The sequence below is a fragment of the Babylonia areolata genome, chromosome 33, assembly GCF_041734735.1.
Source record: "Babylonia areolata isolate BAREFJ2019XMU chromosome 33, ASM4173473v1, whole genome shotgun sequence".
Classification (NCBI taxonomy): domain Eukaryota; kingdom Metazoa; phylum Mollusca; class Gastropoda; order Neogastropoda; family Buccinidae; genus Babylonia; species Babylonia areolata.
Genome location: NC_134908.1, coordinates 14,650,808 through 14,722,896, shown reverse-complemented (window position 1 = coordinate 14,722,896; position 72,089 = coordinate 14,650,808). Strand labels below are relative to the sequence as shown.

General features: G+C 39.9%; 4 protein-coding genes and 1 non-coding gene across 6 annotated transcripts in view; 2 read left to right on the top strand and 3 right to left on the bottom strand.

Annotated features, from left to right (window-relative positions):
• LOC143276790 (cyclin-dependent kinase 9-like) overlaps positions 1-4,038 on the bottom strand; it is a 25,137-nt gene extending 21,099 nt beyond the window's left edge. The window contains exon 1 of the mRNA XM_076581437.1: positions 3,839-4,038. Within this exon, the coding sequence (XP_076437552.1) occupies positions 3,839-3,972 (134 nt within the window). The 5' untranslated portion in view covers positions 3,973-4,038. The remainder of the gene's footprint in view (positions 1-3,838) is intronic.
• Positions 4,039-24,787: 20,749 nt separating this feature from the next.
• On the top strand, positions 24,788-24,858 carry Trnag-gcc (transfer RNA glycine (anticodon GCC)). Its single transcript has one exon. It is a non-coding gene; the product is annotated as a tRNA-Gly (tRNA).
• A 3,044-nt stretch (positions 24,859-27,902) lies between these two features.
• LOC143276793 (uncharacterized) lies at positions 27,903-32,904 on the bottom strand. The gene is made up of 3 exons (XM_076581441.1): positions 32,631-32,904; positions 31,185-31,337; positions 27,903-29,891 (listed from the first exon to the last, which is right to left on the bottom strand). The coding sequence occupies exons 1-3, from the start codon at positions 32,902-32,904 to the stop codon at positions 29,653-29,655; spliced, it is 666 nt and encodes a 221-aa protein (XP_076437556.1). The 3' UTR covers positions 27,903-29,652.
• A 268-nt stretch (positions 32,905-33,172) lies between these two features.
• LOC143276792 (uncharacterized) lies at positions 33,173-43,279 on the top strand. The gene is made up of 4 exons (XM_076581440.1): positions 33,173-33,429; positions 35,220-35,381; positions 37,251-37,423; positions 39,166-43,279. The coding sequence occupies exons 1-4, from the start codon at positions 33,174-33,176 to the stop codon at positions 39,388-39,390; spliced, it is 816 nt and encodes a 271-aa protein (XP_076437555.1). The 5' UTR covers position 33,173; the 3' UTR covers positions 39,391-43,279.
• Positions 43,280-43,498: 219 nt separating this feature from the next.
• Positions 43,499-60,416, bottom strand: LOC143276794 (uncharacterized). 2 transcript variants are annotated; one of them, XM_076581442.1, is made up of 6 exons: positions 60,205-60,416; positions 57,846-57,918; positions 54,023-54,086; positions 50,374-50,510; positions 49,550-49,571; positions 43,499-44,952 (listed from the first exon to the last, which is right to left on the bottom strand). In XM_076581442.1, exons 1-6 carry the CDS (start codon positions 60,311-60,313, stop codon positions 44,872-44,874), a joined length of 486 nt encoding a protein of 161 aa, XP_076437557.1. In that variant the 5' UTR covers positions 60,314-60,416; the 3' UTR covers positions 43,499-44,871. The 2 variants fall into 2 exon arrangements, with proteins under 2 accessions (XP_076437557.1, XP_076437558.1); XM_076581443.1 differs by having other exon boundaries at positions 57,846-57,986; positions 60,205-60,351.
• Between the last annotated feature and the right edge of the window lie 11,673 nt (positions 60,417-72,089).

The following is a 72,089-nucleotide window of genomic DNA, read 5'->3' as shown; positions in this document are numbered from 1 at the left end:
CTAGGTGTAGCACTTTACATTTTGTTGCATTAAAATATAGATTCCACTTGTTAGACCAGTCATATAGGTTGTCTAAGTCATTTTGCAATTTTAAAGAATTCTTAGCTATATCATAAAGTTTAGTGTCATCAGCAAATATCCTGCAACAACTACTAACACAATCTGGAAGGTCATTTATAAAAATGGTGAATAAAATAGATCCAAGAATGCTACCCTGGGGTATTCCACTCAATACTTGTGCATTTGGTGAAAGACTATTTCCAACTCTTACCCTCTGACTTCTCCCCAACAAGAAACTGCTTATCCATTTCAATACATTCCCATTTATCCCATAATCTTTTAGCTTTTTTATTAACCTATAATGTGGCACAGAGTCAAAAGCTTTTTTAAAATCTAAATATATGATATCTGCAGATTCCTTTTCTTCTACTAACTGGGTTAAATCTTCCATTACCTCTAACAGTTGAGTTATACATGACCTCTGTTTTCTGAATCCATGCTGGCACGGAGAATATAAATTATTTGTAATCATAAAATTAACTAATATATCTCTAACTAGTGATTCTAATACTTTACATGCCACACATGTAAGACTTACTGGTCGGTAATTACTTGGATCAGATCTAGTACCCTTTTTAAATACTGCTGTGACTACTGCAGTCTTCCAGTCATCTGGAACCTCACCTAACTCTAATGATTTATTAAATAATGTACAGAGTGGTACTGACAATTCCTCACTAAGTTCCTTCAGTACATGTGGAGGTAACTGATCTGGGCCCTGAGCTTTACTAGGGTTAAGTGCCTGTAATTTTTCTTTTACTGCTGTAGGAGTTACAATAAGATCACAAAGACTGGAATCACATTTTGGCTCTTTTGACCCAGTAGGAATATTTCTTAAATCTTCTTTGGTAAAAACACTAGCAAAGAAAGTATTTAAAATATTTGCCTTATCCTCATCACTTGCTGCCAATTTTCCATCTTCTGTTTTCAAAGGACTAATACCTGTATTTGATTTTGTTTTAGCTTGTACATATTTCCAGAAATATTTTGGGTTTGTTTTACATTCTCTGGATAGTCTTTTTTCATAGTCTCGTTTGGCATTCTTTATTATATTATTGCATTTATTTCTAGCTGTGATGTACTGTTGGTGATCATATATTTTTCTTGTTTTTAAATACTTCTTATACAAATTATATTTCTTTTTAACACTTTTCTTAACTCTGCCTACCATCCAAGGTGGTTTTAAACTTTTGTTTTGACCTATTGAGATTTTTGGAATGTGTTTCTCCATGCTATCTAGTATTTTTGCTTTTAGATATAACCAGTAGTCATTAACTGATTTTCCTTCTAGGTCACTCCACTGAATTCCCTTTAAATCTTGTCTCATATTTATATAATTACCTTTCCCAAGGTCATATTTATAAATTTCCTCTTCCCTTTGTGCACATTTATCTATATATAAATTAAAAGTAAGTGTATCATGGTCACTTTTTCCGAGTGGGGCTAAATGTGTAATGTCTGATATAAATTTCTCATCATTAACTAAAACTAAGTCAAGGAGATTTGGTTTCTGTTGTCCGCGTCTGCGGGTTGTATTGGTTACCATTTGGCATAAGAATGAGTCTCTTAAGCATTCACAAAAAGTATTATTGTCTTGATTGGTCCATTGTCCATTCCAGTTTATTGTTGGGAAGTTAAAGTCGCCAACAATACACACTTTATCATGCATTTCTATTTCTTTATGCTTCAGTAAATTATATAGTTCCTCTACATTTTCAGTGGTGGAGCTGGGGCTCTTGTAAATACATCCTATAAGCACTTTCTCATTATCATTTGATAAGAATTTACACCAAACACTTTCCTGGAAAGGTTGTTCATTTAGTGTTGCACATTCTACAGCATGAAGAGATACATGTGTATAAATGGCTACTCCCAACTTGGGGTCTCTGTTTTTAAAGAAGTCATAACCTGGTATGTTATATTCAGATTCATTAAAATCCCTTTGATTCTTAGCAATACTTTCAGTCAGAGTTATAATTTTTGGTTTTAAATCTTCAATGATAGTTAAAAATTCACTACGTTTATTTAAAAGGCTATCTACATTGGAATAAAGGAACACACACTCATTTTCATTCACACTTTTTACACTATGTACAACTGTTCTTCCTTGGAGTAAATGTTTGCCCTTTGGCTTGTCCTGTGTATCATCACCAGGACCAAGCTTCTTGGGTCTCTTGACTATGGCACCCCTCTTATGACAAGATCTTCTTCTCCCCTCTCAGATCTCTCCTTTAACTCCTGTGTCAGCTTTTTGAAAGCCTCTCTCTCTTTTGGTGTTGAGTCATGATTGATATACCTTTTTTCCTCCATTTTATTGACTCCAAAGTTCAGTTTGTGTGCATTCTTCATAATCTCTCTCTTCCCCTCTTTGGTCTTCACTGTGACTCTGAGCAGACGGGGTTTCCTATCACTACCTATTGTGAACCTGCCAAGTCTGACTGGATTTTCCAGTTCCTCTGCTACTTTTTCATCTGTGACTTTCGCTACTAGCTTTTTTGCTATCCTGAGGTCTTCAAGTTTTCTTTCTTCAGCAGTATCTGCCTGACTTTCTTCAGCATTCACTATCACTATGTTCTGCTTTCTTTTTTCCCCTCTCTTGTTGTTCCTCTAACACCTCAGTGACTTTCTGATCAACCTTCTCTTCAATCATTCTCTCTATCTCTGAGGCTGAGTGCTTGTCCTCTATTTTTTGCATCCTGGTGTCCATTGTTTGCATCATTTTTAGGATGATGTCAAGCTTTGCCTCTAAGCGGGTTTTGTTTGGGTCAGGGGCCTCGTGCTTGCAGCATTCAGTGCAGAACCACTGAATGTTTGCCTTACTGTTCTCAAGGACTGAGTATTGGGCATCAGTAAGGGCTAAGCATCCCTTGTGGCTCCATTCCTTGCACCCATGGCACTCTATAGCAGGCTCTTTCTCATGAATGGGGTCTTCACACGTGATGCATACAAACAATGTCTTCATGCCTTTTTCCTTTTCTTCTAGCTTGGCACTTGTGGCCATCTTTTTTGAGCCTGATCCTCTACGGTTCGCTCCCGCCATAGCGAGGAGTCTAGTGGTACACACTGAGTCACTGGGCCTGGCTTAGCGTCGACTGCTAGAACTATATGTACACTTTAGCGTTGGCGTCGACTGCTACAGCCGCGTACAGGCGAGCGATAAGCGATAAACTAACACTCACCTTAGCCTTTACTGTCCGTTTATACGATGAATAAAAAGTGCACAAAAAGTAAAATGTTACCTGATTATCCAGTACGCAAAATTACCTCGTTAAGAAAAGAGTATAAAAGTGCAGCAGTGCATTAAAACGTAAACAAGCTTAAAATGAAAGTGAAAAATGAAGGTGCTGCCTCGGTGTGCAAGTGACAGTTCAAAAATCTTAGACCTTGATACAGCGAAATTCACTGGAATAAAAATTCTTTCAATGAAATATAGGCCTAACACAGCCCTTATGATTATATAAAAACTTTACGGTCGTCTGTCACGTTTATAAATTTATAAATTTAACTTATTTAGTGAAACTTTTAGGAGCTCAGTCAAAACACGACCGCCATCCAGCGCATGCGCAATTTCCTTCGTGTGTATGGACCCCCTTCGTGTGTATGCGCACGCAGAAGATCAAATACGCACGCTAAAGATCCTGTAACCTATGTCAGTGTTCGGTGGGTTATGGAGACACGAAAATACCCAGCATGCACGAACCACGACAGTGTCATCGGCAAGTCGATGTTGGTCGTGTAACGGAAAGAAGAAGAGAAGTCAAGCTGTTTTAGTACTTACCCAAAAGTTCCACACCCTATCTTCTTTGTCAGAGCATAGTTTGAAACGGACGGTGTTGTAGGGGCTGGTCCTCGAGGATCATCCCCAAATGGGTCAAAATCCTTTTCGTCCGTGAGAAACTGCCTTGATCCCATTCTTCGCCGCAAGTCGATGTTGGTCGTGTAACGGAAAGAAGAAGAAGAACAATAAGTCTAACAATGTGTTGGACAACGATCTCTTGTGCTGCCCGCGTTTGATCCGGAAGAGATGGAGCGCATGCGCATACCGGAAGTCATTGTTCAAATTGCAAACTGGGAGTCATGTTTTTCAAATTGGTAAACAAAAACGATCATTAATTAGGAAATTAGGAGGAAATTAGCTCTGACTTCCATTCATTTTTGGCGTTGCCCTCATATTTTTAGGCTGGGGTTCCAAAATTTGTGAAAAGGTTAGTGTGTATTTGTCATTTTCCTGAGAGATTAACGAACGATGACGACTCGGAAGCGTTGTCAAGGTCAAGGTCGCGCAGCAAGACAGAAGAACGCAATCTCTGGATCTGTATCTGGTAGTGTACGTCGCAGACGCCACTTCTGGCGATATAGACGCGACGGAACTTCGTGAGCTAAAGAAAATTTCATCGTTTGCATGAAATCGATTTGGTTATTGCAACAAAAAGTGAAAAGGGGTGCACGTTGGCTTGCTAAATAGCCTGATCTAAACGAATTTAGCCTTGGAAGAAAAACAACTTTCAGTTGATTTTTGAATTTTTCTTCTTTTTTTTATATTATTTTATTCCATGTGACACCACCAATCCGTCACTTTCGCGGGAGTTTCGATTTCCGTATTGAACAGCACTCCTGCACTGTAACAACTTATTCTTTTCATTTGTCTTTTCTGTTTTCGACAGCATCATTAACACTTTCAGGGCTCTTTGGTCAGATACAATTTGTTAACTACTTGTAATTTGAACTTAGAAAATATTTTTTCATTGTTCATCTTTGTTGGATTAAGATAACGTTGAATCATTAATCACAGTCATAAAAACTCAGCAAAAAACACAACAGCAAAAGCAGGTGACCAAAATAAGAAAACGGTGGACCAGTGTGCACCGTGGATTTGTCTAGGGTGTGATGATGTCCTGGAAAATGAAGAAACAGAGGCAACTGAGCACCATGGCTGCAACAAATGGTGCCACCGCCTAAGCGAAGGAGGTGATTTCATGGTGTGGCTATGTAAAAAATGTACAGCCGAGCAGACATGAAATTACAAGAATGGAATGCAAACTGGACACTGTCTGGAAAATGCATGATAACCTGACAACTAGAATGGATAACCTTAGGCAAAACATGCCTTCTGCAGCCAAGAGTTCATGGAAAATAAAATTGTGGAGACAGTGGAGCAAACAGTAGAGGAACATGTGATGGAATACAGAGTAAAAGAAAAATGAATATAATTGTGGCGAACTTGCCACTGAGTGATAGTGACTCTGCTGAAGGCAGAAAGCAGGACAGGAACAGGGTCAGAAAACTGATTTTTTAAAAACTGTAGATGATGTGGATGTTGATGAAATAGATAACCCAGTCAGACTTGATCCAACTAAAATTGGAACAAATTCCTGACCACGACTGCTCAGACTGACTGTAAAAACTGAAGAGACAAAAAAGAAAATAATGAAAAATGTCACCAGTCTCAACAAGGACATGCCCTCAAGAGACAGGGTTTACATTAATGATGACAATACACACAAAGAAAGGGAGAAGATAATAAAATTAAAAGAATGGTTAAAAACTAGAAAAGGAAAATGAGAAGAGAACATTATGATTACTTACAATGAGAGGAGGATAGTTACTCAGTCAAGGACAATCAGACACCCAGTCCTGCATCAGTTCAGGCTAAGTGAGGACAGACAGACAGTGACTGAAAAACAAGACTTGTGTAAATAGTTACAAACAGAATAATCCAAAGTATGTTTCTGACATATTCCAGGATTCTTATAAAATTTTATATAGCAATGTTGATAGTTTTTCAAACAAAATGGATGATTTGTTAGTAAGAATTAGAGGAGAAAACCCCCCCAGATATTATTGGATTCACTGAGATGAAAGCAAAACATCAATTTTATACAACTTGTGATACTGAATACGAACTACCAAATTATGACAATTTTCTACTTAAAGACACTAAGAGAGGTGCAGCCCTTTTTTCAACAAAACCCTAAATGCCAGAGCATATGACAGATTAAATACTTTAACATTTGAGGAAAGCCTGTGGTGTACTTTCAAAGGAGCAAATGATGAATCTGTACTTATTGGTTGTGTTTATAGATCAAAATCCTAACACAACAAGAGAAAACACAGGAAAACTCTTGGAACTACTGAGATCAAAAGAATTAAGTAAGTTCAATAAGTCTGTATTTTTGGTGATTTCAATTTTCCTGATGTGCAATGGAATGGTTCATGGAGTGGTGAATTAATTAACAAGTTTCTTGAATCTTTAAGAGATGCTTTTCTCATTCAGAAAGTTACACAGCCAACGACAGGAAACAACAAAGACCTACTTTAGATGACTTAGTTTTAGTTAACGATGATCACTTAATATCAGATATTACACACATATACGCTCTAAGGAAGAGTGACCATGACATACTGACATTTGAATTATATGTGTCAAGAGTAAAGACTTTTCAGAAAAGAAAATATAGATTTGACTTTAGTAAAGGAAATTAAGACTTGATGAGGGAGAAAATTGGTCAGTTTGACTTCTCTGTGCTGGAAAGCAAAGATGTAGAACTAGTTACATGGTCCACAATAAAAAATCTTGTGATGGAAAGCATGGAGACATGCATACCTTCAATCTCAGTTAAAGCAGACAGAAATACAAACCCCTTATGGGTGACAAGAGAAGTGACTAAAAGTGTGAAAAAGAAACAAATTGTACAATAGATTTTTACAAACTGAAAGTCTGAATAGGGCATGACAACAACAAAATGAAAAGAAAAAGAATGGATTATTATATATGAAATACAAGAAAGTGAGAAACAAATGCAATAAAGTTATGAAGAAGGCAAAGAAAGCATATGAGAAATATGTTGCAAGCAACTGTAAGACAAACCCAAGATACCTCTGGAAATATCTACAAGAGAAAACAAAATGTAATACAGGCATTAGTGTATTACAGAAAGATAATGGTGGTTTTGCCACGTCTGAAAAAGAAAAAACTGAGACCTTGAACAAGTTTTTTGCTAGCGTCTTCACTAATGAAGATACTTCCAACCTACCAGTACTGACAGAGTGCTCCATGTCAAATGGTGTGTCAGTATCTGAGATAAGGGTTACTCCACAAGCTGTTGGAAAAAAGTTGAGAGAACTTGATGCCTCTAAGCACAGTGACCAAGACAAAATACCACCAACTGACCAACGGTTTAAAAAGAGCTAGCAAGAGAATTGTCTTACCTACTGACATTACTGTACAATAGGTCATTTGAATCAGGAGTTGTTCCTAAAGATTGGAAAAAACCTGATGTCTCAGCAGTTTTTAAGAAAGGGTCTAGGTCTGAGCCAGGGAACTATCGACCAGTCAACCTGACTTGTATCACATGCAAAATTCTAGAATCCTTTGTAAGGGATGCCATTATTTCACACATGGATACAAATAATCTATGCTAAGTGCCAACATGGCTTTAAACATAAAAGGTCTTGTGTTACACAGCTTTTGGCAGTGATGGAGGAAATTACTACGTTACTTGACAAAGGTGACCCAGTAGACATAATTTACTTAGATTTTCATAAGCAAGCTTTGAAGCTTATATTATAAACAGTCCCTTCTTTGATCTCATGATACATTCTGTTACAGACTTTGGTCAAGGTTCGATGCTTCATTTACATTTTATATATTCATCAAGCTCTCTAAAAATAGTTAAGAATTTTGTAGAATTGTCCAGTTGATTCTTGAATGAGTTAGTCAATGGTGCTTGTTTTAAATGTAGTGGCAGTTGATTCCATGCATTCCTAAGTCGGTTACTGAAGCAAAACTTTCTTGCGTTAGTATTTGAACGTTGTACACTAAATTTTCCATCAGTATTTCTTGTGGAACTGCACTGAGGTGTAGAGAAGAACTGATCCCAAGATTCACCAACATGACCATTGAAAAGCCTACTTGTCTCAATGAGATCATCACATATCCTTCTGCCCTTAAGGGAAAATAATTTTTAATTTATAAGTTAATCGATCATTATAAGACATGAGCCTATATTCATGTACCAGCATTGTGGCTCTTCTCTGTACCCTCTCAATTGCAATGGATTGTCACTTCAGATAAGGACACCATATATTATTCCATACTCCATTTTTCATCCAACAAACCACGGAAATGTAACTAATAATTTAGCAAGCTAAAAAGTAAAATAGGACATTACCGAAGGGTCGATTACACGCTACATGTTATTTCTGACATGCCTCTGTTCTAAAACACACAAAAGTTTTCGGCATACATTTTTTTTTGTCCAACAGAAATGGTACAAGTGTACAGCCAGTGAAGAAACATACCAGCACCATCAACGGGAAACCACCACAGCTCTAATAACAGTGGCAATATAATGAGTACCAGAACAAACAAAATACCATCTGTAAAAGATGAATGTATCCATAAATTGATGAATAGGTGGGAAAGGATAGCTCTTGAAGAAAGGAATAGAGACAGAACAGGGGGCAGTAAAGGACAACAAATAATAATGACAAAAAAAGATAACCAAAAAAAAATAACAAGAAAAGAAATAAGCAGAACGGAAAATGTGCAAAGTCAACAATTAAAAAAAAAAAGAAATATAGAAAAAAAAGTATACCATAGAATATGTCTTTACTATCAAGTGTACAGGGGTCACAAAGAACATTGGGGGGATACAATGCAGTATATAAAAAGGTACAAACATAAACAGAAAGTCATATGCAAACACAGATACAGTAGAATTCTGGACACATACATGTGCGTATCAATATAAGAACTTGCACTCTCTCTCCCTCCCTCTCTCTCTCTCTCTCTCTCTCTCTCTCTCACACACACTCACACACACACACTATAATAATGAAACAAATCAATAACAACAACAACAAGGAGATGAAGAAGAATAACACTATAAATATTATGATTATATCTTTAGAAATGGAAATGGAGAGCTCAGGGAAAGCGTGGAGAGCTCACACTTTCCTGCACACATATATCCCCTTGCTGATAATAAAGGTTCCATGAATTAAAAGTTCTACCAAAAAACAAACAGGAAAAGATACAGTTATAAGAAATAATTTAAAAAGTAATAATGAAAAATCAAACAAACATACAAGGGGCTGTCTCCAGTCTTCTGAAGGGACAGCCCCCTGCTCAAATCATTTGAAAATGACTGCAATAAATGTGCAAACTTTCAAAATAAAAAGCATAGGAGGCAGGGGTCACCCTTTCTTCCCTATTTTTTACACACGTATGCACAAACACACTCTAATGTAATACACATATATATACAAACCCACAAGCAAGCAATACACACTGGCAACTATAGTGGATTTCTCAATAACAAAATATGTGATTTCTTGACATTTTTTTCTTTCTAAATATGCACATTTGGTGGATTATTTGGCAGTGTACACACACACACACACACACACACACACACACACACTCATCCCACCCAGCCCAGACACACACCAAAATGGGTGACATCCTAATGCATACATACGCACTTGCAAACATTAATTCATGGTACTGATACCACAGGCTTTCAAAAGCATGTGCATTGTCAGTCATTAATTATATTTTTTTTCCAAGTGATATACTTTAATTCTTAAGGAGATTAGGAAAACCTGGACCACTGGAATCATATTATTCCACTTGCAAACTGTGTATTATATACATATAATATGATATTTTGCCAGTAATGTCAACTAGACAAATACTCAGTCTGTACATATTTCTTTTCATACACGAAACAATCAAATCCTCTGAAATAGTCAGGTTTGAGATTTGTGTACACTTAACTTACAGCAGTTCTTTCCCATCACTTCTAAAAGGCATTGACATACTTAAACACATGCCCAGATCAAGTAGGTACTGGCAACCTAAAAAATAAAATAAAATAAAAAATTAAAAAAAGTTCTATCAAAACAACATTAACAAGCTTAGATTAAAACTATAAGTCAAAACAAACATCCCACAACAAAAAATATGTTTCTATCTATTTAAGAACCAACATGAACTGGACAAGAAGCTTCTTAACAGATAGAATACAATTAGTTAAAATAGGAGAAAATAAGTCAACTTGTGCAAAGGTAATTAGTGGTATTCCACAAGGCAGTATTCTTGGACCGGTACTTTTCACAATATATATAAACAACCTTCCTGATTGTATACAAAGTATGTGTAAATTTTTTGCAGATGACAATGCAATGTATGGTGATGCATGCAACAATCTCAAATTGCAAACCAATTTATATAAACTACAAGAATGGTCTGACAAATGGAACCTTTATTTTAACATTTCAAAGTGTAAAGTAATGGAAATAGGGGGGGGGGGGACCAAATAACTATTATCATATGAAAATAGAAAACATGACACAGATTATTGAGAAATGCCATAGTGAGAAATATCTGGGAATAGTGTTTGACAATAAACTATTTTTTGATACACATATAGATAATATAAATAAAGCCAATCAAATGATTGGTGTAATCAAGAGGGCCTTCAATTACCTAGATAAAGATATATTTCTCAAACTATATAAAGCATCAGTCAGATCACATGTAGAATATGATAATATTGTGTGGCACCCATACCTTAAGAGACAATCTATAGCAATAGAATGGGTCCAAAGAAGGGCAACTAAATTATCAAAAGAATGCAAGAATATGACTTATCAACAAAGACTTACATACTTAAATCTACACTCACTAAAAGGTAGAAGATTCAGAGGAGATTTGATCGAAACTTATAAGATATTAAAGAACACAAATGATGTAAATGCAAAACATCTTTGGAATGTTGGATTATGATAGTACAAGAAACTGAGTAATGAAAATTTGTTTAGAACACTGCAACAACCTTGGAAAACATTCATAGGCTTACCGAATTGCACAAATATGGAATACACTACCAACAGAAGTTAAACTTGCACAAAATACTAACAGGTTAAAAAATCTCCTTGACAACAATACCATCTTAAAAAAATATTTTTGGTTATGATGAATGAAAGCAAAGTTCTTGCAGAAGGGTACTTGCATATCCCGCCCAACAACAAACAAAAGAAGAAAATAAATAAATAAAAAGAAAGAAGTGAAGACAGAGATTTTGATTTTGATGGGGACATAAAAAAATGCCAAGAGATCTAGGCAGATGACATTCCAGTCCCTACGCTACTACTACTACAACTAAAGTTACAGCCAACTGAAATTCATTGAAACTGAGCCTTTTTGCTAGTCATTTTGAGCTTTTGGACAAACCTCCAAATTTACAGCATCACTGCATGTGTACTAAACGACAGATATGGCTAAAAATTAAGCAAAGTGACATTTTGTATGTAGTAAAGATGTCTTTTTTTCTAGCTATGTAAACTGGTCGTTTTAGTGGTACTGAGCTCTAAAATCTAGGTTTTTTGCAAATTCTCACATGGCAAAATTTGTCAAACAGCAACTGGCATTGTTTCTTCATTTATCCAGCCATTTGATTATATGAAATAAAGTCATTTGTAGTCAGCTGAGCAAGGCTTTTAAAATGGGGTACCGCAATAATGCAATATGCAGGAAAAAAAAAAAAAAGATCTGCTGCATATGATCTGTAAAATTTAACATTAAATTTCTTTTTTTTTCTTTTCTTTTTTATAATTTTTTTACTGGACAGACACACATGCACAAATACACATCATCATAAATCTCTTGCTCTCTGACAGTCAAACACACTACCATGACTTTTAATTAAATTAAAATTCACATTCAGAAAGGTCTCTCTCTCTCTCTCTCTCTCTCTCTCTCTCTCTCTCTTTATAAATTTTTTTTTAAAATCATGTTCTCAAGTTGCAGAAATGATAGATGTTCCGGAGAAATGGAGAAAAAAATGAGTAATAGTTAATGTTTTGTAAATAAAAGTACAACCACTACCATTAATATATCTGGTGATTAATTTCACTTCAACAAACAACAACTAACATACTTATCATCAACTCCATCATGATGAAAATGAGAATGAAGACTACTAAAGAAACTGGAATCTTATAGAATAACAGGAAACATACTTGGGTGGATAAGGGACTTTCTAACAAAAAGAACTCAAAGGGTTAGGATTGGTAGTTCCTTCTTCGGTAAAGCTGATGTTATAAGTGGCATGCCACAAGGTCGTATATTAGGACCTGTACTATTTACTTTATTCATAAATGATCTCCCTTGCAAACTAAAGAGTACATGTAAATTTTTTGCAGATGAAACAAAATTATACAACTCTCCAAAATTCTATCAGGATTTACAAAAAGATATTGAAACATTAGTAAAATGGTCAGACACATGGAATCTATATTTTAATGCTAAAAAATGTAAAGTACATATTGGGAAATCAAACCCAGAGAAAGAATACATAATGAAAATCGGAAACAAAAAAATAAAAGTATCAAAATGTGATGAGGAAAAAGACTTAGGTGTCACATTTGACAAAAATTTATCATTTGACAAACATATAACAAATAGTATAAACAAAGCGAACATAATGATTGGAATAATAAAAAGAGCATTTACATTTATAGATAAGGTTACTTTCTTATGGTTATATAAAACATTATTTAGACCTATCCTAGAATATGGAAACACTGTATGGTACCCAACACAAAGCAGTCACAAGCCATAGAAAGGGCTCAAAGAATAGTAACAAAGCTGGTCTATAGCATAAAAGATTATTCATATAAAGAAAGATTAAAGTACTTACAACTACCATCACTTAAAGCAAGAAGAGTAAGAGGGGACTTGATACAGACGTACAAAATATTAAATGGGTTTGACGATGTAAACAAAGCATGCTTTTTTTGTACTCCAAATGTAGACACTACAAGAAACAGTACAGACAAAATATTTAAACCATATTCCAGAACAAATCTCAGAAAGTTTACATTTTGTAACAGAGTAACAAATTATTGGAACAAATTAACAATAATATCAAACGTGCACCTAGTATAAATACTTTTAAGAACCTCATAGATAAACACGAGTTATTGACAAAAGCGAAATATGACTTTGATGGATAAAATGACTGAGCTAGTCAACGACCTGACCAACAATGTAAAGGAGTAAATTTGAAGGGGCATAAAAAGCCAAAAATGGCTAAGTTGTATAAAACAACGCCCCAAATCCTGATCCTGATCCTGCTCCTGAAAAAAAACGATGGTCGAAATTACGGGGTGCGGCGGTATGGGGTATTCCCAATGATCGAGCACTTTCGACGTTTCGATCACGCATTTATGAAAAATACCTCCCCTCTTAAATGTTTATCGCTGATATAATCAACAGTATGATCCTTTAGTAAACTCAAACGAACTCAAAGGTCTTCCTATATAATTATGGTCCGCAACCGACCAAGATCGTTGTTGAAATTTGGCTCAGCTGCGACTGCCATTTCGATCGGCATTATGCACAGCCTCGATCGATCTCTTTCGTCTAAAAGCTCATCCACTTCATGAACGTCACGCGAAGTTTTGCATATCAATCGAAAGTAAATCAAAGGAGCTTTCATTTAAAGCAGTTACTATTGTATTCTTTACCAATTTTGAGAAAATCACGTTTAAAGTCGAGCGAAAATCGGTTTTTTACGCGTTAGATTCGCAGTATGCCGCTTTTCGAGCCGAACTGAAGAAAAGACCGGGTTCGGGCAAATTCAACTGTATTAAAATATAGCTCTGTAGATCTAAATGAAACAGCTATACATGTTACAAAAGAGAAGAAACAAACATAAGAAAAAGAATCAACCACGAAGAAACAGTCACCATCCTTGCATCATGACAGCACACACACACACACACACACACACACACAGCACCTCCACAACACACACATACATATTCACACAACACCGGAAAAGCAGTACAACCCAAAAATAACAACAAATTATATACAAATTAGACTAAACTGTAACTCAAATGCAAAAAAAGATTAGTTTTCATTTGGGACTTGAAAGAGTCCAGGGATGGGGCCTTTCGCAGGTCAGCAGGCAGTGAGTTCCAGACCACTTTTTTAAAAAATAGGTGGATAGCTCATTGGCCAGGAAAGCTAAAGCCAACAGGATGCCATATTGAGACTCGTCTCCAGCTGTCAGTCCATTGAGAAGTCGTCTGCTAACTGGTGGTAGTTTCTGAACTGTAACCGTGTATCTTCGATGAAATTGTGTTATGCCGCGGTGCCCCCACAATGCCAAATGTTGTGTATAATCACGGTAAAGTCGCACTTTAGCATCCTAAATTCAGCTCAGGAATCCCACTTAAGCACCCTAAAGCAAAGGGCTCAAAGAAGGCATGCGCGATCCACCTATTTTTAGAACAATGGTTCCAGACAATTGGGGCTGAGAAACCAAACGATCGTTGACACAAACATTCACATGTAACCAGTGGCTCACCGCTCACCTGTTTGGATCCGGGAATCTATCCTGGCGGAATCTCAGTCCAAAATCCACAAGCAATAAAGAATGACACATTGAAAAAAGGCGTAAAATCCAAAGAGCACAAAACGCAACTGTCCACGAATTTGTTTGATGAAGCCATTTTGGTTCAGTTAGTCACCTGACTTTTCACTGACGTCACGTTGCTAGTACGGGGTCTGTTTCACAAAGAAAAAAAGGAAGATGGAATGAAAGTGATAGTGTATTTACCACAGCAATTGTAAAAAAACACCTCTGTTTTGGCTGTATCCACATTTCTTCCCCTTCTGACCGGTGGAGAGAACCTACATGCTTTGCTGTGAACTCTACTCGCTACTGCCATTTTTTTTTTTTTTTTTTTTTTTTTTTTTTTACGCTTATAGTTGACTTCATCAAGCTTTTGCGCCATATACATATTATTATTAGTAGTAGTAGTTCTTTTTTTATGTATTTATCTATTATTTATTTACTTTTGTTTTTTTTATTTTTTTCTCAAGGCCTGACTAAGCGCGTTGGGTTACACCGGAGATTAGAAAAGAGAGATAAACCACTCGCGGCAGGCCCCTTCTTACTGTCTATAACAGTGCTGAAGCCGTTTTGGGGCACACACGCAGTGCGGAAGGGTGGGGGTAAATCACCCTCTCCTTCCCCACCTGAAGGAAACTGGTCGGTTCTGACGGTTCAGCTGCAGTCAAGCGAAAGTTAAGTTGTGCCTGGAATTTCCCACGTGTAGTAAGATTCGCTGTATACAATGAAAACCGATTCATTTTTGCTTGGTTTTTAGCACGTTTGCATCTGCTTGAATGTAGATAATATAAAAAGAAAATAAAGCAGCTCCCCCCACCACCAACTCCCCCCCCCTCCCCCCCCGCCCCCCCCCCCCGCCCCCCCTCCCCCCCCGCCCCCCCCCCAGCGCAATGTTGCACATGAGAGAGACAGTCATAAATTATTGAACTGCGTTTTCGTAACGCTACTTTTTCTTCACACTTTCTGGTTTACATCACCATTTCTTCAACAACAACAAAAATATATATATATGTCAAAACATAAAACACATATTCAGCTCTGTCTCTCTTCTAACATCTGTCTATACATACATGAATACATACATACATAATTTCATATAGATCTATCAGTATGTAAATCTAAATCTATCTATATGTACATAATCATATATATAATTCATATATATATGCGAACGCTTCATGTTGCCCGAGCAGACCGTTGTATTGTGCTCTATCTCTCTCTCTAAGTCTCTGTCTCTGTCTCTCTCTCTCTCTCGGGAGTTTTATATGGCTGTTAAAAGCATCTACGATTCTGTACTTGTATGTGTTCGTGACAAAGGTATTTATTCAGACTTTTTTCAGTGTCCAAGAGGGGTTAAACAAGGTTGTATGCTAAGCTCACAGCTGTTTTCCTTTTTCATCGGTGAATTGGCAGTGGAGTTATCAAAGAAGGGGAGACATGGAATACAAATGATACCTGGCGCAACAGATTTGCTCTTAATGCTATTTGATGATGATGTTGTTCTCTTGTCTGACACACCCATAGGGTTACAAAATCAATTAAATGCCCTTAAGCAAGAAACAGACAGACTACAACAAACAGTGAATCTCGATAAGACCAATATTATAGTTTTCCGCAATGGAGGTCATCTTTCGACTCGTGAAAAATGGTGCTGTGGTGATAGGGAAATAAAAGTAACCAATACATATAAATATTTAGGAATGTTATTCACAACAAAATTGAGTTTGACATCTGCGTGGGATGAACAGAAAAGGGAAAAAAGGTGTAATCCAAATTATAAAATCACTCAGGAGACTGCGTTCGACTGACGCTTTCCTTTAGTTTGGGCGGGGCAAAGGCAGCTCATGAATAATGAATGCGTGTCGCGGCGCAGGCTGCCTGGCTTCAGCAATTTCTGCAAGTGGTTTATCTCTCTTTTCTAATCTCCGGTTACACTGCTGGTCAGGCATCTGCTTGGCAGATGTGGTGTAGCGTATATGGATTTGTCCTAACCCAGTGACGCCTCCTTGAGCTACTGAAACTGAATACTGCCATTATTGCTATGCGTATCAGTCTCAATTATGTCGTGCTTCCGTTGTCACTGGCAGAGCAATAGAGTTCTTATAATTATTTTGATGTGTGTGCTTCTTTCTTCTATGTGCGTTATAAACTGGCATCTGACTTATAACTTGTATTATTTAGTGTTGTGTATTGTAGACCATATCAAGGACGAGCCGCTCAGCATAGACTCGATGAAAAAAAGCGCACCAGTGCCTCGGAAAAAAAAATCCGGACTTTTGTCTAGTTCTGTGTGTGTGTGTGTGTGTGTGTGTGTGTGTGTGTGTGTGTGTGTTATAGATATGATGGGTTTTGATGTTACATACGTAAATATTTATTATAAGATTTTATATGTAATTTAGTATGTGTTTGTATTGGAATGGTGTGTATCGATGTTACATGCGTAAATATGTATTATATGATTTATCTGTACCTTGTTTTCTGCGTACTGTCCAAACCTTGGAGACGAACAACTGAACAAAAGGCAAATACCCCCTGCCACATGTACTTTTAAGCTAATGACAAAGTGCCAAAGTGTCGCAAATCTCTTATTAGTTTATGTCGTTTCAATTCTGTTTTGTTTTTGTTTTGTTGTTGTTATTGGTTTTTTGTTTGTTTGTTTTTGTTTTTTGTTGTTGCTTTTCCTTTTCTGTTTCATTTCATCTATTTTGCACCATTTTGTTCTGATTTGTACCAGAGCTTTTCAGCTAATGTCATTAAACATTTCAGTGTTCAGTGCTCAGTGTTCTCTGTGTGTCTAAGTCTACCTGCTGATGTTTGTCAATGTGTAGTGTGTGTGTGCGCGCGCGCGCGCGCGCGCGTGTGTGTGTGTGTGTGTGTGTAACAGTGTGCCGTGTGTGTATGTGTCACAGTGTGTGTGTGTATGTGTTTGCGCGTGTGTGTGTGTGTGCGTGCCAGTGTGTGTATGTGTGTGTGTTATCGATAGTGTGTTACGTGTGTGTGTGTGTGTGCGCGCGCGCGCGCGCGTGTGCGCGCGCGTGTGTGTGTATGATGTCAGCACAGAGTCGTATCAGCATCTCTGCAGTGTCTGACATGCTTTTTCTGGCAGCAAACATCAGTGGTGTGTCACACTCTCCGTCTCTGTGCCGTTCACTTCAGCACTGTTATGTATCAACTGTTCAACTGTGTATGTGTTACACCACCTGACAGCATACACAAGGAGGGGCGGTGGAGGGTCACGGTCTCACCAAGTGGTTTTTTTTTACAGTTCACATCAGTGCCGTGACGTATTAGTTGCTCAGCTGTGTCTGTGTTACAACACCTGACGGCATACACACGGAGATCACACCCTCTTCATTCTTACAGTTCACATCAGCGCTGAGACGTATCAGACAGTCAGCCATGCCTGGGCGTTTCCTTTTGAGAGCACAAAGCAGTTGTGTGTCACCCATCTCCGTCTCTGTATTCACTTCAGCGCCGTGGTGTATCAGCTGTTCAACTGTGTCTGTGATGCTCCACCTGACAGCATGGTGAACCTTGTTTGTTTTTACAGTTCACATCAGCACCGTGACGTATCAGACAGTCAGCCATGTCTGGTTGGTTCTACAGGAGAGCACAGTGCAGTGGTGTGTCACCCCATACGTTTTCAGCTTTGATGTCAGCACCGTGACGTATCAGCACCTCTGCAGTGTTTGACTGGCCGTATCTGGCAGCAAACATCAATGGTGTGTCACCCATCCCTGTCTCTGTGTTCACTTCAGCGCCGTGATGTATCAACTGTTCAACTGTGTCTGTGTTGCTCCACCTGACAGCATGGTGAAGGAGGGTCTCACCTTGTTTGTTCTTACAGTTCACATCAGCACCGTGAGGTATCAGACAGTCAGCCATGTCTGGGAGTTTCCCCTTGAGAGCATAACGCAGTTAGTTTTCTAACTCCTGCAGAAACTCGGGATACTGAAAGGAAGGGTGCTGGGAGACGTGCAGCAGGTTGCCTTCAGTGATTTCTGTGTATATCCTCTCCGCCAGTGACTGGCAGTCATCAAAACAGAATTCTGTGTCCGTGGAGCAGCGTCGGACGGATCCAGCAGTGACATATACTTTTGAAGGCATACCCCCAGGCATGTTCACCACTGTCGTGTGCACGTACTGCACGAGGAATGACAGGTCACAGATCCTCAGCATTGTAGGAAAACGGGAGGAGCAGCCCAGAGCCAGGCATGCAGCTTCATACAGAACACGACTGGAAAATGTTCCTTCTGACAGTACGGACCCAAGCAGGACGTCCTCATATGCTGCCAGTGTGTCATCGTGGATCTTTGGAAATCCTAGCTCTTTCAAATGGGGTGCAGCTTTTAATAAATTGTGCAAGAAGTGAGACACTCCCTTCATTGTCAGTGCTAACACTGCAGCAAAGATGGTTCCATAAGTGATATCCTGGATCATGTATCCAAGTAGTTGTGCATGAGCTTCCGCTGGTGTAAAAAAAAAAAATATGGCAGTGGGATCCTCTGATGAACTCCAGTGCTTCACCATATACCCACAGCACCACAGAAAGACAGGGCCGCTTTCGTTATTCTGTAGAATTTGCTCCACTACTTGATGCTGTCTGTCACTTTCAAGCTGAAGTTTGTTCAGGTGGAAATTCAGCAACTTCTCTCTGGTTTGTTTTGGCAGAATATTGGTCAGTTTCAAAATAACATTGCCATTCTTCAGTGGACTGTCCCATCTTCATTCCAGCTGTTGAAGTTCACGTAGAATGTGTGGGTAAACTGTGATCACCAACCTGCACATTCCCTTTTTTATCTGCTCCAGGACAGTGTCCAGGATCAACTTCCAGGAGCGGTACTGCTGACTGTCAACCCGCACCATTCCCAACGTCCCGTCCAGCACCACAACACTGCGCTTGTGCTGTCCAACACTGGACCTCCACAGTTCTATCCGTTCCAAGACGTAAGGAGAAAACCCTTGTTCTCTGCTGCGTCTTGTCAGAGCATAAGCCAGCGTAGTTTTTCCACTACCTGGAGGTCCACAGAGTATCACCTGTCCAGTATCCTGGAGGATCTCATCTGCCAACTCCAGGTCTGGTGTTGCTACGTACTCTGCAAGCTGTCCACGGTTATGTCACTGTTTCCTGAAAAAAGATCAGTGGTTTGTAAGATGTAGTTGTTTCTTTTTTCATATACACAAAAAATATACATAAAATGAATTCTGGTATTCACTTCGTTTCAAGCCTTTCACAACCCAGTCCATCATAAAGAGTATGATATTACTGAAATAATGTTTTCAAAAAAGGTTTTTTTTAAGTATACATGTATAAAAAAATAAAAATAAAAAACCCAGTTAGTTTAATGCTAATTTTAAAGATTTAAAATAGTAGCATGGGCAGGAAAACAGTTATTTCCTGGTTGAATCTAAAGATTTAGAGCATTAGCATGGGCAGATTCCTCAGACTTAAAAGACCTATCAAAACCATTACAAATGAAATTAATGTTTTGTTTCGTCAAAAACCTGAATATTACTTCAGCTGAGTGCGGAGACTTGACGAAGAGAAAGAAGAAGTTCATTCCAAAATGAACTTTGAAGTTTATTCCAAGGTCCAGAAACAGAGAAAGAACGGTGGCCAACTATGGAGCGTTTGAATCTGCGTATGCGTAAACAGAGTGGATTCGAAGCCGATCGTAGAGAGCGAGATGGGGTGTAGAGGTGAAGGCAGCCACAGAGATAGGAAGGGACAGATTTGAGAATCCATCTATAACATAGAGTGCTGATCTTGTACTGACTTTATTCTGTGTGAGACAGGAAGCCAATGGAGATGTTGCAAAAGAGGAATGATGTGCTCAGATCTTTTCTTTCTGAGGACAAGTCATGCAGCAGAGTTTTGTATGTGCTGAAGGGACTGAATGGATGAACCAGGCAAACCAGACAATAGAGAGTTACAGTGGTCAAAGGCGAGAGAGAATGAGAGAAACGACAAGTCTAGATGTTGCGTTGGTGGACAGATATTTCCGAATGGAACTGATGCGCCGCAATTGACAATAGCAGGATTGACAGGTCTGACTGATAATTTTTTTCATGGACAGTGTGTTTGTCAAGGACAACGCCGAGGTTCCTGACTGAGCGGGAAAGAGGGATGGATGTGCTGCCAAGTTTGATTGTGTCAGTTGTGATAAGTGCTAAATAAAAGTATTTTGCAAACAACGCTACGTCTGAGTTCTTCATGTGTTGAATTATTCATCCAAAATACAGCCAGCTGGTCATTGCCACACCCAATTCAACAAAAACAACAACAAAAATGCACACATAGCCTGTATAACAAATGATGTGCAGGTATTGCAGAGCCACATACCTTGAAGTACTGGCACTGTTGTGCAGGCACCCTCAGAGCCTCACTGAGGGCATCCAGTACACATGCTGGTGACGGGCTGACCTCGTCAGTGTCCGGAGTCTCTGCTCTCAGTTACATCTCTGGAGGTAGCCATGGTTCTGAAATGAAAGGGTTGCCAGTTGTCATCATCATGAAAAAACAAACAAACAAACAAAAAAACAAACATTGCTAACATCTCGCTGTTTTAAACCTCAGCTCCCATCTTAAACCAACACTATAATAAATAAAACATTCATTTACAAGGATTCGGTGTTTGCAAAACATTTTGTTCAAACAAGCCAAACACACAACCAGATATGAAACAACATACCAAAACTATGAATTAGAACAGGTCCATCCATGTGAATCAGCCACGAAGCCCTTAAGGTCACAGCCATAAAGCCATCAAAGCTGTAAGGTCACATCCATAAAGTCCCAAAAGCCTTACGGCCACAGCCATTAAGCCTACAAGGCATTAAGGCCACAGACATGGAGCCTTTAAAACCTTGCAGCATGAAGCATTTAAGGCCATAGTCATGAAACCATAAAGACCTTAAATCCACATTCACGAAGTCATTAAAACCTTACAACCACAGACATGAAGCTCTTAAGGCCACAATCATAAAGCCATTAAAGCTTTAAGGCCACAACAATGAAGCCTTAAAACCTTAAACCCACAGCCATGAAAACCTTAAACCCACAGCCATGAAAACCTTAAACCCTTAAAGCCACAGCCATGAAGCACTCAAAGCCATAAGGCCACAACCATGAAGCCTTAAACCCTTAAACCCACAGCCATGAAAACCTTAAAGCCACAGCCATGAAGCACTCAAAGCCATAAGGCCACAACCATGAAGCCTTAAACCCTTAAACCCACAGCCATGAAAACCTTAAACCCTTAAAGCCACAGCCATGAAGCACTCAAAGCCATAAGGCCACAACCATGAAGCCTTAAACCCTTAAACCCACAGCCATGAAAACCTTAAACCCTTGAAGCCACAGCCATGAAGCACTCAAAGCCATAAGGCCACAACCATGAAGCCTTAAACCCTTAAACCCACAGCCATGAAAACCTTAAAGCCACAGCCATGAAGCACTCAAAGCCATAAGGCCACAACCATGAAGCCTTAAACCCTTAAACCCACAGCCATGAAAACCTTAAACCCTTGAAGCCACAGCCATGAAGCACTCAAAGCCATAAGGCCACAACAATGAAGCCTTGAAACCTTAACCCCACAGCCATGAAAACCTTAAACCCTTGAAGCCACAGCCATGAAGCACTCAAAGCCATAAGGCCACAACCATGAAGCCTTAAACCCACAGCCATGAAAACCTTAAACCCTTAAAGCCACAGCCATGAAGCACTCAAAGCCATAAGGCCACAACCATGAAGCCATAAACCCTTAAACCCACAGCCATGAAAACCTTAAAGCCACAGCCATGAAGTGCTCAAAGCCTTAAGCCACAGCCAAGAAGCCCTTGAAGCCATAAGACCACAGCCATGAAGTCCTTAAGACTTTAAGATCATAGCAATGAAGCCTTAAGGTCACAACCATGAAGCCTGTAAAGCCTTAAGGTCACAGCCATAAAGCCATAAGGTCACAACCATGAAACCCCTAAAGCCATAAGTCCACGGCCATGAAGCCTCAAGGTCACAAGCATGAAGCCCGTAAAGCCTTAAGGTCACAGCCATGAAGCCCTTAAAGTCGTAAGTCCACAGCCATGAAATCCTTAGACTTTCAAGATCATAGCCATGAAGCCCTAAGGTCACAACCATGAAGCCCGTAAAGCCTTAAGGTCACATGGGGGAGCACATCTGCTCTCTTACTGTGTTTATCGCACTGGTTGATTTGTGATTATTGTATGAGACTGGTTAGCATTAACTTTGTATCGATGCATTTTGTGTTCCTTATGTATTCATGATGGAATGACTGTGAAAGTATGTAATCATCACATGTGTATGATTGTGATCATTGTACGAAAGATCCTTATCAACTTAGCATTTTATGTTTTTTATGTGTTTACATTGAGTGACTGTGATTTTCGTGTATTGTTTATGTAAAATACACCACACATGAATTTCTCTTATTGAGATAATAAGGTATTCTGTATCAAGTTATGTGCACCTGATCTACATGTATACCCAAACAACACGCTGGTCAGGCCTTGAGATTCTACGGCCGGCTCAAGTCCAATTTTAGCATCCTAAATTATTGCGCCTGTTTTACCGACAATTTTTGTGCATGTGTGAAACGATATTACCATTCAGAAGATGTTGTAACCCATTTTAGGTAGATTTCGATTTCGATTTTTTTTATTATTTTTTTTATTTATTTTTTTTTTTTACGTTATTTTACTCAGTCAGTTTTGATGCGGATTCAGTCACTTAACTAGTGTGCCACCATCTTGCTTTTTTTCCCCTCCGTTTTTCGTCCCAAAGACCATAGTGGAAATAATAACCCGAATAGGTGCAATAAGTTAGGGAGCTGAAATAGCGGTGGCATGGAATGTACAGACGTGGCGGCTAATCAGTTATCAAAAGTAAAAATGAATGAATAGATAAATAAATAAATAAATAAGTAAATAAATAAATAAAAAGATTTTTTTTTAAAAGCAAGAAACAAACAAACAACAACAAAAAACCCCACACAGCTGCATTTGAAATGTTTTGAATAGCCGACTGGCTAAACCGTTGGATTTCAACTTAATCTGACCGGTCCCGGGTTCAGTTCTAATCTCTTATGTAACGGCACCTGGTGGGTAAGGGTGGAGATTTTTCCGATCTACCAGGTCAACATATGTACATAACTGCTTGTGTCTGAACCCTCTAAGAAGTGAGATCACTGTTCAAAATTAATATGGCGCATCAGTACACGTTATGGAGGCGATACTGAGTTCAGATCAGATCTCATCCACTCTACACTCAGCGACGCCAGATCTATCCACGGAAGATCAGTTTAAAGTAAATCTAGGCTTTCTGCACTCAGTTCAGGCCCCGAGGAAAAATACAATGAGATAAAATCATGTAAAGAGACATAAATAAATAAATAGATAAGTCAGTGATCAAATTAATCAATTTCCCGCCGCGTTCGCAGTGCCAGCTCGGGAGTGTTCATTTTCTTTTAGAAGTCTGACTGAGGTTTTATCTTTTAAATTTATTATCATTTCACTCTGTTTCGTAGCGTTTATATAAACTTTTGATAACGAAAAGGACGTGCCGATCAGTTCTACATTAACTGATTCCTCATTAATTAGACATACGATTTGCACATTTCAACGTTTTTTTCGAGGATAATGCAAATGTTCGAGGTTAACTCGTGTCAGCGTTCCGACGGCAGGTCAACAAAACATCCCGTACAACCCCGAAAGCGGTGTCAGTATGGCGGGTGAAACAAACAAAACGGCCATCGTGTGTGCCAGTAAAATTGATGAAACTATCAGAATTCTGAAAGCATGCACTTTTGAAATCATGGGACATTTACCAACAGATTACGTTTCTGAGCTGGTTGAACAATGTAATTTTGCATTTCTTGATACGCAAAATACACAGCTAGTCCAGTCCAGGTTTAGCATCGTGGGAGCTGCGAATGTACGCGCGCGTGTGTGTGTGTTGTGTTAGGTGGGGATGGGTGGGAATGTTGGAAATGGGAACTGTGTGCGTGTGCGTGCGCGCGCGCGCGCGCGAATTCAGTTTTATGTTGGGACAACGGACATAATAGGTTCGTGGGAAATTATTGGAGCTAAATCAAGGATGCTAATATGCGATTATATCGGTTAGTAGTTGGGACTCGTGTGCTTATCTGTGTGTGTGTGTATTAGGCACATAGAAAACTATGACTCAGACCAACTGTGAGTCTTAATTGCGACGGCTTTATTTCTAATTGTGAGGGTGTGACACAACAAATATTATTTAAATTTTCATTGGTTATCTATAGCAACGGTGGTCTAGTGGTAGAATACTCGCCTGCCACGCGGGTGACCCGGGTTCGATTCCCGGTCGTTGCACATTTTTTTTATGTCACCGGATTTTTTTTTTTAACCTCTGGGTTTATGATTCATAGTGGACTTTCCCCTCAAAACAAGCAGAAAATTCTTTCTTTTTTGAAAATAATTGCAATTCTCATATATATATATATATATATATATATATATATAATGTTCTTAATTGTACATCTCTACACACAGAATAATTTGCTGTATGACTAACCAGGTCTGTTGTAGCATGCACACACCTGACTGCACACTCTGATGCCTGCTTGGAAATGAAACTTGGACTTTTTGGACAGTTGATGTTACTCATAGATCTGTGTGTTTGAGATATTCTCTGCAGTTGACTACCGCCGGTCCATATGATGAGTTTTCCCAGGCAAACATTGTATTGTATTGTATTGTATTGCATTGCACTGTACTACATTGTAATGATTGTATCGTACTGTCATTATTTATTTATTTATTTATGTAAGCTTATCTATTATTTATTCCCCCCCCCCCCCTTTTTTTTTTCTCAAGGCCTGACTAAGCGCGTTAGGTTACACTGCTGGTCAGGCACCTGCTTGGCAGATGTGGTGTAGCGTATATGGTTTTGTCCGAACGCAGTGATGCCTCCTTGAGCTACTGAAACTGAAACTGTATTGTGTTAATTTTTGTCACAACAGATTTCCCTGTGTGAAATTTGGGCTGCTTTCCCATAGAAAAAAAAACACACTAAAAAAACAAATACACTCGTTGGCAGAAAAGTATCAGTATCGGTCAAATCCATATACGCTACACCACATCTGCCAACAGATGCCTGACCAGCAGTGTAACCCAATGTGCTTAGTCAGGCCTTGAGAAAAAATAAAATAAAATAAAATAAAATAAAATAAAACAAGAAAGATTAAAATAATAATAATAATAAAAAAATAAATAAATAAATAAATATATAAAAAATAATAGATAAATACATGAAAATACTACTACTACTAATATTTGCGCGCGCACACACACACACACACGAGAAAAATGGAAGTGAAACAGCAGCATTGCTCAATTTTCTTAACCGGCACGTACTGAAGGTGGCTGCATGTATTCCTCAGCCTGGTTGATACCAAGATATTAATGAGAGCACAGCCTTGTCAAGTTGTTCCAAAACCGTTAAAATGGAGCCCTATAGTGGTATTGTCAGACATATCCACATTTCTTCTGCACTTTTCCAATGATGAGACGAAAAAAAGAAACCTTTAAAATGGACCCCTATAGTGGTATCGTCAGCGGTATCCACATTTCTTCCCTTGTACTTTTTTCCGTTGATAGGATGCAAAAATTGGTCAGTAACATTGTAATATATACTCTACATTTCTTCCCCTCCACCCTTGACTGGCCTCCCCCACGTCAATCAAAAGGGGAAGAAATGCAGAGTATAAATCACAATGTAAATTAATCAAATCAACATTTTTTCCGTCTTTGGAATGAAACTGAATGTAAAGAACACAGGGGAAGAACTGTGGATATTGCCGTATAGTCATCACACATATTGCCGTTCTTCATTATCAAGATATGGAAAAGAAAATGTCTTAAACTATGCGGCGCGCACATGCACACACGCACGCACACACACACACACACACACAGAAAGAGACAAACAAGGCATGAACAGAACAAAACAGACAGACTGAAAAAGACAAGAGATACAGACTGAAAAATGAAGGAGGAAAAAGGAAAAGGAAGACACATTCTAACTACTGCACAAAGTTCAAGAAAAAAAAACCCATCTGATTGTACAAATTTATTGTTTGCAAGAAAAACATCAGTCAACAATTTTTAATCAAAACCATTTTTTTTTCTTGTAAAAAAGGAAAAGAAAAATATGCCTTAAAAAGTGCTTTGCAAAAATACAATTGTAAACAATGTATATAAAAAAGCACATAGAACATTAATAACAAATACACTGGTTTTTTCCATTATTCTCCATTATTTCATATACTGTAAACAAAAGTTTCATATGTATTTATAAAAAATATATCTGCCTCTCATAAGAACACACACACACACACACTCTCTCTCTCTTTCTTTTGTATTAGTGCTTTGCAAAATACTAGGAACAATATATATCTTTTATTCATTAAAAAAAAATAACAACAGATCACACACCTACACCTACACATGTGCGAATATTGGTTTTGGTCACTGATTTTAAAAACATATAATGTATATATATATGAGTAATGATTTATAAAATTTGATGTCTGCCTCTCAGATTCAGTACAACACAGTTTTCCAACACAGTTTTCATTTCGATATTTAGAGTGATGAATTAATACAGCAAGCCACATGGCTTATTTGAAAGTTTATTTTTTTCAATCCTCCACAAACTTGAAAAAGGCAGCTGAGAGAGAAAGAACAAGAGTGAGAGAGAGTAGGAGAGGAAATAGCAGGTTCTGACTGGCAAATGGACTAAAAAGTCTTTTTTGTAAGCATACTGGACACCATAAATCTTACTTTCAAGCTGCTAAAAGATCATCAACAAAGTTTATTGAATGCTTAACCATTTACAAAGTAAAAAATATGTATCAGCAAGACAAATATTCCATTATGCTGCTGTGTGTAAATAACAGTGTGACGAAAATTGCTCTCTTTCTGTGTGTGTGTGTGTGTGTGTGTGTGTGTGTGTGTGTGTGTGTGTGTGTGTGTGTGTGTAAAAGACACAAACTAGCATACAACACACATACAATACACATAAAACACATCTACGTATGCATGTGTGCATACACACAGGAGCAATCCTTCCCACAAACATGCAGACACCTCACAACATAAATCACCTGGATTCCAACATTTTACAGTTCGTAAATATATGGTGTACAAGAAAATATGGAATGTTTTATGATTTTTAATTTCACAATGCATTTACCTAGAAGCTGAAAGACACAGAAAGCTATCTTTTGAAAATGTATTGTCAGTGTCGTTATTCATTCAAAAATATAGGCAATACACAAGATTGATGATTTGTTGACCTTGCATCTCATTACGATCAATCAGTTAAGCATAAAATTCAAATACGCATGTACATATAATCTTTTTTTTTATGAAACATTCAACATGATGCACACTAAAAGAAGAGCTGGCTGTTTCTAAACCATAGGGCATAAAATGTCAAAGTCCACAACAATGGGAACAAATAGGATAAAAGCTTAATGATTTGTACTGATCTATGAGAAGATCATTAACAGACAGACAGACTTGCAGGTATGTTTACAGGCAAACACACAACTGAACTTAGAGCAGAACTGAAAAGTGTCCATGCTTCTAAGTTTTAGCACACACTCACACATCCCCACACGGGCATGTGTTAAATGGTGTATGCAGTGGAGTGAGGTTTGTAGTGTCTGTGTCTGCCTACCTGCATGTATGTGTGTGTTTTATTGTACACAAGTATGCTGCAGAAGAGTTTCAGTCTCAGTTTCTCAATGAGGCGTCACTGCGTTCGGACAAATCCATATAAGCTACACACATGTGGTAGGCAGATGCCTGACCTGCAGCATAACACAACGCGCTTAGTCAGGCCTTGAGTGCATGCTTATATATTTGTGTACCTATTGGAGTGGATTTCTTTTCACATGATTCTGCCAGAGGACAACACTCTCGCAGACCTGTGCACCCCTCAGCTAACCTTTTCAGTACTGTCATAACAGTCTTCAGTATTTTATCACATTTGATCAATATTGACCATTGCTTGCTCTCTCTCTCTCCCCATCCTCCCTCCCACTCTCTTGTCAAAGAAAAACGATTATCTTGCAATATCCAATAACCATTTTCATGTCCAGAACAATAAATATTTTTTGTATTCTATATTGTTGAGAAATTGTGATTTTGGTTTACGAAATCAGATTTTCGTATTTATTTCTTTTTTTTTCCAGGGACAAATGCTGAAAAATATGGGGGGTGCACAGGTCTGCTCTCGTTGCCATGGGTTCTTTTTCAGTGCGCCAAGTGCACGCTGCACGCGGGACCTCAGTTTATCGTCTCATCTGAAAGGTTAGACGCTCAGCTTGATTTTCCAGTCAAACTTGGGAGAAAGGGAAAGAGTGGGATTCAAACCCACACCCTCACGGACTCTCTGTATTGGCAACTGAGCGTCTTAACCATTCTGCCACCTTCCTCCCTGTAGAAGAGACTGAAAGAAAGTAATGGAATACTTACACATAGCTGTGTCAGTCACAGTGTATGTGTAAGACAAAGTAGCACAACAACAACACAACACACACACACACATGTATGTATTTCTCTTAAAAATGTATAACATAAATGAAAATGAATTAAAAAAATACACCCACAACAAAATGTCCACACACACTTGATAATCAATGACACTAAGAACTGATATGTTTTACAAAATATTATATATACACCTTGCACCACTGTTTTCTTCACAACCCATTCATTTGTGTGTGAGCGTTTATGTGTGTGCGTGTGCTGAACTCTTATTCTTATTCAGAATTACTGTCCCTTAGTTATGAGCATAATGTATGTGTGTGTGTGTGTGTGTGTGTGTGTGTGTGTGTGTGTGTGTGTGTGTGTGTGTGTGTGTGTGTGTGTGTGTGTGTGTGTGTGTGTGTGCGTGTGTGTCTGGATATGTGTGTTGAACCCTCACTCTTTTACAAAGTCTCTTAATCATGAAGTGTGTGTGTGTGACTACGTGTGTGTGTGTGTGTGTGTGTGTGTGTGTGTGTGTGTGTTGTGTGTTGTGTGTGTGTGTGTGTGTGAAATCTGTGTGTGTGTGTCACCGTGTAGGTGTAACTGTATACATGTCTTGATTTTTACTCAGTACGTCACTTTGGGCTTAACATAACCAGCCGACGATCTTCGGTCTCGCTGGGAATCAGATCGGAGTCGCAGGGAGTCAGCCAGCAGACACATGCCAGCGAAGATGGAGAAGAACCCTGACAGCACACAGAACCCAAACGACCAGGAGAGGAAGTTCGAATCCGGACTGGGCAACCACTGACGATCAACATCCGCCTTGATGCCAAACATGGTGACGGATATCGTAATGAAGGTCGCTGTGGAATAAAAACAAAGAAAAAAAAACCCTTACAATATCATATAATAATCCCTCACAGGGGACATTTTTGTCTGTCCTCAAATGTGCATAAAGAACAACATAAACACAGTGCATAGAAGTAAACATACAGGCCCCAAAAAACACACTCATTTTAAAGAAAAGTTATATAGGAAGTGATATGAGACTTGTGCTATTAGTTACTGTGTCTGAGGACAATCAATAGTATGATTATGAATGATCTGTCAATTAGTCTGTCATGTTCATGACTATGACTATGAATGGTCTGTCAATTAGTCTGTAGTGTTCATAATGAAAAGACAATATTATATGTACATAAGATGAGTGTTGCCTCTGCATGCATGCACACACATGGCCCTCTGTAGAACGAGGGCTGGATGTCAAGAGAAAAAACAAACAAACGCGTTCATGTCTACAAACTCCTAACCCTGGTCAATAAGCAATTTGTCTTGGTCAAAAACAACCGCCCCAAACATACATCAAAACACAAGCCAACAACCAGCCCCAAACATACATCAAAACACAAGCCAACAACCAGCCCCAAACATACATCAAAACACAAGCCAACAACCCGCCCCAAACATACATCAAAACACAAGCCAACAACCAGCCCCAAACATACATCAAAACACAAGCCAACAACCCGCCCCAAACATACATCAAAACACAAGCCAACAACCCGCCCCAAACATACATCAAAACACAAGCCAACAACCAGCCCCAAACATACATCAAAACACAAGCCAACAACCAGCCCCAAACATACATCAAAACACAAGCCAACAACCAGCCCCAAACATACATCAAAACACAAGCCAACACCCCGCCCCAAACATACATCAAAACACAAGCCAACGAGGTGAAGGGGATAGCATACACATGTCTGGGAGGATGCAGGATCAAGCCTCATCAGAAATGACCAGCTCCTCCTACCCAGATCTGAGTGGGTAAGACTGGACAAGGACAGACTGGGACCGCAGTATAAGGGTCACCCACTTCACAGGTGCGTCTTTGAGTTTGAGGGAGCGTTGCTCAAACCAAACTTCCTGACCAACACTGCAGGTGTTTGCATAGATCTCTAAGCCTGGTTCATGCTGGGATATATCATCATGTGGGTACAACCTTGTCACGTCGTGACAAACATGCATGGATCTCCATAGCAGTATCCCCATCACCATCAAAATGTAGAAGACAAAATGTGCACCAAATTCTGGGACACCAAAAAGATAAAATAAAAGTAATGATAAATGAATTTAAAAACATTTGGTCTCACCGGCAACAAAGTTCATGGCAGATGAAGCTCCGACGTAGTTGCGCTCCTTGTGGGGCGGACAACAGCCAAGGAAGTAGCAGGTGTTGAAGGCGATGGTGACCATGTGAAGCATCAGTGCCAGTGTGATCATGATCTGGATGGCCAGGAACCAGGCTGCAACAATATGGACATAATAATAATAATAATAATTAGTATAATTATATAGCGCTGAATCTTGTGTAGAGACAAATCAAAGCTCTTTCACACCAGTCACTCACAAGCATGCATAACTCTAAACTTGAAAAACTGAAGACAAAGTAGAGGCAGGGGAAGGAGGCTATCATGGAAAGAGGTGGGTTTTAAGGCCAGACCCGAAAGCGCTGAGTGCAGAGACCTGAAAAAGTTCATTCCAAAGCAAGGCCCAGAGATAGAGAAAGAACGGCGGCCGACAGTGGAGTGTCTGAATCTGGGTATGCGTAATGGATACTTATACATATAGCGCCTTGCTTCGGTCAGAGACCAAGCTCTCAGCATTTTACAGACACAGATTCAGAGTCATTCGCACAACAGGCTGCATACCTGGGTATATGGATACAGATACTTATATATAGCACCTATCTTTGGTCAGAGACCAAACGGATATGGATACTTATATATATATATATATATATATATAGTGCCTAACTTCAGTCAGAGACCAAGCTCTCAGCGCTTTACAAACACAGTCATTTGCACAACAGGCTGCCTACCAAGGTATATGGATATATATGGATACTTATAGATACTAAGATAGTGCCAATCTATGGTCATAGATCAAGATCTCAGTCTCTGCGCTTTACAGAGTCATTTGCACAACAGGCTGCCTACCTGGGTAGAGCCAACTGACACTGTCATTGGGTGCTCATCATTCATTTCCTCTGTCATACAATCAGGTTTCAAGTCACACATACTCACACAGACATGTAACATTTTATATATATGACCTTTTTCTTTTACTTTTTCTCCTTTTTAAAAATGTACCTTGCCATGTTGGCAGCCATACTTTGTTTTCAGGGGTGTGCATGCTGGGTATGTTCTTGTTTCCATTATCCTCCGAATGCTGATACATGCATATTTGATCTCCTGCAAGAGTATACACATGAAGGGGGTTCAGGTACTAGCAGGTCTGCACATCTGTTGACCTGGGAGATCAGAAAAATCTTTATCTTTCAAATCTTCACCCTTTATCCACCAGGCACCTTGACCAGGATTCCAACCCAGGCCCCTCAGATTTAATGTACATTCTTTTAACCACTTGGCTGTTGTGCCATAAACACCACTGATACACTCATTCTGCCATATTTCTCTGTGTGTGTGTGTGTGTGTGTGTGTGTGTGTGTGTGTGTGTATCATGTGTGTGTGTGCGTGTGCGTGTGTGTGTGTTTGTGGTGTGCGTGCGTGCGAGCGCTTGTGTATGTGTTCACTCACGTGGGTTAAGCCAGGGCCAAACTGGGCGATACTCAAAGTGGAAAATCCACCAGCATCCATCGTACTTCTTTCCCAGGTAATCTTTGTAGTACGTCCAGTCATTAAAACACGCTTCCCACAGACCCATGCGCACGAAAACGCGCGTGTTTCGCTTGTGTGGAAATCTTTCAAGCCAATGCGGCGTCGAGAACGCAATTACCATGCAGACAAAAGCCAAACAGGTGAAAACAAGGCCACAAATTGTGACCAGCCGTTTGGTTCTTGTCAACCCCATTTTGGATGGAAAGTTGACACGGAAGTGAGTGGTTTCAAATCGAGGCTGTGATGACCTGGGCGCTTAAACATCCATCATTTGATGCAATTATTACGTTGAAAGCGTACATTGAATTATCGTTCAGTTCAAAATGTCTTGAATGTCATTGTTGCTGTAGTCGAAATTCGCTATCCCGACTACAGGAGCGTCACAAGAGGTTTGAGTTTTTCGGCACACCTTTGTTGTCCAAAACACGGAAGTGAACCGGAAGTCTCACCTGCATAACCAAAATGGCGACCCTAGCGTTCTACCGTATGGGCTTGGTATGCTCAATTGTCGCATTTGTGTTGATGTTCGTCGCTTTTGCGTCGCCTTTCTGGTACAAGTCATGGACACGGGTCCATAGTCCTTTCGGCAGCATCGGTTTGTGGCATGTTTGTCTCTCTGGGTTTATCATGCCGCGCGACCCTGTCATGAAATCCTATGTTGGTTGCTGGTGGATTCATTCTACGGAATTTGAGCTTGTATCGGACCAAATCATGCCAGGTGAGTGTTCGGACTTTCGCTTTCATCATAAGAAGTCATTAGGGTTTTATTTCAATCACCTTCATCTCATTTAGTCACACGGAACAGTATTTTAATCCTGTTAAACATGGAATTCGAATTGAGCGCGTGTACGTTGTGTGTGCCTAAGTGTTGAAATTTGAGAGTATACATGCATATAATCTGAGTTTGTTTTCTTTCATGTTATTATATAATTGTATTTGCCCAAAGCTAATTTCCTTCGCCATCAATTTCTCTTGCGAAACATTTTTTAAAGAAAAGAAAAAGATGTATCATGTTAGTCATTCTTATCCGAATAACATTAAGTGATTAATACAAAAACAAACATAAAAAAACAAATGAAAAAATCAACAGCAGATGGAAACCATTTTCAAGACTTATTTTACTCGCTGTTATAAGTTTTCAGTCTCCTCACGAGAATTAGTATCCTCGGACAACAGACTGAAGTTGTTTTTTTTTTTTTACTGCATCCATAGGAACCTTGGATGTGCAGGATTTTACAGTCTGGCAAAATTATTACTATCATCATTATTATTATCATTATTATTATTATCATTATATACATCAGCATCATCAGCATCATTATACTACTACTACTACTACTACTACTACTACTACTACTCGTACTACTATTATTAATATGATGATGATGATGTTTATTTTATTTTTGTTAATGGATAGCAAAACCAGGCAACAGTTTTCTTCAAATTCTTGCTACTGTTAGTTCCATCATCAGAATGTATATATATTCAAGACTGCAGGATAATATGTATGGAACTGTTGATAGTTGTGTCCAACAATGACCACGAGAAGAACAGAGGAGGCACCTGCTGTCCTGACTGTCTGGGTTGGGATTTGATTATAGTGGAGAGTATCTTGCCCAAGTTCCATCCCTACTTTTTTGGCCAAGAGGGTTTCAGGACATGGGATGGTTCCCAAAGGCCAACTAGCTGCCAAGTATGCAGCACTAAGTAAGAGCCAGTGCAGTCTTGCCTCCTAATTTCATAGTCATAGTCCTTCACAAAAGACTTAAGTTGTAAATGACTTCCCACCCCTGCTGGAGTCTGCACTAGTGGGTCATGGTAAGTGTGTTACTTAAACATAATTTTAGGAAGAAATTTTCGATCATGCAGCTCTCACTTTTGCTGTTGGCCCAGCTGTAAGCTTATGTCAGTCTGTGATATAAGCTGAGCGTTGGGCCTAGATATAAGCCAAGCATGAAGCCTGCCCTAACCCTGGATAATACAATAAAGCCTTATTGCTCAGTGTTATCATATCATTGTATAATACTTCTTTTTTTATGATTCATACCATGGATGAAAAGTTAATCTTTTGGAACTGTGGAGGACAAAGATACATCAGTACTGTACTGTTTTATTTCAGTAGAGGAGTGTTCAGAAAAGACCTAAAGTTGATGATATTAGTACATCTATAGCACCTGTCCTTGGTTAAAGACCAAGCACTAAGCGCTTACAATCATGGAGTCATTTGCACAACAGGCTGCCTACCTGGATAGAGCCAACTGATGGCTGCCATTTGGGCGCTCGTCATTCGTTTACTGTGTCATTCAATCAGGTTTCAGTTACACACACATGTGCACCATACAAACCTGTAACAATTTACGTGTATGAATAACTGTTCATTTACCCCTCGCCACATAGGCAGCCATACTCCATTTTCAAAGGGTGCGCATGCTGGGAATGTTCTTGTTTTCATATAACCCACCGAACGCAAAAGTTGATATCATGGAGGTTTTTTTTCCCTTTGTCCAGCATGGTTCCGGATCATCCAGACGCTGTGTGTGGTTACTGTGTTGCTGGACTTGGTGGCGGTGATCCTAATTCTGCTCTACCTGCTGGATGGATTGCGCCAACGTGTCTACAACAGGACGGGCCGCATGTTCATGATTGACGCCATCCTCATGCTGGTTTCAGGTTTGTGTGTGGGTTGTTTATGGAGGAGGATAGGGGTGGGGTGAGTGTGTGTGGGGTTGGATGGTGAGATGGGAGGGAAGTTGTGTGTGTGTGTGTGTGTGTGTGTGTGTGAGTGAGTGTGTCACTGTGTGTGTGTGTGTGTATGTGTGTGTTACTATGTCATTAGTGAGAGGGTGAGTGTGTTTGTGTATTTGATATTCTGTGTGTGTGGGTGGGTGGGTGTGTGTGTGTGTGTGTGTGTGTGTGACTCTGCGTGTGTGTACAAAGTAAAAAAAATACAAAACAATACAAAAATATTTGTTTAGTTTTTATGGGCCATTACACCCATATGAACAGAGGGGTAGACAATAGCAACCATGGGACATTACTTTCTCTGTGTGTGTGTGTGTGTGTGAAAAACGAAATCAGAAAATGTAACACTCAAAGTCAGTTAAGAATACTTCAGTAAGAGTTATGATCTGGTCGATCTATAACAAGCCAGTTACCCCCTCAACCCTGGGAAGATTGTCTCCTTGACGGCTTGAGTCATACTGATCATCTCAAGTGGATATCAGTGTTTAATTTATCCATTTGTAACTATCTCATATAGAATGGGGCTGTTGTAGCTTTCTGATGTATCCTATGATCCATGTCAAATGTGTGAGGCCAGTTGGGAATAAAGGTGTCATATTTTAACTAAGTAATAATCCTTTTTTGTTTTGATGTTTGGTTTCATTCTTCCCTTTTTATTGTTTTTCTTCTAGAGAAGTTCTTCTGTGAAAACACCCTTGCAAACTGTTACCATGGTTGTGTAATAATATGTAATTTGTTACATGAAAATGTTATGGTGATGATGTTGAAGAGAAAATATAACCTTCAATGCAAGGGAAAAAACCAAAAAAAAACATATAGAGGCAGATCATGAGGACTTTGTTTATATAAACTTTTTTTTCTCTCTTTCTGATGTACTTGAGTCTTTATTGATAAATTGTAAATGTTTCTTTTTATACTCAGAATCAAAAGTTTCAACTTGCTTGTATATTTTGGTGATCATATATTTTGCAAGTAAGTTGAGACTTTTGATTTTGAGTGACCTTCTTTTTTTCTTTTTTTTTCTTTTTTTTTTTTTTGCTGCCCCGTCATCTGCACCGTTTCATTGGCATTACTCCCACGCCGCTCATTTAGATTCCCCCATACACGGCCACACCCGGGTTTGTCCGTCGCAGTTCCAGCGTCAGCAGTCCACAGGGAACCATCGATGTTAGGTCCGCAGGAGGCCACACACCAGGGGAGACCCTGCTCTGCTGCTGAGTCACTTCGGTGGTATTCAGTGGTGCCTGTTTTGTTTTAACGTACTTAGGACACCACGTACTAAGCCCCCTACTAACGACAATAATGGCTTAGTCGCGGAGCCAGACTGAGTGAGCGTCCCTGCCAGAGTGGAGACCGCCACCACGTCCCTCAAACAACAGCCCTCCAGGAATCTGCCGACACTGACGACATTGACAGGACTCATCCCAGACCTTCTTTGTTTGTGGGCTGCGACTCCCATGTTCATCTGTATACACGCTCGGGCTTTTACGTGTATGACTGTTTCTAACTCCTGTCATGCAGGCAGTCATGCTCCGTTTTCTGGAGTGTGCATGCTGGGTACGTTCTTGTTTCCAAAACCCACCGAATGCTAACATGGATTACAGGATCTTTAATGTGCGTATATTTGATCTTCTGTGTGCGTATACACGTGAAGGGGTCTCAGGCACTGGCAGGTCTGAACCTTGAATTTTCCAATATGAGTGAAGGAAACATTCCGCCTAGTTGTGTAGTATCCATAATCAGAGAGAGACTTTACCATAAAGATATTTTATTGACAATTTACTGTTGTCTCTGCAGCCTTTTTGGTGTTCCTCATTTCGCTGATCTTCGCCGAGATGAGCAACGACAGTTCGTGGATGCCCCGCCCCTGGATGAATTACCTCTCTTGGAGCTACGGGCTGTGCGTGCTGTCTGGCTTTTTCGCAGCCTTCGGCGGCATGGTCCTCTTTATTCTGGCACTGATCTACATGGTAGGTGCTTTGATGTGTGCAGAGAGTGCTTTTTTTCAGTTCATTTCACTTTCAGTTTCTCAAGGAGGTGTTACTGTGTTCAGACAAATTTATATATATGCTACACCATATCTGCTAGGCAGATGCCTGACAGCAGTATAACCTAGTACGCTATTCACACCTTGAGTGCATGCTGGTGTTATAGCAATAATAATGATAATGATGATAATGATAATAATATTAATAACCAGTCTTATATAGCACAGTACCACCATCTCAGATGGGGCTCACCGTGCTTTACCATAAAATATACAAATTTAAGACTGACATAGAAATATGTATATGGAAAAAAAATCAACATAGTCTCACATTACACTGGCTAGAATTTACATACTTCAGACTAAGTGACGTAAAGATATGTAAATCAACACAGGCAGTATTGGTCCCACATCACATAGGCCCAAATTACAGCAAAACACACATCACATTCACCATAGTCAAAATATGCACCAAGGCTTCACAGAACCGCACCAAAGATAATCACAAATACACACAAATCAACACAAAGACCACATCCAGCGATCAAATCACAGCAAGCATATGCAGATGGAAAAATATTAGAGCACAGGACAGGAGTCGTAATGGCTGCCGTCAAAAGAGGGCGCTAGCTAGCGGGACAAAGGGGAGGTTACCTACTTCCGGGAGGTTATCGGCCGTAGTTTCGTTTTCTCCGCATAGGCGGATAGTAGTTTGCACAGTCAGGAATGTCAGACCCCTGCCGGAGTCTGCACTAGTTGGGTCACGGTAAGTATGTTATTTAAACGTAATTTTAGATAGAAAATTTCCTCTTAGAAAAATACAGTTTGAAAAGATGTCATGAGTGCTCTCTTGAATGCGGGTGTTGGGGTGTAACGGACTTAGAAAAATACAGTTTGGAAAGATGTGTTTTGAGTGCACTCTTGAATGCAGGTGCTGGGGTGTGGTGGATGTGTGAGGGTAGTGAATTCCACTGTTTAGGTGCAACAAAAGAAAAGGAACGTTCACCGAAAGTTCTTGTGTGAATCCTTGAAATAGACACTAGACAGTTGTGACAAAATGATAGAGTGATTGCCAAGGTCCATCTAGGAAGCGAGAGAATCTGAGTGCACTGATTTGAATCCCGGCCAGTCGCCAGTATTTTCTCCCCCTCCACTAGACCTTGAGTGGTGGTCTTGATGCTAGTCATTCGGTTGAGACGATAAACCGAGGTCCCGCGTGCAGCATGCTTTTAGCGCATGTAAAAGAACCCACGGCAACAAAAGGGTTGTTCATGGAAAAATTGTGTAGAAAAATCCACTTTGACTGAAAAAAAACCCCTACAAAAAAACTGCAGGCAGAAAAAAAGGGTGGCGCACTCAGTGTAGTGACACGCTGTCTGTGTGGAGAGCAGCCTGAATTTCACACAGAGATATCTGTTGTGACAAAAAAGAGTGATACAAAACAATAAAGGGCAACACACTGTAAGACAATGCAGTGCAGTGCAATGCAGTGCATGACAATACAATGCAATACAATGCAGTGCAGTATAATACTGCTTCTTTGTCGTGGGCTGCAACTCCCACAGTTCATTTGTATGTACACAGGTGGTCTTTTATGTGTATGACCGTTGTTACCCCCCCATGTAGGCAGCCATACTCTGTTTTCAGGGGTAATACAATACAGTACATTAATATTTCTTCTTTTTGTTTTTCTTTTTTTCTTTTCTCCCTCCCTCCCTTACACAGGACAAAGACAAACGGGAACTCGACAACCTGGACTCGGCGGCCGAGATGCGTCGAAGGGAAGAGCGCATGAAGGAGAAAGAGGAGGAGGCAACTGCGCCCCCTGTCACGGCAGGCCCCACCCACATTTCATCCACCCGCTTCTCTCCCCCTGATGAAATGACGTATCGCAGACCCCCTCCCGTGGCCGCCAAACCTGCGGCCAGAGTCGGCGAGTCCTTTGTGTGAGACGCGTGGCAACCCACCTCAGTCTTCATACTTCCTCTTTTGATAGAATGGATTGAGGAGGGTTTGGAGTTGGGGGTTAGGTTGGGGTTGGGGTTGGTTGTAGATCAACTTTGTGAACCATGGGTTTTGAAAAAAAAATTTTTTTTGGTCACTGTTATAAATAAGGTGAAGCGCAGACAGCACACTCACAGAGTCACTCATGTACACACACACACACACACACACACACGGACACACACACATATATATATATACACACACACACACAAGTGTGCATAAGTACTTTGGAATATTCATCACTGCGTGAAATTTCCTTTAGCGGCTGGTTATGTTTGTTATGATTGACTATTACCCGTTGATACATGAAATGTCTGAAAGATCCAGAAAGGAGGAGTTCGAGGACTTTGGGAGGATTGGACGAGGGGTTCTTTTTATGTCGACGCTCACGACGGGGATAACCATTGATGCGGGGAAAGTAAGAGAGGACGGAACCTAACACTACTACACTGACACCACCCAACAGAATGACAACACGTCAAGATTGGGCAGCAAAAAATTGCCAAGTTGCAGTGTTGGGTGTCTGTGATTCGAACACTCAACATTTGGAAGGCGTGTTTGGTTTTATACATGGTCATTCTTGACATAGCTGATAGGTTTTGCTTGGTGCATTTTTGTTGTTGTATTTGTATTCATGATGAAGAAGTAGGTTGTGATTTTTGGATGTGTGTATATATTGTGAAGATTGTGGGGAAACCACTGCCTCTGAGTCAGACATAACTTTACTGATACAGCTCTACGTTATTAACCAAGGCATCACCCAATATTCATGATGATGATACATTCATACAGCGCTTACAGACCTCTTAAAAGTGCTTTACAGTAACATTTATGTTAAGTGATGCCTTAGTTTATAACGATAATAATATACATTTACAAGTGTTTTTTTAAATCTCTCAAAGGGCTTTACATTAACACGTCAGTCAGACAAAGCACACAAGAAACACACACACACACACATGTACACATACATGCATACACGCACACACAAACATGGGTGGAAAAACTTGTTGCTACTAGCAAAGTACGCTGTTGCTAAGTTTGTATGACATATATATATATATATATATCGCACTTTGTTCTAACTGGTCATGCCATTATTATTATTATCATCATCATCATTATTATTATGACATGCTTTGTGCTTGTAATATTCCCTAGCAATAATGAATGAATGAATGAAATCAGTTTGAATTATTGTTGTAATGGTGAGCTTTGGAATTCTGTTATTTGCTTTAAATTAAACAAATTTGATCTGTTCAAGAACAGTACAATGCAGAAATTAACACTGAATGCATCAAGCAGAAGCTTATAAAGTGTACTTTTGTAATGTGGGCACAGAATTGGCTGCAACAAAGAAATGTTAACAGTATGAAGCGGAATTGGGTTATCATCCCAGTTCATGTCTAAGAATGAGAAGATCCTAGATCTGTGGATGGAATCACCATGAAAATTATTTTTATTTTATTTTATTTTTTTATTCATTCTCCTTCTAAATGGATAGTGGTCTGGAGGCTAGTCTTTAGGATTTTAGGATAGATCAAGGTCCTGTTTCCGGCATCCACTTGAAGTACTTTCAAAGAACCCATGGCGAGAGGAGAGCTGTCAAAATTCTGTAGAAAAATCCACCTTGATAGGTAAACAAATGAATATCACATGAATACTCCTTTGTTTTGAAAGGAAAGCAAATTTTTACATAGTTGAATATCACCCTATCCTGACCTTTGTTTATAGTCTCTTCCAATCAGATTTTTTTTGTTCAAACATACATTTGGGGTTGTTTGTTCCATTTTTTTCCCAGCAGGGAAATCATGTGTAAATGTTTACTTGTTTCTTTTACTGTGAAAAAGTGATTTTTTTTTTTTTTTTTTTTTTGAGGGGGTTGTGGCAGGCAAGCCATGAAATTGTTTGTAAGTATACATGTACAGCTATTGTGGTGGGAAAAAAAATTGTGTGTACATTATGCATTGAATTTATAACCATACAGAACGCTACATCTAACTAATGATTTAGACCGTATGAGAAGTTGCAGATTTTTTCTTCGATTTTTTGCTTGGAAATATTTAGCAGTCCCAGTGAGAAAGTTTGTTTGAATGCAAGTGTGTGTGTGTGTGTGCACGCATGAGAGACCAACTTAACAGGTTGCATTATCCATGTGCATAACAAAGATTTCAGGTCTGCAGAATTAGGTCTCTGCGCAGAAGTTCTCTAGTTCGCGTTTACACCGAGAATGTTCCTAAATCTATGGAATAAGCGCTGAGTTAGGAATGTTCGTAATGCCGAGCAAACTTAGCACAGGCGTGTGAAAGCATGACTGTGGTGCCTGCCTGGGTGAGCGTGTAAGAGAGTCTGTATGCTAGAGTCCTTACGCAGATGTGCCTTTTTTATTGATCCAACCCCAAGTAACGTGTGTGCGTACGTGAAAGAGAGATTCAGAAATAGAACATCAGTGTGGCGATTTTTTTTGCTTGTTTTTTTGTTTGTTTGTTTGTTTGTTTTTGTTTTTTTATCCTGCAAGATTTTTTTTTTTCCCCTTGTACACAAGGTTATATTTGACATTTCACGACATCAGTGTGATTCAACATTCACATAGCAAAACATTTCGTCCAAAAAAGAATCATTAATTTGTTGAGATACAAGGGTTATTTTTCAATATGATAATACTTATAATAGTAATAATAAGATGAAGAACAATAACAAATAATAAAGAACAAGATAAACAAGATACCAAATGTCACATCATGGCACAGTGTGGCGATTTACCCTATGGCCTGTATTCTGTGCGGACGTATCTGCATCAGAATTTTATTCGCAGATGCCTGCCTTGGATTGTTTACTCTGGTTACAAAATGCCAGCAGCAGACTGTGGGAAAGTAGATTCCAGACCTCTACCTTGTTGGGATGTTATCTGCATTAGACTTCATCAAGAGATGGTCTTTTCCTTCTTCTTTGTTCATTTATGTGTATGACCGTTCTTTTACTCTCACCTCGTAGGCAGTCATGTCATTCTCTGTTCTTGTGGAGGGGGTTGGGAGGGGAGTTAGGTGTGTGTGCATGCTGGGTATGTTCTTGTTTAATGTTGCGACAATCCACCTAAAGCCGACATGGATAATGGGATCTGTGACGTGCATATCTGATCTGCATGTGTACACACACGATGGGTGTGTGTGTGTGTGTGTTTTTGGGGCGGGGGGGTTCAGACACAAAGCATGTCTGCATATCTGTTGACCTGGGAGACTGGAAAAATCTCCACCCTTTACCCACCAGGTCCCTTGACCGGGATTCGAACCGGACACCCTCAGATTGAAAGTCCAGTGTTTTAACCACTCCGATCTTGAGCCCATTGCCTTGCTGGAATCGGATCCACATTAGACTGCATTGCTAGGTAGTCCGTGTCTGGCTCAGTTTGGATGTGTGCAGTTTGGAGTGTGTAAATGTGCGTATTTGCTTGAGACCCAAATTATTTTGCCTTGTGTGAATTGCTTCAGAATCAGCCAGTAAGAATGGAGAAATGTATGCAAACAATGTATACGTCAGTAAATGAAGTTGTGCATAGTTTAGGAATGTAAGAAAAGCAGTTGTTCTTTTTGCCTTTTTTATGTTATTTTTGTATATATGCATATTGTTTACAGGAGAAACCTTGATCCTCTGTTATTGTAAATGATACAAAAGAATACATATCAGAAAGTTATACATATCCATTCCTTTACTTTTTTTATTATAATTTTTGCAAACATGTAAATATATTTCTGGAATCCATACATATCCATTCCAATACAATTTTTTTAAGTATACAATATCCCAAGTATATTCAATAAATTTTCAAAATAAATGTGGTGTGTATGGGTTACATTTCTTTCAAAGAAGTGTTTTGAATGTCAAGGCTGTATTTTTATTTACATGTACTTATTTTGAATTCCCTCATTTTAAAGGGATTACAGTTGAGTTTTCAGAAATATTAAATTAACATTTTTTTCAGTTTTATTTTTAATGATTCTGGACTGATTTAGACATGCTCTCTCTCTCTCTCTCTCTCTCACCAGATGAAATGCTTGGTCCAAGATCTTTAATCCAACAAATAAATTTCCAAGATCCTTCACTCATACAGAAGTCAACATTAATTTGAGCAGTTCAGATTTATGCAACAACCAGAGCAACATTTCAAACACACACACACAGAGCAAAGGCCTGGAAACGTAAGACAGAGGTGCAGGCTTATCTGGGGAGAAAACTGGTTGCATAGTATAGGCTGAGTAAATTTCTGGAGTCAAATATCATCAGGCATGGAAAGTACATTTGTATGTGTATGTATATAAAGAGAAAACCTTTACAAAACAGCTTCAAGTTCAAAAGTGATTTTCAATACCTCCCCTCTCTCACACATACACACAACTGCACACAGACACAGACACACGCACACACACACATAACACCAATCTCACTCATACTCAAAACTGCACAACACAATAGTTTTGTTTAGTTTTAAGTCTTTCAAGGAGGTGTCACTGTGTCCAGATGAACTGATATACGCTACACATCTGCTAGGCAGATGCCTGACCAGCAGCATAACCCAAAGCACTCAGTCAGGCCTTGAGTGCATACCAATATGTTTGTGTACCTTTCAGAGTAGATTTCTTCAACAGAATTTTGCCAGATGACAACACTCTCGTTGCCATGAGTTATTTTTCAGTGCACCAAGTGTGTGCTGCACACTGGACCTCATCCGAATGACTAAAACGCTCAGTTCAATTTTCCAGTCAAACTTGGGAGAATGGCAATGAGGATTCGAACCCAGACCCGCACAGACTCTGTATTGGCTGATGAGCGTCACCCAATAGAATCATGATAATGTACCTAATGGAAAGCCATAATAACGTTTCAACTCTTGTTCAGCCCCCCCCCCCCAAAACTGAGCATTCCTGTGAAAAGTGGTATGGTGCTAAAACTGTCCCTAAAAGAACAACAACAACAAAAAAAAAACACACACAAAAAAACCAAATCCACTTATACATGTAACAGTGAGCGTAAAAGAGTTCACAAAAGAACAACAACTTTCTTTTTCTGTCTCTCTCAAGGCTACTGTTCTTCAATGTTCAGCTACCATCCCCTACCTGACAAAAAAAGAAAGAAAGAAAGAAAGAAAAAAAAAAAAGAGATGAAAAATAAGACTCCGGTATGTCCATATTTCAGTTACCCCACCCCCCACCCACCACACACATACCCCCCAAAACAAAACAAAAATAACAAAAAAAAACCCAACCCCAAAGCAAAGGGCTCCAGTACATTGATGTTACAGATCTCACCTCCTGGAGACAAAAACAGAATCACGGATATTTTTTGCAAAAGCAGTTCAAAACCCGTGTCAGCAATCATAATATAATGAGGATAGCTGTTGATGATAAACGACCTCAGCATGCCCATGGGTTAATCCTTTCGACGAACAAGGACATCACCGCACTGGTAGAAGGCCGAGGGAGCTTTGGGATTGTTGGTCACATAACGAGTCTGAAAAAAAAAAGAAAAGAAAAAGAAAAAAAAGAATGCCATTAAATGGAGGAGTGCTCAATCACCTCCCTTGTAAGATTAAACGCAGACATGACTGAATGAATGAATGAGTGAATGAATGTACAAGTAAGTACATGAATAAACATACAAGGAAACACAGGAATGAATAAATGAATTTCACAGTTGGATTTAATAAATAAATCGATAAATAATTTACAAACTAAGCAAATAACGAGGAAAATAAAAATAAAGAGAGAGAGAGAGAGAAGCAAATGAATAAACAAATAAACAACTAAATGAATTGAAGCTTCACAAGTGGATTCAAAGACTTCCCGCACCCCACCCCCCAAACCTTTGCAGGGTAAAACATTTATCAAAACATTTATTCCAATAATTTTTCTAGCCCTGGAAATTGTCCTCCAATTTTTAATACTTCCGGAGAACAAGGACATCATTGCACTGCTAGAATGCTAATGGATCTTTGGAATTGTTGGTCAGGTAATGAGTCTGAATTAAGAAAAAGAAAGAAAGAAAGAAAGAAAAAACGAATGCCATTAAATTAATGACTGGTTTGGTGAATGTTCTTTCTTCTTTGCTGCTCCTCACATCTGGAATAACCCTCCTCATCATATCCGTGTGCATCTGATTCTTTTTCTGCTTTTCACTCATCACTAAAACTCATCTTTTTAAAACCGATCTATAAGCACTCTCAGCATTCTTGTTCTCCGACACCACCCATGTCAGCTCACTTTGGATGTATGAAGAGTGGGAAATTGAGTGTGCGTGTGTGTGTGGAGGGGGTTCTGAGAAAGAGGCCATGAATAATTTATGCAACTTGTAATATTTTTCATTCATGTAAAGCACCCTGAGCTCTTAGAGAGAAAGGGCACTATATAAATGAACATTATCATTATTATCATTATTTTTTTTTTTTATAAGATAAGAATAAGAATAACTTCATCATCTCATTAAGAGAAATCACATCAGGTGCATCAACACAAACAAGACAATACTCAATACAAAAATATTAAACATGACTTGATTATATTATATATGCCTTAAAAGAAGTCTACGGCCCCACATCCTCAGGATCATCCCCCCTCCTCAGTGCAGATGGGAATACCTTGATCACCGAGAAGGAGAAAATTCTCGAAGGCTGGGCTGAGCACTTCAACAGTGTCTTAAATCGCCCTTCCTCCATAAATGGTGAAGCCATAGACGGTCACCCACAAGTCCCCATCAACGAAGCACTGGACGATCCGCCAACACTTCTTGAGACCCAGAAAGCAATCCGTCTGCTATCCAGTGGCAAAGCACCTGGCTCAGACTCCATACCAACAGAGGTCTACATGGATGGAGGCACTGTGCTGACTGAGAAGCTCCATCAGCTGTACTCACTCATGTGGAAAGAAGAGACGATCCCCCAGGATTTCAAAGATGCATCTATCATTCACTTGTACAAGCGAAAGGGGAACCGGCAAGCCTGTCATAACCATCGGGGCATTTCCTTGCTCTCTATCGCAGGCAAGGTACTTGCCAGGATCCTACTAAACCGCCTCACAGCACACCTTGACCAAGGTCATTTGCCTGAGAGCCAATGTGGATTCTGGAAAGAGCGTGGAACCACCGACATGGTGTTTGCTGCAAGGCAGCTGCAAGAGAAATGTCAGGAGCATGCTGATCTGTTCTCCACCTTTGTCAACCTCACTAAGGCCTTCGACACCGTGAGTAGAGAGGGACTGTGGAAGATCATGGCCAAGTACGGATGCCCTCGGAAATTTATTTCCTTGGTCAGCCAATTCCATGAATGTATGCAGGCTCGAGTCCAGGACAATGGCGAAACATCTGCTCCTTTTCCTGTCACAAATGGTGTCAAGCAAGGCTGCGTCCTGGCTCCAACACTGTTCAGCCTCATGTTCTCTGCAATGCTTACTGATGCCTTCAGAGATGGCAATGTTGGAATCAGCCTAAAGTACCGAACAGATGGCAAGCTGTTTAACCTCAGAAGGCTTCAAGCAAAAACGAAGGTCATGACAGACATCATCAGAGACTTTTTGTTTGCTGATGATTGTGCCCTCAACACTGGATCTGAAGCTGACATGCAACTCAGCGTCAACAAATTTGCCACTGCCAGCAGGTACTTCGGTCTTACCATCAGCACGAGGAAAACTGAAGTTCTCCATCAGCCAGCCCCTGGGAAACCCCACGTTGAGCCCAACATCACAGTCAACGGTCAGAGACTCAGTGCAGTGGAGCAGTTCACATACCTTGGCAGCACACTGTCACGAAATGCGACCATCGACGATGAAGTGAACGTCAGGATTGCAAGAGCAAGCGCAACTTTTGATAGACTCTGTGCAAATGTCTGGAACAGAAGAGGCATTGGTCTTGAGACCAAACTAAAGGTCTACAGAGCAGTAGTTCTCCCCACACTACTGCACGCCTGTGAAACTTGGACAGTGTACCAACGACATGCCAAGAAGCTGAACCACTTGCACACAACATGCCTCAGGAAGCTACTGAACATCAAGTGGCAAGACAGGACCCCAGATACGGAGGTGCTTACAAAAGCCACCCTTCCCAGCATCTTCACCATCCTGATACAGTCCCAGCTTCGTTGGGCTGGACATGTGGCGCACATGCCAGACCATCGGCTGCCCAAAAGGCTCTTCTATGGCGAGCTGCAACAAGGGAAGAGATCACACGGAGGTCAGAAGAAGCGCTTCAGAGATTCTCTTAAAGTCTCTCTGAAAGTGTTTGTTATCAACCCTGACTCCTGGGAGGAATCTGCAGTGGACCGTGACAAATGGCACGCTGCTGTGCACAAAGGCGCCAAGTTGTGTGAGGCCAACAGGACTGCTGCAGCTGTTCAGAAGAGGCAGGCCAGAAAGTCACTGGCAAACAAGCTCCCTGACAATGATATGCCTGTCTTTGTCTGCCCCAACTGTCAGCGAACATTTCGTGCGCAGACTGGACTGTTCAGCCATCTGCGCATTCACAGATAGATTCATGAGCATCCCCCCCCCCACCCCACCACCACACTCCCCCATCCCCCAGCTGGATGACAACGATGGTCATCATCGATCTCGATGGACACACACCACCAGGTAAGGTCTGCACATAACGTTGGCCTAGGAGATCGGGAAAGTCTGAGATTTGAACCTGGGACCCTCAGACTGCAAGTCCAACGCTTTAGCCACTTGGCTATTGCGCCCATCTCACCTGGGTGCAGTGATGATAATGTGAGGTTCAGTTTCAGTTTCTCAAGGAGGCGTCACTGCGTTTGGACAAATCCATATATGCTACACCACATCTGCTAGGCAGCAGCATAACCCAACATGCTTGTCAGGCCTTGAGTGCATGCTTATTCATCTGCATACCTATCAGAGTGGATTTCTTTTCTTTTTTTTTTTGTTGTTGTAATTTTACCACAGCACAACACTCTCAATGCCAATGGGTTCTTTTTCAGTGCACCAAATGTGTGCTGCACACGGGACCTCAGTTTACTGTCTCATCCGAAAGACTAGACACTCAGTTTGATTTTCCAGTCAAACTTGGGAGAAAGGGCAAGAGCGGGATTCAAACCCACACCCTCATGGACTCTCTGTAATGGCAGCTGAGCGTCTTAACCATTCTGCCACCTTCCTCAAGGATGATGTGAGTAAAGTGCCTTTCCCAAGGACACACACCATGGGGCCTCCAATACTGGCACTGGAGATTGCAGGGTGTGAGGCGTAACGTCTGTTTCTGACAAGGCGACTTTTGCAATGAGGTATATTCCAGATAACAAACACAAGCGGGACTGACGGGAGACAACACTGTCTATATACACTTTCACTTTCAACTACGGGTTATTGCCCTTAACAACTTGCCTATCAATTTATAGTTTTAGTGTTTTTCCAAAAAACGGTGGGAAGACCAAGAAAGTATGTAAAAAATATGAACGTTAATCCTTTAATTCCATTTGTTTTTAATATATCCATCTCGTATGTAACTTATGTAATAACATCCAGCACGTTTCTCATCACTGATAAGATTTTTTTTTTTATAGAAAAATACACAGTCACCAAAACACACCCAGATCAGTATGTAAGCATCTGTATCTATTTCCCATTTAAGCATTAACAACTATAAAAACAAACATGTGAATCAATGAACATGTGAATCAATGAATTAAAACAATATATAAAAAAAAAATAATGCACATATTTTTGAAATAAAATAATTCATTGGAAATCTTTCTAAACTAATGAAGGATAAGATAAAAAAGACAAATGAATGAATACTAAATAAATAATAAAGAAAGAAATTATAATAAATTCAAATCATCTTCAATGAAAACTACTCTTACACAACTGAATGATAAGATAAACAGATTAATGATTAAATACTTAAATAAATTATAATAAATTCAAATCATCTTCACTGAATTTTTGTTTTTTGTTTTTACACAAATGAATGATTAGATAAACAGATCAATGATTAACACGTAAATGAATAAATGAATAACAAATTAAAGCAATCACAATCAATTCAAACCATCTTCAAAAACAAATGAATTTGATATTCCACAGGAAAAAAAAAAAAAGCTACGTACCTGTAGTACCATAGGCACTGGCCTGGAAAAGAAGGTGGGGGGGGGGGGGGGGGGGGGGAGAAAGACGATTAAGTCAGTTAATCAGACACGACAGATACACAGACACAAAAATTTAAATAACAGTCTCAGATACAAACTTGTGTTCACACACACACTTTTTCACATTTCTTCTTTTTCTTTGTTTGTGGACTGCAAACTCCCACGTTCACTCATATACACAAATGGGCAGGTCTGCACATATGTTGACTTGGGAGATCAGAAAAATCCCCACCCTTTACCCACCAGGCGCCATTACCAAGATTCGAACCTGGGACCACCACATAAATACACATGCACATGCACACACACTCACACTCACACACTGAACTCACACACAATTCCATTCCATCTTCAAAACAAACCACCGCACACACACTATCCACAACAAAATGGAACGTTGGCCTTGTGATAATGCGCCTCCCTAGGTAGCAAGAGAATCTGAGTGCACTGGTTTGAATCCCACATTAGCCAGCATTTTCTCCCCCACCACAGGACCTTGGTGATGGTCTAATCGTTAGTCATTCAGATGAGACGATAAACCCAGGTCCCATGTGCAGCATGCATTTAGCGCACATAAAAGAACCCACGGCAACAAAAGCATTGTACCTGGAGAAAAGTCCACTTTGATAGGAAAACAAACAAAACTGCTGGCAGAAAAAAACATACATACAAAAGAGTGGTGCTCTCAGTGTAGCGACGCTCTCTCCCTGGGGAGAGCCGCATGTATTTCACACAGAGAAATCTGTTGTGAAAAAAAGAGTAATACAATACAATACAATACTCACTCGCTGCCTGTGGCGACCTCAGGGGCAGTAACTGTGGCTGTGTACAGGGTCAAGGATGGAACGTCAGTGTCAGTGATGCGAAAAAGTTCTGTAAAACTGGATCCCTCTGCTCTTGCCATGGACACTGACCAGTAACCCTGTGAAGGGAAAAATTGTGTGTACAGTTTCAGATTCTCAAGGAGACATCACTGTGTTGGGACAAATCCACTCACACTGTACCCCGCCTGCTAAGCTGATGCCTGACAGCAGCATAAACCTGAATGTGCTTGTCAGACCTTGAGTGCATGCATAGAAATCTATAATTGTATAAATCTCCACATATATTCATTTATGTAGGTATACCTGTCACAGTGAATTTCTTCTACAGAATTTTGCCGGAGGACAACACTTTTGTTGCCATGTTTTTTGTTGTTTATTTCAGTGTGCCGTGTGCCTGCTCCACACACAGGACCTTGGTTTATTCTCCTCCGAATGACCAGATGCTCAGCTTCATTTTCAAGTCCAACTTGAGGGACAGAAAGGGCAGGAGCTGGATTCGAACCCATACCCTCACGGACAATGTACTGGCAGATAAGCGCCAATCTGGACAATACCCTCACGGACAATGTACTGGCATATAAGCGCCAATCTGGACAATACCCTCACGGACAATGTACTGGCAGATAAGCGCCAATCTGGACAATACCCTCACGGACAATGTACTGGCATATAAGCGCCAATCTGGACAATACCCTCACGGACAATGTACAGGCATATAAGCGCCAATCTGGACGCTTCTAGTTCTACTATATTAAAAAACAATCTTGAGCTGGAGGACTTGCAAATTTCCAACAATGCGAAAGACATATATTTGCTATCTATTTGACTTACTATTTCAATTTCCATGTGATTCTGTTCCCTCTTTACTTCAGTGACTGATATCCCTGGATTAATTGCTGTATCTTCATTTCATGCCTTTCCATTTCTTTTCAAATGCATGCGGTGAAAAGTGCCAGCTGTAGTGTGTGACTGGAAAATCAAACCGAGCGTCTAGTCTTTCGGATGAGAAGATAAACCAAGGTACCGTGTGCAGCATGCACTTGGCGCACTGAAAAAGAACACGTGGCAATGAGGGTGTTGTCCTCTGGCAAAATTATGTGAAAAGAAATCCACTCTGATAGGTACACAAATATATAAGCATGCACTCAAGGCCTGACAAACGCGTTGGGTTATGCTGCTGTCAGACATCTGCCTAACAGATGTGGTGTAGCGAATACGGATTTGTCCGAACACAGTGATGCATCCTTCTGCTAACTTCCTCCATCACTGTGTGTTCATGCACAGCATTAATCATTATCCACTAGCCAGCTAGCTGCCTGACTGATCAACCAACCAACTGACAAATGGGCTGACTGGTTAACTAACTGACTGACTGACCCAAAGACGAAGAAAGCAGAATGGCTGAGACACTCATCTGCCATCTCCATGAGCAAGGTACGAGGGTGTGGGTTCGAATCCTGCTCTCGCCCTTTCTCCCAAGTTTGACTGGAAAATCAAACTGAGCGTCTAGTCATTCAGATGAGATGATAAACCTGGGGCACTGAAAATGAACCCATGGCAACAAAAGTGTGGTCCACTGGCACGATTCTGATGAAGAAATCCACTCTGATAGGTACATGAATATACGTGCATGCATTCACAACCTGATTAAGCCTGATGGGTTATGCTGCTGGTCAGGCATCTGCCTAGCAGATGTGGTGTAGCGTATAAGGATTTGTCCAAACTCAGTGATGCCTCCTTGAGAAACTGAAACCGATTCAAAGACTGACTGTTTAGCTGACAGACTGACTGACTGACATACTAGGTAAACAACTTACCAACCGACTGACTACAAATTTGGACGGACTGATGGAGTACACAACTGATCAACCAACCAATCGACTAACTGACAAACTGATGGACTGGAAGATTGACTGGCTGACAAACTGATGGACTGGAAGATTGACTGGCTGACAAACTGATGGACTGGAAGATTGACTGGCTGACAAACTGATGGACTGGAAGACTGACTGGCTGACAAACTGATGGACTGGAAGATTGACTGGCTGACAAACTGATGGACTGGAAGACTGACTGGCTGACAAACTGATGGACTGGAAGATTGACTGGCTGACAAACTGATGGACTGGAAGATTGACTGGCTGACAAACTGATGGACTGGAAGACTGACTGGCTGACAAACTGATGGACTGGAAGACTGACTGGCTGACAAACTGATGGACTGGAAGATTGACTGGCTGACAAACTGATGGACTGGAAGATTGACTGGCTGACAAACTGATGGACTGGAAGACTGACTGGCTGACAAACTGATGGACTGGAAGATTGACTGGCTGACAAACTGATGGACTGGAAGATTGACTGGCTGACAAACTGATGGACTGGAAGACTGACTGGCTGACAAACTGATGGACTGGAAGATTGACTGGCTGACAAACTGATGGACTGGAAGACTGACTGGCTGACAAACTGATGGACTGGAAGATTGACTGGCTGACAAACTGATGGACTGGAAGATTGACTGGCTGACAAACTGATGGACTGGAAGACTGACTGGCTGACAAACTGATGGACTGGAAGATTGACTGGCTGACAAACTGATGGACTGGAAGACTGACTGGCTGACAAACTGATGGACTGGAAGATTGACTGGCTGACAAACTGATGGACTGGAAGACTGACTGGCTGACAAACTGATGGACTGGAAGATTGACTGGCTGACAAACTGATGGACTGGAAGATTGACTGGCTGACAAACTGATGGACTGGAAGATTGACTGGCTGACAAACTGAATGATCGACTGACTGCTAATGTCTTAACACCTGTAACTTTCTCACATATGAAAAGAATAATCTTTTTTTCAATCCAAAAAAAAAAAAAAAAAAAAAAGGATTTCATCTTCGTGAAATACAGTGACCGCCTGTTATAATATCAATTCAATACTGTAATGGAGGTCAGTATTGGTGACACAATAAAGCTCCACGAAATGACATTGACCTAAAGGTGTTCCCCCTTGTGGAGATAAAAATAAAAGTGCAAGTGTGTAAAACAATGCAAAGCATTTGATCCACTGACTTGCTGACTGACTGACTGACTAAGTAAACCACTGACTGGCAGACCCAATGACAAATAAACTGACTGAACAATGAACAGTCTGTCTGATGAATTGACTGACTAATTGGCAGACTGACTAATGGACTGACTGACAGAAGGACTGGCTGACAAACTGAATGAATTATTGACTGTTAGTGTATGTGACATGTCTGTACTTTTATCATACATAGAAAAAATTTACATATTAAATGATAATACAACTTTCAGTTCTGCGAAATTCAGCAACTGCCTGATATAATTATTCAGGAATACAATAATTAATACTATACACACAGTCAGGTGAGCAACAAGTTAAAACATGGCAAAAAACAAGAGAAAAAACAAAAGAATGAACATACAAATGAAATTTTATTTTAGGAGGGTAAAGGAATAAACACAATGTGTGTGTTTACGTAAATCTGGCCATCTGCAGAAAAAAATGAGAGACAGAGAGAGAGAGAGAGAGAGAGAGAGAGAGAGACAGACAGACAGACAGAGAGACAGAGAAAAACTCACTGGATGGGCCTCGTTGAAGTGATTCAGGTTCTTCTGAAAAATCACCGTGAAGTTGGTTCCTCCCCTGTTTCACACACACACACACGCACACGCACACACACACACGCACACGCACACACACACACGCATGCATGCATGCATGCAGACACAAACACTCATGCACACACACACACACACACACACATTTATTTGGTCCAATTTCGCACCATTCCTGATTCAATGATTCAACTGCGATAATCACAGTATAATCTTAACACACAGTTATAACATAAATGGAATCACTGAGTCAATGCATGTGGTTACAGCAGTGACCTAAATCACAATTAATATCAAATGTACTGAGATGGGACACGGTCCGTTTAAAATCACGTCGGACAAAAAACATATGTGAGGTTATAAAATGAGTATCAGTATCAGCATCAGTATCAGTATCGGTAGCTCAAGGAGGCGTCACTGCATTTGGTCATATCCATATACGCTACACCACATCTGCCAAGCAGATGCCTGACCAACAGTGTAACCCAACACGCTTAGTCAGGTCTTGAGAAAAAAAAAATTATATAACAAAAAAATAAAATAAAAAAAAATTAAAAAAATAAAAATAAAAGGAATGAAAGAAAGATCTTATCACAATGTTTCACCATGCATGGGTGAAGAATCAAACTGAGGTTGTGGCAGCAACCATTTGCTAAGCCAACTCATCATAGATGTATGCTCAGATCTATCTAACACATACATGTATTCACCATGCAGAACCACCAATCTCAGTTCAAATCTTGACTGTTCTGTTCAAATTAGTATTGCATGCATTTGAGGAGCAGTTATACTTTTTGTCTACTTTTAAGAAGTGTATGTGCAGTCTCAAGAGGAAGAAGTCCAACCTGGTCGTTTAGTTCAATCTTATCTCAGTAAGGTGACAGCCCTTCATTGACAAGGACACTTGTCAGCAGCATTTAAGCGGTTAAATGGAAAATAGGACAAAAACAAAACAAAATATCACAGGAGCTACATGACATCCAAAGATGACGACAATGCAGCAATCACCACAGATATCAACAAGTTGTACTTGGTACCATGGCAAAATCAGTTAGGTGCAATAGTTGAGTGGTTAAAAAGTTGGACTTTCAATCTGAGGGTCTCAGGTTCGAATCTTGGTTACAGTGCCTGGTGAGTTAAGGGTGGAGATTTTTCCAATTTCCTTGGTCAACATATGTGCAGACCTGCTAATGCCTGAACCCCATTCATATGTATATGCACGCAGAAGATCAAACACGCATGTTTAAGATCCTGTAATCCATGTCAGCGTTCAATGGGCTACGGCATCAAGAACATACCCAACATGCACAACCCCAAAAACAGACTATGGCTGCCTATATGGCTGCCTACATGGTGGGATAAATAAACAAAACGGTCATACACGTAAAATGTTACATGTCTGTCTGAGTGTGTATGTGTGCGTGCCTGAAATATGACTAAATGACACGGGAAACGAATGATGAGCACTCAATGGCAACCGTCAGTCGGCTCTGCCCAGGTTGACAGCCTGTTTTGCAAATGACCCTGAGTTTGTAAAGTGCTTAGAGCTTGGTCTCTGACTGTGGACAGGCGCTAAATGTGTAAGTATTCATAGCATCATTATCATTACCTTTCTGACTCTCACTCCTCCCAGCTGTGAATGGGTACCTGACCAGGTAAGGAAGGTTATGCCAAGCCTTAAACTGTTAAAGTAAACACAGTGGATACAAATTCACTGCCCCAACAGGTGTAAAAGGCTATGATGACGATATGCATACTTATACGACACCTATCCTTGGTCAGAGACCAAGCTCTAAGCACTTTATTTACACAGAGTCATTTGGCACAACAGGCTGCCTACCTTGGGAGAGCCGACTGATGGCTGCCACTGGGCGCTCATCATTTGTTTACTGTGTCATTCAGTCAGGTTTCTGTCACACACACACACACACACACACACACACACACACAGTGACACAGACATGTAACATGTTATGTGTATGATTGTTTTGCTTTATTTGCCTTGCCATGCAGGCAGCCATACTCCATTTTCGGAGGTGTGCATGCTGGGTATGTTCTTGTTTCCATATCCCAACAAATGCTGACATGTATTGCAGGATCTTTAATGTGCACATCGATCTTCTGCTTGCATATACACAAGAAGAGGGTTCAGGAACTAGCAAGTCTGACACTGACTTTGGAGATGAGACAAATCTCCACCTTTAAGCCACACATACACACACACACACACACAGACACAGACATAGACACAGACACACATACACACACACACAAACACATATTTATACACTCACATATATGATCTGTTATGGATACATGCATATTATCTATCCACAGGAGGAATTTTGTTTAATGTCCCGTCACACATATCGGTGATTGAAATCTATCCACAGTCAGACCAAGCTCTAAGCACTTTATTACTGGTACTTATTCAGACCTATCTTCGGCTGGAGACCAAACACATACACACAAACACACACATACACACACACACACATATTTATACACTCACACATATGATCTGTTATGGATACATGCATATTATCTATCCACAGTCAGACCAAGCTCTAAGCACTTTATTATTGGCATTTATTCAGCACCTATCTTCGGTTGGAGACCAAACACACACAGACACACACACACACATACACACACACACACACGCACGCACACACACACACACACACACACACACATACACTCACATAAACACACATTTATACATTCACATATGATATGATCTGATATGGATACATACATTTTATCCATGGTCAGAGACCAAGCTCTGAGCACTTCACAAACACGAAGTTTATTGGATGACAGGTTGCCTACCTGGGTAGAGCTGACTGAAAGCTGCCATTGGGCGCTCATCATTTGTTTCAAAGCATGTGCACTAATCCATAAATCACATAAAACCACATACTAAACTAGAATTGAACATTAGAACATTTTTTTTTTTTAGAGCACAAGCTTGACCTACGCATAAAACCAACTCTCTGCTAAGGGCTTTGAAAGCCTACGAAAGGTATGTAAAAGCATTAACCTAATATGAAACGAAACAAACAACAGGTATGTATAAAACATTAACTTAATATGAAACGAAACAAACAACAGGTATGTATAAAACATTAACCTAATATGAAATGAAACAAACAACAAAGAAGCCAGTATGACGGGGATTGAACTCAGGGACCTCAGGCAAGAATCCAGCGCTCTAACCATATGACCACAGCTCCAGTCATCTAACCTTCAACCTAATTTTTCTGTGACAAGATCAACAATGCAGCAGCTACAGAAGTCAGCAAAAGATGACTACAACACCAAAACAAACAGCACAGGCAAAACAAGTTGTAAACTTGTGTTGTAAACAAGTGATAGCTTAAAGGTAACGCATCCGCCTAGGAAGCAAGAGAATCTGAGCACACTGGTTCGAATCCCTGCACATTCGCCAGTATTTTCTCCCCCTTCACTAGACCTTGAGTGGTGGTTTGGATGCTAGTCATTCAGATGTGATGATAAACTGAGGTCCAGTGTGCAGCATGCACTTAGCGCACATAAAAGAACCCACAGCAACAAATGGGTTGACCATGGCAAAATTCTGTAGAAAAATCCACTTCGAAAGGAAAAAAATAAAAAACTGCAAGCAGGAAAAAAATGCCAAAAAATGGGTGGCGCTCTCAATGTAGCGACACACTCTCCCCGGGGAGAGCAGCTCAAGTTTCACAGAGAAAATCTATTGTGACAAAAATGAATAATACGATAATATGATACAATACAAAACACTTACACAATGGACAGCTTGTTGGCAGTGGGTATGGTTCCTCCACACGGCCCTTTCAACAGTATGCAACTGTCACTGTCTGCACACGACATGGTGGTGAGTCTGGTGAGTAGCTGTCAGCAGTATGCAGCTGTCACTGGTGAGTAGCTGTCAGCAGTATGCATCTATCAATGCCTGCATACATGGTCTGTCTGGTGAGCGACTATCAACAGCATGCAGTAATTGCCACTTGGGACATGGGATAGAGTCATTCTTGTTCCATTCCCAAATGCCCCCATTCAAGATGTGTCTTGATTCCCATCCCCGGCCCCTCCTCCCCTCTCCATCCTCAACACTCCAGCCCCTCAAAATAACAACAACAAAAAACAACACTTTTTGTGTGTGCATGCATGCGTGTGTGTGAGCATGATTTTTACATTTGAAATTTGTAGATTTGTCTTGGTGTATATATCTGTATGATGTTTCTCTCTCTTTCTTCTATCCTTTCTATTCTTTCTTTCTTCTTCTATTATACTTCTTCTTGTGCTGTTGTATGCTATTAAACACTGATGTATATGTATTGTTTCATATGAGGCACTTAGAACACATTATATGGGGAGCTCGCGACATATAAGTACTATATTCTTCTTCTTCTTAATAGTAGTAGTAGTAGTAGTAGTATCATCATCTTTGTTGTAATAATTACTATTATTATTAGTAGTGTTATCATTATCATTAGCAGTTGCATTAGAAAAATAGTAGTTGTTGTAGTATCATTTATATTATTAGTATTTGCATCACATTATCATTTTTAGTACTATCAGTATTATTATCAGTGGAGTGATAGCCTAGAGGTAACACATCCACATTGGAAGTGAGAGAATCTGAGCGCGCTGGTTTGAATCATGGCTTAGCTGCCGATATTTTCTCCCCCTCCACTAGACCTTGAGTGTTGGTCTGAACGCTAGTCATTCAGATGAGACAATAAACCAAGGTCCCGTGTGTAGCATGCACTTAGAATCCACGGCAACAAATGGGTTGTTCCTGGCAAAATTCTGTGGAAAAATTCACTTCGATAGGAAAAACAAATAAAACTGCAGGCAGGAAAAAATACCAAAAAAAAAAAGAAAAAAAGAAAAAAAAGAAAAAAAGAAAAAAAAGAAAAAAAGGGTGGTGCTGTAGTACCTATGTATAGCGATGCTCTCTCCCTGGGGAGAGCAGCCTGAATTTCACACAGAGAAATCTGTTGTGATAAAAACAAAAGCAAATATAAATACAAGTTATTAGTACTATAACTATTGATTCAAAACAACTGCAAAAAAGCATTCTGCAATTCCCCTAAGAACAAACCTGATGGGTCAGGCAAACTGAGAAAAAAAGATTAACTGTCACTGAGAGGGCTGCAATTTTAATTGCTTTTTTTTCATAAATGGAGTGAGTTAATGTTCATTCCATTTGCTCAAAAGTTTCTTTATCTCAACAAGATTAGATAGATTGTGATTCCAGAATAAATAATCAACCTGAGGCGTAATAAAAAAAAAAAGAAGCCCTGCTCTGAAATAACTACGTGGGAGGGGTCTGTGTGAAAACGGTGCTTGTTAAAATAGTGTAATGTCCTATTTTAGCTTCCAAACGTATTGGCCCTCTTGGTAACTTTTCCATGGTTTGTGGGACGCAAAACGAAAAAAGCAAAATGGCGGCACGTCAGTTTAGTGTCTGAATCTGCAACAAAATTGAGAAAAATAACGCACAAAATAAGAGTAGTGTCTGAATCTGCAACAAAACTGTGAAAAATAACGCACAAAATAAGAGTAGTGTCTGAATCTGCAACAAAACTGTGAAAAATAACGCACAAAATAAGAGTAGTGTCTGAATCTGCAACAAAACTGTGAAAAATAACGCACAAAATAAGAGTAGAAATCCACTGAAAATGGGTTCCAGCATGTACTATTGTACTAATCATCGTAATACCGTTTCATACATGTACAAAACTTGCCCGTAAAATAGGTACAATAACTTAGGATGTTTAAATAGGACTAATTGTTGGCAATATCCACAATAGGATGTTTAAATAGGACTAATCTTTGGCAATATCCACAATTTTCCCTTTCAAGCCAGAATGAGTTTAGTTTTCACAAAAAGGCGTGGACGTACACACAGCACATACGGGAAGAAATAATGAGCACCGACCACCGATTTTAAAATCGTTTGCTTGCTTTTTTTCTATGAAGTGCGCAGTTGCAGAGTTGGCTTCCATATTTATCAAATAGTAAAGAACCAGATTCACTGGGATGTAAGAATAAAAAGGTAAAGAAAATGAACGAAAGCTTTGCTTTCGATTTCGAACTTCACAAGCCAAGCTGACGACACTTTATTCATAGCTCACCAGGTTTGTTGATATCTGTCAAAGGAGTTCGCTGCGCAGGATTCAGCATACAGAGATGAGAAGCACAGATATGCACGCTGCAAAACAGAATGATGAACCTCGAAAGCATGTTGCAAACTAACTTAGAGTTTCGAGGAGGTAAAAAGAGCTTTTCCCGTTCTGTTGTTTAACAAGTCGGCTCGATCCAAACGTGCAGTTGTGTAACTTGCACTGTCACGTGCTTAGCTCACGTGACCCCATCCAACCGGTGATTGATTAAGTTAGACCCCATACAAAGAGTCTGTCCAAGGTTTGTAAGTGAGAAAAGCGAATTAGTACACTGTGTGTTTGTACTGTGCTCCTTTCGCCAACATCTGTGTGTGGAACGAGCGAAAAAGACCACGGGAAAGCAGTTTCCAGTGTTGGAGCCACAATGGCGGCGCCTACGCCAGCCCCGCCGGCCGTGGAACCAGTATACATTACTACCAGGGCACTCCCTACATATGAGACGCTACCTACAGTGTATGACATTTGTGTTGCCGCGGAGGCTGCGTGCGGTCGAGAAACAATTCGGGGGGCGCAGCGGATTCGCGGTCTGTGGCGGATATATCCGCGAAATGAAGAAGTAAGAGACCATTTGTTACTGGAAGGGTTCCTGTTTAGGGGAGCACGAGTGTCTCTCCTGGATAGGAATCCTTTTGTTAACAAGGACCAGGGGGATGAAAAACCCACCACAAAGCTGTGGGTAAATAACATCCCGCTTGGTATCAATAACGAACTAATAGAAACAGCTCTAAAAAAGATAGGGGTAGAGCTACGGTCATCTCTCAGAAATGAGCTGGCAAGAAACCCCGACGGGCGACTGACCCAGTTTGAAACTGGCCGCCGTTTCGTGTATATCACGGTACCAGTCACACCACTGAGGCCAGTCATGAAAATCGGTGTATTCACTGCAGACATTTATCATAAAGAACAAAAGCAAAAACCAAAAAAGTGTAACAAATGCCTGCAGGAGGGACATGTGGCAGCTAACTGTGAAGGGGAGGTGGTTTGCAAAGGTTGCCTGCAGCAGGGGCATAAAATAATGGACTGCCCCTCTTCGGTGCCCCTGAATGCCGAGGAAGAAGAAGTTAGGGAAGAAGTTGAAACACCAGCAGCATGCGAGCCACAGGGCAGTAGTCAACCAGCGCTGACACTGCCAGGCGAGCAAGTGCCAGTGTGTGGAAGAGGTGATGCGAGCAGCACGCAGGACCAGAAAGCAGCCAGTCCCGTGAAGCCGGCGCGCGCACACACCGCAACAACGAGCCTTGCTGGAAGAAAAGAAAAAAGGGAGAGGAGTGAATCTCCCACAACGCCAGTGCCGGACAGCAAACGGCCGACTGTAGTGGCCCCGGACAACGCAAGAGGAGAGGAAGAGAAAGCAGACAGCATGCAGGAGGGGGCCGACACCTAGCACGTGTTCTCTCCCCACCGGTCTGACCTTTCCCTCACGACCCTTGGCTTCGTTTTATGGACTTGTGATTTATGATGAATGATTTTGGTTATCTGCTACAGAAATCTGAAGAAATGCTATCCTCATACCAGTTATGAACCACGATATATGTATTGGTACTTTAAATGTGCGGGGTCTGAGAAATAAGCTAAAAAGAAAAGTTGTATTTGACTTCCTCAGAAAACAAAAGTTAGACATAGCATGTTTGCAGGAGACATACGTTACAGATGATGTGATGCACGAAATCGATAGACAATGGTCGGGAAGCATATTCTATAGTGCAGGAACTAACAGAAGCAATGGACTCATTATCCTCATTTCCAAACTTAAGCAGATTCAGGCAGAATTAATTCATGCAGCAGAGAGAATACTACTAATTAGAGTCAGGCATGACAACAAAATAACCATCATCGCTAATTGCTATGCGCCAAACTCGACCGTAGATAAATTAGAATTCATAAACCAACTGGGCAGCCTACTGCTAAAGCAAGACTACGACCATTTGTGGGTACTGGGTGATTTCAACACAACAATAAGCCATCTAGATAACATCGCGGGCAAACCACACTCAACACGAGAAAATGAAGCTCTCATGGAAATGTTATCTTCTCTAGACCTGGAAGACACATGGAGATCTATCCACCCAGACGTCAAAGAATATACTTGGTCAAGACCCACTCCTTTCACAGCAAGGAGAATTGATTATATTTTCTGTGACAATATCTCCCAAGCACTCGTGCAGAAAACAGACATTGAGTTATTTCCCCACTCAGACCACAAACTTGTAAAAGCAATATTCAGCGCAAACGAGTTTCGAAGAGGTCCAGGATACTGGAAGTTTAATAGCTCGTTGCTATCAGAGGAACGTTTTCTGGAAGAAACAAACGATTTTATAGATTCACATTTCTCAAAATATAAAGACGAAAATCCACAAAAAGCCTGGGAAATGTTTAAAGTTAAATACAAGTCCTACTGTATCAACTATTCAAAAATCGCCAAAAATAGGGCTTCAAATAAACATGCAAAAATCAAAATGCTGCACGACATTGAACAAAATCTGACACAAAGCATTCTTGATAAAAACATGATAATGAAAGCACAACAACTAAAAAAAGAAATAGAACTACAGGAACTAACAGAAGCAAGAGGTGCTCAGATTCGTTCAAGAGTCAAGTGGATAGAGGACGGGGAAAAAAACACAAAATACTTTCTCCGCCTTGAAAGGGCCCAAGGAGCCGCGAACGTAATATCATCTCTGCGCATAAACCAAAACACGACAGACAATCCACAGACAATACTGAACCAGATCGAGAAATTTTATACAGAGTTATACAAGAAAGACTTAACCGTAGATAAAGGAAGAAACATAAGAGGCCATTTCCTGAGCAACGAAGATTATCCAGTACTTACAGAAGAAGAAAAAGACCTCTGTGACAAAGAAATAACTCTGGACGAGCTAACAGTAGCTCTCACAAACTTAAACAAAGACTCTGCGCCTGGTAGTGACGGCCTCACACCAGCATTTTATAAAACGTTCTGGGACAAACTAAAAACGCCATTCCTTCTCTATATTACAGAAGCCATCAAAGAAGGAGAATTACCTTTCTCAATGAAGAAAGGAATTGTTACATTAATCCATAAAGGCAAGGACCTGGACAAAAATAACCTCACAAATTATAGACCTATTACTCTCACAAATACAGACTATAAGATAGTCACGAAAGCGCTTGCCACGAGACTCCAAAATGTCATCAAAACAGTTGTAAATGAAGACCAAGTAGGTTTCATAAAGGGAAGAAATATAGCAGTTCACTTGAGATTCTTTGATGACCTAACTAAACACCTCAATACAACGAATCAAACAGGTGCTCTAGTTGCTCTAGATTTCTCTAAAGCCTTTGACACAATATCAAAAGATTGTATCATCGAAGCACTAGATATTTTCAACTTTGGCCCAATATTTAAGAATGTTGTTTCTACTGTAATGAAAAACACACAAAGTTGTGTTCACAATGGTGGATGGCTATCTGATTGGTTTCCAACAGAACGAGGAATCAGACAGGGATGCCCACTAAGTCCCCTTCTTTTCGTACTAGCAGTAGAAATACTGGCGATTAGAATTAGAAACAATAAAGAGATTCGAGGAATTGAATTGACGCCATTAGGAGGTGTGTGCAACGAAAGTAACACCTCTAAAATAAAACAGTTTGCAGATGATACAACATTAACTCTAAAAAATGGACAGGACATTCGGATAGCTACAGACATTGTATCTCAGTTTGAAGAATACTCAGGTCTGAAATTAAATAAAAGTAAATCAGAGGGAATGTGGCTGGGGTCAAGAAAGCATGAAACAGGCGACATAAATAGCATTCCCATAAGACCTGACAGGCTGAAAATTCTAGGGATATATTTCTCAGCAGACAAAGAAATTTCGGAACTGGAAGAAAACTGGAAATCTAAAATCGAAAAAATAACTAAGGTGATTAAACGATGGGAACGAAGAAACCCATCACTATACGGTAAGGTTATCTTGGCAAAGACGTTTTTGTTGTCACAGTTCTCACACGTCCTGCAAGTATCGGCTTTACCAGTCAAAGTCCTCAGCACCATTAACACACTTATGTACAGGTTTTTGTGGAAAAAAAAGTTTAATAATAAAAAAGCTTTTGAAAAAATCAAAAGAGGAGTCCTCAGCCTTGACAAAGAAGATGGTGGCTTGAATATGATCAACATCGAACACCAGCAGCAAATGTTCCTGGTCAAATGGGCAGCTAGACTCCTCAGAGAGACAAAAGCGCATTGGAGCATTCTTGCAAGACAAAATATGTCACCTTTCAAGGACAGTTATTGCAGTTTTAGCTGTAATATCTTACCTAAAGACATCAAAAAGCTGGAAAATGTTAAGTCATTCTTCTGGAGAGAGGTAATAAAAGCAGTTGCCGTTCTCAACAAAGACAGACCGATAGAAAATATAAAAACGGAACCGCTATGGAACAACAAAAATGTAAAATACAAAGGTAATGTGTTACACTTTCCCAAATGGAGCAAAAAAGGCATTCTTATCGTGCAGGATCTTTGGCAGCATGGAAATGTAATGACATATGAAGAAGTAGAACGCAAACTGGGCACTGACCCGGGCCTTCTTTTCGAATACAATGCCATCATAAACGCAATACCAGAACAATGGAAACAGCATCTATCCAACGATGCCCACAAAGAGGATACCCCCAAAGACATTGCAACAACAGAGGGATACCTCACTACGTTATCTAACAAACAAATCCGAAAACACTTTGCCCTCAAACAAAACCATGAAATATGTGCAACACAATTTTGGAAGCGCAAACTAGACATCAATATCAAAGACTATTTCAACCTAGCTTATGAATGCACAAATGAATCCCGTCTGAGAATACTCCACTTCAAATTTATCCATAACATTTACCCAGCGAATATTCTGCTTGCAAAAATGGGGGTGTCAAACACAAACACCTGCAACTGGTGTCAAGACACTGATTACATTGAACACGCCTTTTACTCTTGCCCCAAACTATCTGACTTCTGGAAACATGTGAAACAGTTCATTCTCTCCCGTTACAATACACTGATCCCTATGAATGAAAAAGTAGCGTTGTTTGGTACAACGAAAATGGATATCCCAGATCATGAAAAGAGAAAAAAAATCAACACGACTCTGTTGATAGCAAAACTGTCTATTTCTAAATTCAAATATGGTAAGTGTAAGAATCTGTATCTTATCTTTGAAACCGAGCTCAAATTACGTAAGATGTGATCTATGTCTACCAAGATACCTGAGCACTTATACGGATCCATAAAAAAACTCAAGTGGTCAATTTAAATGTGTACATTTAAAGACGTTCCGTAAAGCTAATGCCTCCACAGAGAGAGAAAGAGAGAGAGAGAATGAGATCGTGTCTACCTCGCCTCTTTTAGACATGGTGCACGAAACTACCCTGTATGTGATTTTATATGTTGCATGACCTTGACAATGTTTGAGCATGACAATGGTAAGAAGACAGATTACAGGGGGAAGAAAGAGAGAGAGAGAGAGAAAGAATAAAGAGATGAGAGAAGAAGAAAAAAAAAGAAAGAGAAAAAAAGACAACAGAAAGGAGAAAAATGATGATGGAAGGAACGAAGAGAAAGAAAAGAAAAAGAAAAAAAAAAAGAAAAAGAAAAGAGAGGAAAAAAAAAAAAAAAAAAAAAGTGGGAAAGAACCTTCCAAGGATGCTGAGACTATCCTGCTCATTTGCAGAAATTTTACGCATCCACTGATTTCTCCTGAAAAAAAAAAAAAAAAAAAAAAAAAAAAAAAAAAAAGAGTCTGTCCTTTTTTTGTTTTGTTTAATTTAACTACAATGATTTGTTAATAAAAGCATTAGACTTTCGATTTGAGGGTCCCGGGTTCGAATCCCGGTCACAGCGCCTGGTTGGTAAAGGGTGGAGATTTTTTCCCATCTCCCAGGTCAGCACACATGCAGCCGTGACCACGGACGTATTCTGGATTGAGTCAACCAGAAGAAGTCTTTCACATCCTTTTACAGCTGATGTGTGTGTGTGTGTGTGTGTGTGTGTGTGTGTGTGTGTGTGTGTGTGTGTGTGTGTGTTTCGACTTTTAAATGAACAATATAGTCACTGATAATGATAATGGTAACACTGAACGGTACGAACATCAGAATTAGAGTCAAACACACACACACACACACACACACACACACACACACGCGCGCACTATAAGACGTCAGCTGACGTCCGACAAAAAGTATTGCCATAAGACGTCCACTGACGTCCTGCATATGTTCTGATTTTTCCTTTATTGGAGTCAGTTTGGTTCAATTCACAAAAACACACACTCTGAACAGTTAGTTTGATGTATCTGGATTATAAAAATACTATTTAAATGAACATTCATCAGGTAGAGGGGAGAGGGGAGGTGGGGTAGAGGATGAGGTATGTGAGTGTATGCATGCCTACACTGTGGGAGCAACAGGATATTGGAACGTATATATATATATATATATATATATATATATATATATCTTTGTATATAATTATGTGTGTGGGGTTGGGGGTGGGAGATATGGGCGTATGTGTGTGTGCTTGTACAAGTAAGTGTTTATCTCTGTGAGTGTGTGTTTGTGTGTGTGTGTGTGTGTGTGTGTGTGTGTGTGCCGTGGAAGCTGCGATACGTAGACTAGAAATGAGTGTGTGGAGGAGGGGGGTGGAGGAGGTGCAAGGTAATGTGTGTGTGTGTGTGTGTGTGTGTGTGTGTGTTGGAGCTCATGTACGTTTATATGTACTTGACTGTACTTTCATATCTGTGAAACTGCATGTTTGGTGCATTTCTGTTATGCATGTGTGGGTGTATGTGTGAATGTGTGTCTTCATATTTTACATTTATTCGCTTATTTATCACCATTGTTGTCTTATTTATTTATTTTTTATTATTATCATTTTATTAGTATTACTATTATTATTACTACTACCTTTTTCTATATTATAATTATTATTCATTTATTTATTTATTTATTTATTTATGTAAGCTTATCTATTATTTATTCCCCCGTTTTTTTGTTTTTGTTTTTGTTTTTCTCTCAAGGCCTGACTAAGCGCGTTGGGTTACGCTGCTGGTCAGGCATCTGCTTGGCAGATGTGGTGTAGCCATATGGTTTGTCCGAACGCAGTGACGCCTCCTTGAGCTACTGAAACTGAAACTGAAACTCATCAGGTACACGACCACTTTCTACTGGATAATAATTTGCTAACTGACCACGTGATATGCGCCTGGAAAAGGGGATTCAGTTGTATCATGTGCAAAAAAATGCGTTGAAAACTGTGTCCAGTAAAGCAAATAGTCACAGCCAGCAGATTTACACAATTCTGAAAGCTCTGCTTGTGGTTATGGATAGATTTCGCGATGGAGAAGGATCTATCTTGTCTGATGATTGGTTTGAAAACGAAGGTGATTGACAATGACAGTGACGAAACTGACAGCCCATTTGATGGTAATTCAGTCCATCTATCCAATCAGACAGCTTTTTTGAAAAAGTGGCTATGACTGACAGAATACGAGCAGGAGCTCAGAAGAAGGGGAGGAGAGGGAGAAGAGTGAGGTCGAATGTCAGCCAGAATTCATGAAGGGGGCGTGGCTTTTAGGAAGAGTGTGCTCATATTTCAATGCAGACTGTAGGATCAACAAACCACCAATGCTCCACGATTTTCACGAAACGCAGGGTGGACCCTGCACTGGTCGTGAAACACGTGCTTTTCTCACCGACTCAGCGAGTTGACTTGCTTGAAGAGGTGGCAAGCTGGACTGATGCACAGCAGACGCTTTACTCGCCCACGTGAGTGAATGTTATCAAAGAACTTTATCCTCTCACTCCCAAACAGTCTTGGCTGTCAAAAAGCTTGCCAGCTTAGCTTCTGAGACCGTGATTGACCTTTTACGTTGACTTTACTCACGTTTGTTGTTGTTGGGACAGTGACTTACTTACATGTCTGCACGAGCTGTGATTTGTTTTTATAAACTTATAGCCTGTTTTAATTTCTTTTACGGGTATAATCTGACAATAGGCATGCTAGTTCCAGCTGTATTTTGTTTCTTTTCTTTATGGATAGAGGTGGAAATAGATTTTTTTGTTGCACAAAAATCATTATCTTGACTTTACATGCCTGATCAGTTATCAACAATCAACCTAATTGGGTGAAAGAGCCCAGAAACAGATTCTACACTCATTTTTCTTCACAAAAACGTTAATTTTCTTTCTATATCACCCATAGCTTTTGTGCTAGAATTTTTTGTTGTTGTGATTTATTACCCCCGAATCCTGAAAATTCTCTGGCAAGGGGAGAGCACTTTAAATTTTTTATTTTTTAAAAAATTTTTTTTTTACAAAATCCTCTGGCACTGATCGAACTGGTAAAAATCATGTTCATATTATGTGTGTTTATGTTCCCATTTCGCTTAGTTAAAAAACGCTTATTCATTTGGCACTGGGTTTCCAACAACAGTATCAACGAACAAATCAACAGACACACGCAACGCAAGCACACACATACACACAAGTGCGAGCGGCGCCGGCGTGCACACACACACGCACGCACGCACGCGCGCGCACACTCACACACATACACACACACACACTCACACACATGTGCATGCACACACACCAGACACAGACACAGACAGACACACACCATGCTCACAGAGAGGTAACCACCCTTCATACTTTTTTCCAACAAAGATCAACACTCCACGCTATCAACTGATGTGTGCAGATTTTGTAAATGACATAGGTCTTAACTGTTTACATTTATGAATGATATGCACGGGGGTAATTTCATTGCCGCAAATGCAAATCACATTAGAAGTATGTTTTGTTTTTATGGCATCCAGTCGGAGTCTGTATATTAGACTGGTGAGCCTTCTGCTATACCATGATGTCCTCAAGCTTTGTTTTAAAAGAAAACGCGCGATCAGTTTTGCGTGAGCTATTGTCAGTATTTTCTCTGTCAGGGTCAGACTCCTGTTTTAGTTTATTGACATGATTCCAGCAAGTTTTCTCCAGTAAAGAATAATCTTCTTGTAATGAATATGGAATACGAATTTCTATGGCATTGTAAATGTTTATTGCGCCTTTTTTTCGCACAACGACCCACCCGCTCATTTCCCAACAAAAGTTAATCTTTGTACCACGGATGGTCAAAACAGGAATTATATGACAAATTTCTATTTCGAGTTCTCATCTTGTCTTCAAATAAAATGATTTTAATACTTGTAATACAGATTTAGAATCGACACAAAATAACACTTGAAATATTTTTTATGGGAAGATCTAGTAAGTGATTTAATCCCATTAATATGGCCACAAGTTCTGCTTTGAATGTAGAACAATCTTAACTGTTATGATATTACTTCTCTACTTTTAATGACGGAATTATAAATGCTGCCTCTGCCTGACTGTTATCAAGTACTGAACCATCTGTATATAGGTGATTTGGATAATTTTCTTGAATGTGAGATTGAACAAAATCGGGGAGACTGAGCAGGGCCTTCAGCTTTCTTTAAATCTGGGTAATTAATGTCAGATGCTGCGTTGTTCATCTCCGTTTTAAATATGCCAGAAGTATGAGTACCTATAGTCGTGAGGGAGTGAATAGACTGTGCTCTTTTAGGGAAATGAAGGTTTGATTTTAAACTGATCTCGGCAATATTTGAATTTTGAACTGTTTTACTTCTCAAGATATATTTTGCTGATGCAAGTTTCATCTGTTCTTTAAAGGGTAATGCTTTAACTTCTGTGTATGTTTTTAAAGTTGAAGCGTGAACTGGAACACCAATAGCAAGGTTATATGCTTTACTATCCACACGTTGTTATTTCTTTTAACATGTATTTTGGTGCAGAAAAGAATACCTCTTGCGCACAGGTTAGCTTTGAGCGTACTAGCGATGTTGCTAGGTGGATAAGTACAGAGGCATCCCTGACCCCAGTGTTGCCTGCTGACAATCTTTGATAAGTTGAGGCTTTTTCTAGCCTTTGTCAAGAGGTATTCAAAGTTTATATTCTATGTCAGTTTTGATGTGAAGTATACGCCAAGGAATTTTACTACTTGTTTATATTCTATCACTAACCCATCTATTTTAGAAATGGGTAATGTGTCTGTGTTAAAACCAGGATTAAACAGAACCATGCATGATTTTTCTGACTGCAGAGTCAAACCATTTTCTGACATATAGTTAGTGAGCTTATTTAGTTCTTCTTGATACAGCCTCTTTGCATGATTCATCGATCTGACAGATTTTTTTTCATTGTTAGTTTCATCCATATGCATATACCGTCTGCATATTGTACCTTTTCAACATTATTGTGGAAGATCGTGAGTTAAGATGTTGAAAAGTATTGGTGCGATTACCGATCCCTGTTGGATTCCCATGTCAAGTGATCTGGAGGTAGAGTAAGTATTTCTTACCTTTGTTTTGATTACTCTGATGCATGAAAAAGCTTTGAAATAATTTAAAATGCAACCTGATAAACCAATTGATTCTATTTCATAGAGTAATCTTGAATGCCATGCTTGGTCATACGCTTTTTTTTTCTTTTTTTTTTTATTCTCTCTTATCTCCTTTTTGTTGCTGTTGTTGTTGTTTTGGTCAGCAGATTTCTCTGTGTGAAATTCGGGCTGCTCTCCCCAGAGAGAGCGCGTCGCTACACTGAGAGTGCCACCCATTTTTTTGGTATTTTTTCCTGCGTGCAGTTTTGTTTTTCCTATCGAAGTGGATTTTTCTACAGAATTTTGCCAGGAACAACCCTTTTGTTGCCGTGGGTTCTTTTACGTACGCTAAGTGCATGCTGCACATGGGACCTCACTTTATCGTCTTATCCGAATGACTAGCGTCCACACCACCACTCAAGGTCTAGTGGAAGGGAGAAAATATTGGCGACTGTACCATAATTCGAACCAGTGCGCTCATATTCTCTCGCTTCCCAGGCGGACACGTTACATGTCAAAGAAGGTGGCCAGCACATGTTTTTTTCTTCGAACAAATTGATGTTTTATCTGGTTAGCGATTTTAACTAGGTGATGAACTGCTGTTCTCCCTTTTCTAAAACCTGCTTGGTTAACTGGAATTACAATGTTATTTTCACGTAATGAAGAAGCCTATTTAGCACAGTTCTTTTCATTAACTTTCTGATGTGTGTGTGTGTGTTGTTTTTGTTGTCTTCAGTTTAACGTCTTTCCACTTGAAGTGATATTAGACGAAAAAAACAACAACCCCAAACAAAAACAAAAACAAACAAAAAACGTGGGGGTAGGGGTTGTGGGAGGGGCAGGGGTTGTGAGAGGGGAAGGGGTAAAAGTGTGTGTATGTGTGGAGGGTGAATAGGGAGAGACAACGCTAGGAAAAATGGAAACGTTATAAACGTCAACATCAAATAAATATAACAACTATAACAAATGTCCTATAGGACTACGTAGCAAACCTTCTGCAATAACAAATAACATATTGGAATTGTCAATAACACATTCAAAAGAACTTTTGGTAAAGTCTGCAAAAAACATTTTAGATTCTGACATTCGAATATTACATGGTTGCTAGAAATATGTTCTCCACATGTGCATCTGACATCTTTGCTGAACTTAGTTATAAAAGCGTTCAGTTTTATCCTGTTTGATAATGTATGAATCTGCCTTAATCTTACTGAATTACTGTATGTATTTGACTGATTGATAGTTCCCGGTTGTTGAACATCAATTACACTGTGGTTTAAAGCGTTGCCGTTTTCCTGGTATAATTCTCTGACTTTGTTCCACGATGTTTTTTTTTTCTAGTATTCGATAACCATCTTGTACAGACAGAGGCACATAAAGTTCTATGGTTCCCTGT

Coding starts and splice junctions, on each gene's coding strand:
- LOC143276792 (XM_076581440.1), top strand. CDS start 33,174: ATGGCGACCCTAGCGTTCTACCGTATGGGCTTGGTATGCTCAATTGTC. Junction 35,382..37,250: donor CATCCTCATGCTGGTTTCAG/GTTTGTGTGTGG, acceptor TTGTCTCTGCAG/CCTTTTTGGTGTTCCTCATT. Junction 37,424..39,165: donor TTCTGGCACTGATCTACATG/GTAGGTGCTTTG, acceptor TCCCTTACACAG/GACAAAGACAAACGGGAACT.
- LOC143276794 (XM_076581442.1), bottom strand. CDS start 60,313: ATGCTTTCGAGGTTCATCATTCTGTTTTGCAGCGTGCATATCTGTGCT. Junction 54,087..57,845: donor GCCAACAAGCTGTCCATTGT/GTAAGTGTTTTG, acceptor TGTGTGAAACAG/GGGAGGAACCAACTTCACGG. Junction 44,953..49,549: donor CAGTGCCTATGGTACTACAG/GTACGTAGCTTT, acceptor TTTTTTTTTCAG/ACTCGTTATGTGACCAACAA.
- LOC143276793 (XM_076581441.1), bottom strand. CDS start 32,904: ATGGGGTTGACAAGAACCAAACGGCTGGTCACAATTTGTGGCCTTGTT. Junction 31,338..32,630: donor TTGGCCCTGGCTTAACCCAC/GTGAGTGAACAC, acceptor ATATTGTTGCAG/CCTGGTTCCTGGCCATCCAG. Junction 29,892..31,184: donor TGCCATGAACTTTGTTGCCG/GTGAGACCAAAT, acceptor TTTATTCCACAG/CGACCTTCATTACGATATCC.